Genomic DNA, 72,089 nt, shown 5'->3' on the forward strand with positions numbered 1-72,089 from the left:
GTCACTTTCTCTAAGGGGAAAACGGATCCTAGCCCAGGAGCTGGTGGGGCTCATTGAGAGGGCTTTAAACTAGGTAAGAGGGATGGGGCTGAAACAAGGCTTGTTGGAGCTGTGTCAGGGGGAACAATGGCAAGGCTGGGGGATAAGACAATGGCCCAGCTGAAGTGCATCTCCACTAATGCACACAGCATGGGTAACAAACAGGAGGAGCTGGAAGCCATAGTGCAGCAGGCAGGCTACAACTTGGTTGCCATCAGGAAACGTGGTGGGACCACTCTCATGACTGGAGTGCTGCAATGTCTGGCTATAGGCTCTTCAGAAGGGACAGGCAGCACAGAAGGGGTGGTGGTGTAGCTCTCTATATTAGAAAATCTTTTGATGTTGTGGAACTCGAGGCTGGGAATGATAAGGTTGAGTCCCTGTGGGTTAGGATCAGCGGGAAGGCCAACAAGGCTAGCATCCTGGTCAGTGTCTGTTATAGACCGCCAAACCAGGATGAGGAGACGGATTAGGAGTTCTACAGGCAGCTGACAGAAGTTGCAAAATCGTCGGTGCTTGTTCTCATGGGGGACTTCAACTTCCCAGATATGTCCTGGAAACACAACACAGCCCAGAGAAAGCAATCTAGGAGGTTTCTGGAGAGCATGGAAGATAGCTTCCCGACATAGATGGTTAGTGAGCCTCCAAGGGGTGGTGCCCCACTAGACCTTCTCTTCACAAACAGAGAGAAGGACTGGTGGGAGATGTGGTGGTCAGAAGCTGTCTTGGGCAGAGTGACCACGAAATGGTAGAGTTCTCTATTCTTGGTGAGGCCAGGAAGGGGACCAGTAAAACTGATATATTGAACTTCCGGAGGGCTGACTTTGAGCTGCTCAGGACACTGGTTGGCCAAGTACCTTGGGAGGCAGTTCTGAAGGGCAGAGGAGTCCAGGAAGGCTGGGCACTCTTCAAGAAGGATATCTTAATGGCACAGGAGCGGTCTGTCCCCACGTGCCCAAAGACAAGCTGGTGTGGAAGAAGACCAGCCTGGCTCAACAGAGAGTTGCAGCTTGAGTTTAGGAGAAAAAAAAGAATTTATAATCTTTGGAAAAAAAAGGCAGGCCACTCGGGAGGACTATAAGGATGTAGCGAGGCTGTGCAGGGACAAAATTAGAAAGGCTCAAATTCAAAGCTCATCTGTAGCTCAATCTGACTACTGTCGTCAAAGACAACAAAAAAATCTTTTTACAAATGAATCAGCGCAAAATGTAGGACTAAGGAGAATCTTCATCCTTTACTGGATGCTTGGGGAAACCTAGTTACAAAGGATGAGGAAAAGGCTGAGGTGCTTAATGCCTTCTTTGCCTCAGTCTTTAGCGGCAATACCGGTTGTTCTCTGGATACCCAGCACCCTGAGCTGGTGGAAGGGGATGGGGAGCAGAATGTGGCCCTCACTATCCATGAGGAAATAGTTGGTGACCTGCTATGGCACTTGGATGTGCACAAGTCAATGGGGCCAGATGGGATCCACCCAAGGATACTGAGAGAGCTGGCAGAGGATCTGGCCAAGCCGCTTTCCATCATTTATCAGCAGTCCTGGCTATCGGGGGAGGTCCCAGGTGACTGGTGGCTAGCAAATGTGACGCCCATCTACAAGAAGGGCTGGAGGGCAGACCTGGGAAACTACAGGCCTGTCAGTTTGACCTCAGTGCCAGGGAAGCTCATGGAGCAGATTATCTTGAGTGTCATCACACGGCACTTACAGGGCAAGCAGGTGATCAGGCCCAGTCAGCATGGGTTTATGAAAGTCAGGTCTTGCTTGACGAACCTGATCGCCTTCTATGACAAAGTGACACGTTTGGTGAGGGAAAGGCTGTGGATGTGGTCTACCTTGACTTCGGTAAGGCTTTTGACAGCGTTTCCCACAACATTCTCCTCAAGAAACGGGCTGGTCATGGCTTGGACTGGCGTACGCTTCATTGGGTTAGAAACTGGCTGGATAGCAGGGCCCAAAGAGTTGTGGTGAATGGGGTCAAATCCAGTTGGAGGCCAGTCACTAGTGGCGTTCCCCAGGGCTCGGTACTGGGGCCAGTCCTCTTTAATATCTTTATCGATGATCTGGATGAGGGCATTGAGTGCACCCTCAGTAAGTTTGCAGATGACACCAAGTTAGGTGCGTTTGTCGATCTGCTCAAGGGCAGGAAGGCTCTGCAGGATGATCTGGATAGGCTGGACTGATGGGCTAAGGTCAACTGCATGAATTTCAACAAGGCCAAGTGCCGGGTCCTGCACCTGGGGCGCAACAACCCCAAGCAGAGCTACAGGCTGGGAGATGAGTGGTTGGAAAGCTGCCAGGCAGAGAAGGACCTGGGAGTGATGGTTGATAGTTGGCTGAATATGAGCCAGCAGTGTGCTCAGGTGGCCAAGAAGGCCAACAGCATCCTGGCTTGTATAAGAAACAGTGTGGCCGGCAGGTCTAGGGAAGTGATTGTCCCCCTGTACTTGGCTCTGGTGAGGCCACACCTTGAGTACTGTATTCAGTTTTGGGCCCCTCGCTACAAGAAGGACATCGAGGTGCTCGAGCGAGTCCAGAGAAGGGCAACGAAGCTGGTGAGGGGCCTGGAGAACAAGTCCTACGAGGAGAGGCTGAGGGAGCTGAGCTTGTTCAGCCTGGAGAAGAGGAGGCTCAGGAGCGACCTTATTGCTCTCTACAAGTACCTTAAATGAGGCTGTAGCGAGGTGAGGGTTGGTCTGTTCTCCCACATGCCTGGTGACAAGACGAGGGGGAATGGGCTAGCGTTGCACCAGGGGTGTTTTAGGTTGGATGTTAGGAAGAACTTCTTTACCGGAATTGTTGTTAGGCATTGGAATGGGCTGCCCATGGAGGTGGTGGAGTCACCCTCCCTGGAAGTCTTTAAAAGACGTTTAGATGTAGAGCTTAGGGATATGGTTTAGCGGAGGATTGGTTAGTGTTAGGTCAGAGGTTGGACTCGATGACCTTGAGGTCTCTTCCAACCTAGATGATTCTGTGATTTTCTGTTTGCACAGGGATATGTCATGACTGTTTCAGAATGACACCAGTAGAAGAAGGAAGCACATGATTAAACAGAGAGATATTACCATTTGGGGACTTTATTCTGAAAAATAAATGACAAAGGATGAGTTTTTCCTTTGACAAAGCTTGTTGTATCTGGATTTCACAATAGGAAATGTCTCTGATGTGTGCTAACCCCTTTTCCCCCATGTTTAGGAGACTGCTTTTGACCCACACCAAAATGCTCCCAGTTCTAACCATAATGGACCATGGAAAATCACTAGAGATTTCAGGATTTTAATGCTCAAACTGTTGCTGCTTTACTGTTCTTTACTATTCTTTCGTGACTCCCCCTTCAAAAGTGACAACAAAGCCCAGTTCTCTTCAACAGCTGAAAACCCAAGTGATCTTTACCAAACCTCTCTTTTCTCACCAGCATCATGTCATATAACCACACTGTATGTCCACTGCATGAGCATTGCTCAGTCTGCTGCTACAGTGTTTCACGAGTGGATATATAATTACTGTTCTACAAATTCCAATTTATATTCCTGGCACATTTTAGATGTGATACATGTTATCTGTGTATTTTCTTCTGTGTTTCAGTTTCTGTTCTGCAGAAAATATGTGATTTTGCACTCATTTTGGGGGGACTTGGTGTCAAAAGGAGTGCAAACATTTCACATTCTCTTCCAAGTATTTTTTTTTTTTTTTAATATATAACATCTATTCATTTTCAATGTTCCATTTGAAATCAAGGAAAGCCACTTTTTTCATATGATTGTAAGGTTCACAAAGTTTCAAGATCAAAAATAATAATAAAGTCCTATTTATTGTGTAATATTTCCATTTAAAAATAAGTCCAAATACTGCTCTATGCATGACTACATGGTTGAAGAATATATGTAGTGTGTATCAGACCAGTGTAGGAATGGTATCAAAACAGACCATCAGGTTTCTTCAGGTTCAGTTACCTATCTCTCACAGGGACTATTACTAATGCCTCAGAAGAAGATAACAGAAGCACTATGAATAAGAACAAAGAAACAACTTCATCTGTGCTTGCTCAATATCTTAGAATATGACAATTTGAGAAGTTTTCAAATAAATAAATAATCAGCTATGTGGAAAACAAATATTTCTTTTATAACTTAGTGAATCACAGAGGTTAATGTGTTGCCTTTTTTTTTTTTTTTTTTTTAAAGATAAACACAAAATTCCACATAATTAAATATTTAATAGTATGGTATCAGTTCTGTGCCCACTAATGTATTATCTGACGGAGGACTCAATTAATGAAAAATTAAAGGGGGATAATGTAATTAATACTAATCAATACTGGTTTACAGAAAATAGATACTGTCAAATGAACTTGTTTTTCTTCCATTTAATGAGATTACAAATTTGATTGACTTCTAGAGCACATTTAACTTGCAACCACAGGGATGTTTGCTACAATTATAACAATTAGACAAAACACTACATGCATTGAAAGGATCAAAAGCCATTTATTTCAACCTGAAAACAAGAAGAAGAGAAAATTATGAATGAGCATGTAAGTTCCAAACTAAAATTCAGGTTTCAGTTCCTGCCCTGACCCCAGTTTTCATTCTTATCAATGAGAATACAGAGCATCACCGTTGATAAAATTTCTGTCTGAAAGATTGTGGAAAAACTGGTTAAGGGGAAGCTGTATCATGAAATAGATTAACTGGATGCCAGCAAACACTGTATTAATAGAATGAAAATGAACTTTTATGACTGAGAACAAAACATAGTGCTTGGAGGGAGAGTGGAAAGAAGATGGAGCCAGGCTTCTCAGTAGTGTCCAGTGACAAGAAAGATGATAATAGACACAAATTTGAGCCCAAGATGTTCCTGAACACCAGAAAATATTTATTTACTGTGCAGGTGACAAAGCACTGGAACAAGTTGCCCAGAAATGTTGTGGATTCTCCTCTTTGAAGATCTTCAAAAGCTACCTGGACACCCTGCTCCAGGTGGCTCTCCTGGATCAGAGGCTGGGCTAGACGACCTCCAGAGTTCCTTTCTAAACAACGATACAGTGACTTTGTGACCCTGTGATAAGTGGTTTTGACCTCATGGAACTTTGCTGATTGCCATTCTTTTTGCTGCAACATTGATCTCTTATTTTTTGTTACCCACACATCTTTCCGATGCTCATGCCTGGTGAGATCAGGTTCCTTTTAATTCATCCTGTGATGAGGTCATATGTTTAAAGGGAACAAGGGAGACCAGAATGGAGCTTCAGTACAGAAGGAGATCTGGACCAAGGCCAGGAGTACCAGAGCCAAAGGGGCTGGGAGAGGGAACCATTCTCCCAAATTCCAGTGTCCTCTCCACCACTCTGACTCAGGTCCCTTCTTTTGTATCGCATGAGTTTTAAAAGATATCTCTGTTTTATATTTTTGCTAAAGTCAAGCAGATTCATCATACTCTTAGAAATAACCCTACTTATCAGTTATCTAAAAAATTAGATTACAACAAGGTTAGTCATTCAGGGAGTTGTGAAACTGATCATGTGATTTCAACATGTGATAAAACCCAGCTTAAGCCGCCTGAAACAAAAGTGGGTTTGTTGATTTTATTTTTTTAATATTTAGTTGGAAAAATTGTGGCAATTTAGAACTTCATTAGTGAAGACCAACATCAGAAAAACAGAGCAATGATTCTGTGAGTCTTTCCTTAAGGAGCTCTGTAGTCACATTTTAAGTAAGTTGTTACATAACTCCATAAACTAGTCTGATTACCAAAGAGCAGGTGTCTGAAAGTTTTTGCAATATAGGGTCAAGTTGTCAAATCAAGCCATTTAGAAATGTTAATTTCAAAATTAGGGAAGAAATATAAAGTTTAATTTTCATCTCTCTCATTTTGATACCAGAGAACAGAATGTTTACTTTCAGAGCTGTTGAAATTATTAGTTTACACTTGCTCATTTCAATGCCTTTTAGGTAGGAAACATTGATTTGTATTATACTTGTACATTTATAATAATGAAAGCAATGATATACAATTACCTTAGGATTACAACTCCAAATGGCATGTTTATATTAATATTAATATCATATTCTATCACTAACATTAATATTACATGGAAAGCAATGAGGATGTAGTTAACCTAATTCAGACAATAAGTCTGTGCCTAAATTTTTAGATTACAGCTGATCTGTGTGTCAGGGAAGGGAAGGGAAGGGAAGGGAAGGGAAGGGAAGGGAAGGGAAGGGAAGGGAAGGGAAGGGAAGGGAAGGGAAGGGAAGGGAAGGGAAGGGAAGGGAAGGGAAGGGAAGGGAAGGGAAGGGAAGGGAAGGGAAGGGAAGGGAAGGGAAGGGAAGGGAAGGGAAGGGAAGGGAAGGGAAGGGAAGGGAAGGGAAGGGAAGGGAAGGGAAGGGAAGGGAAGGGAAGGGAAGGGAAGGGAAGGGAAGGGAAGGGAAGGGAAGGTCCGTTAATAACATATAATGTGAATTGCACTCAGAATCCCACTATTCCTTGGGCTGAAGTCCCTGGTGGACTATGTCTTCCACACTGTGATACAGGAGCAAGTTGAAGGCAATATCCAGGGGATGGTTTGACTCTGGATATATTATAAGCAATTTTGGGAGCCTGAAATATGTTTCCCTTAAAGATAAAATTTACTAGCTTTGCTATATATTCTTTCATGTACCCAGAAAGTTTTTAACTCCCTAAAGCACTGCCTATGGTCATATTATCTGAGTGCCTAATTCCAGAAAGCAAGTTAAGAGAGTGGAGGAAAAAAAAAAAAAAAGAGAATGTAGTAGAAGAGGGTATCAAAAAGTATTTTCAATTCAGATAATAGGTCAGATTTTATTTTTTCTTTACTTTCATTATAACTGATCAACTTTCTTCTGACATGAAACTTAAATGATGTCTTTTGAGTTCACTCTACAGTCTATGTCCTGAAATGTGAAGAGTATGCTTCCTGGTCTTCAGTTTAGTAGAGTTTTGGCAGAGCATGAGAGCATTCTAATCCTATATAATATAACTTAAACATAGTTTTTCAATGGAATCATCAAAGAAACAGTCTGTATCTACATAAATATAGTATCTACATAATCATAATTGAATTAAATTTGATAAATAAGTGTGGAATATCCTAACTCTGCCATATTAAGTATTCAGTAAAGGACAGTTTGTTTGCCCTTGACTATGTGCCTTTTTTTCGTAAGGACGGGGTCTTTTTGTTTGGGAATAGGAACAATCACAGAATCACAGAATTTCTAGGTTGGAAGAGACCTTAAGATCATCGAGTCCAACCTCTAACCTAACACGAACAGTCCCCACTAAACCATATCCCTAAGCTCTACATCTAAACGTCTTTTGAAGACTTCCAGGGATGGTGACTCCACCACCTCCCTGGGCAGCCTGTTCCAATGCCTCACAACCCTTTCAGTAAAGAAGCTCTTCCTAACATCTAACCTAAAACTCCCCTGGCGCAACTTTAGCCCATTCCCCCTCGTCCTGTCACGAGGCACGTGGGAGAACAGGCCAACCCTCACCTCTATACAGCCTCTTTTAAGGTATCTGTAGAGAGCGATAAGGTCACCCCTGAGCCTCCTCTTCTCCAGGCTGAACAAGCTCAGCTCCCTCAGCCGCTCCTCGTAGGACTTGTTCTCCAGGCCCCTCACCAGCTTCGTCGCCCTTCTTTGGACCCGCTCAAGCACCTCGATGTCCTTCTTGTAGCGAGGGGCCCAAAACTGAACACAGTACTCGAGGTGCGGCCTCACCAGAGCCGAGTACAGGGGGACAATCACCTCCCTAGCCCTGCTGGTCACGCTGTTTCTGATACAAGCCAGGATGCCGTTGGCCTTCTTGGCCACCTGAGCACACTGCTGGCTCATATTCAGCCGACTGTCCACCATCACTCCCAGGTCCTTCTCTGCCTGGCAGCTCTCCAACCACTCATCTCCCAGCCTGTAGCTCTGCTTGGGGTTATTGCGCCCCAGGTGCAGGACCCAGCACTTGGCCTTGTTAAACTTCATGCAGTTAATGAAAAACTAAAAAGTATATGCTTTATTCAGATGAACAAGCCAGTTCCAGATTTACATGTTCGTATCTAAACCAAGGAAACTGGAAGATATGTTTATATTTTTAGTTTAAATTTTTTAAGGAAACAAGTTTAGCAACTTCTTTGATTGTTTTGTTTGGCTTCTAAGAGGAAGAGGTTTTAGAAAGGATTAAGTCCTATTTAAAATGTGGAGGTGGAGAGGAAGGATAACCTTGCAACTGAGACAGCAACTCCTGGGACTCGCCTGACTCTTGTGATACAAAAAATAAATCATTCAGTAGTAGTTCATGCATAAAATCTTCAGTTTAGCATTGCATCATCTAACTTCTACTTTTCCTGTCAATCATGGAAATCCCTAAAGTTATCACTCAAGATACTTATTCAAAGAAAGCCTGGGGACTTACGACACTTTGGAGACACAAAATACTAAGGTGGAGAAATCCAGGCACATGGGAAAGGACAGCAGAGGCAAGCAAGGCCTTGCATTCTCTGTCTTAGGGAAACAAACAATTATTTAAAGTTCATTAACTTCAACCCTTTCTCTTGAGTCAAGTGCCTACATCAATTTACAATAAAGATGAGGAGAATATGGACAGAGAAGAAAAGGTGAAAAATTCTGAATTCTTAATCTGGGAGATCTGACTGGCATTCCTGCTCCAAAGAGTTTGCAGCATGTTGAATTTCTTCAGTGTGTAGAATTCTTCTCAGGAGGAGGTGTCAAAGCTCTAGGTGTTTGGTGAGGCATCCCATCACATTGCCCCCAGGTCCACATCCTTAATGACATAGTGTTCCCAAGTTTCTTGTGAAAACAAACAACAACAAATCAAAAAAAAAAAAAAAAAAAAAAAAAAAAGACAAGTAATACAGAGGAATAAAATATAATGACATGAGTAGGATACATAGTTAAATTCTGATATCAGAGTAACTGCTGATTCTAGTAATACAGACATCACTAGGCAAGGCTCTTTTCCAAATAGCCCAGATGTCGTGCAAGACTTGGCCTGGGAGAAGTAGGTTTAGATTCCTGCCCCAAGTCACATAAAGGAAGAACCAAATCTTCATTTACCACCTCCCATTATCTGAATTATATTAACTGCATCCTCATAGTTTTCCATGATTTTTCTAGTGATAGAGTATTATATTGTTAACATAAACACATCATTTGCTGTTGTAATCCTAGTAATACTACTGCAAAGGGTGATAGATTATTTTATTGTTCTCTAGATGGGCAAAGTAATTCACACTGGAACAGAGTCATCTAGGGGTAATATTTCCACCAGAACTTCAGCAACAACTTCTTTCATGGTATCAGAAAATCCTTTATGTGACAAAATTTGGCATTGTAGGTATGTAAGTGTTTGTAGTTGTGGAGAAGGAAGGAATAGATTGGCATGGAAAAACTGAATTTTGGATTTAGATGTAGTGAAATCTCTGAGCATAACTGTGAATTGAGACATTTTTCTGTACAACTCATTTCCTGTTTATAAAGGACTCCATTGGCTACATCAAAGACTGAAAGCCAAGTAAGTACCACAGATAGACAAGTGACATCTGAGATCTTTTATTATTATTGGAGAAATTCAAAATTTTAATTCTATTTTTCCAAATAGAGAATAGCATTCTCCTCAACAAAATTCACTATCTTTTAGACTGTCAATGTGGGCTAAGTAGCTATGAGTGGATATTTCCTATCATTAGCTCAAAACAGACATCCATGTTTTGTACCCTGATTTTAAATTTGTATCTATCTGCTTCTTCATATTTGAAAAATAAATAAATAAATAAATAAAGCTCATCCTAAAAAATAAATAAATCTAATTGCTGAGATGCTGTTTTTAAATTCTTCTCTACACACCCCCTGTTGCCTTTTAAGTTTTCTCTTCTTTGCTTTTTTCCAGTTATTTGACAATTTTACAATTGCTGCCAGAAGCAAATAGAACATCCTTGCTCTCAGCTGGAAAAAGAGAGCAAAGGTATCTTCAGTGTCTCCATGTGGTGACAGCTGGGATTTTCATAAGGTTGTTTTGCTCTTTGTTATCATTCATCCCCTACAACTCTTCCCCATCCCAGATCCAGAGAAGAAAGGCAGAAAGAAAACCCCAAAGCAAAGGCAGCAGCAATGTCCTCCTGTAAACAGACTATGTCTTCAAACATACTGTGAATGGTTTTCTAACAGGGCACACACCTTACTAGCTAGAAGGACTCTAAAACATTCCTATGAATTTGCCAAACATGTCATTATTAACATGCTCTTAAAACCAGGGGAGACAGTGGCAACTAGTACAACTAGTGGCAACTAGTGGCAACTAGTGGCAACTAGACAGTAGCTGCTGGGTTTCCTGTTTCGTGGTTTTTCAGTTGGTCTTACTGATTCTGTCAGGAACAGATTTCTTTTTCTATCTTCCTCTCACATAAAAGGGCAGAAATCATAGGGAAGACCCTGCTAGCCTTCAGCAATGTATTTCTGGACCTTCTTTTCACAAGAACGTAGAACTGATGATTGAAATGGTCACACTAGTCCTTTTCAGCCTGCATGCTCCTCTGCCTGGCTCTCAGGACGTTTCAGAGCCCTTTGGGGGAAGACATTTCAGATTGTGTTGCTCTCTCTGCCTTGTCCTCCCTGGTTGCAAGCAGCGGTATGGGAGGTTGGCAGTACCAAAGCAGAAGAAGTGGGTCCTGATGCCCCAGGTTCACACCTTCCTCCTGATCCCCAGCTTGGGAACAGTCTGTATCAAAGGGGAGAGCAGGTAGGTCATCACTGGTGGGAGAACTCCCATTCTCTTCACCACAGGCTTATTAAATATGGCAAATTGCATGGACCTGTCCAAGTGGGCTCAGCACATGTGGCTGTGCTTTCCTGGCTTGCTGCAAGATGCCCCTGGCAGAGGCAGAGGCAGAGTTTGAGGATCTGTCTCCAAGAAAACTGAGCATTCTAGCTTTGGAAAGCCAAATGCAAAGAAAGTAACCCCCTTGATATGACTGTGGATGCAACATGGAAAAGAGATATGTCATCAAAATATTGGAAGATTAATTTATTTTAAGGGTGATTCTTGGTATTATTCACAAAGAAAATAGCTAAAATGCACATTGAATCAATGCTTTCTGGAAAGGCATGAATAAGCAGACTGAATTTGGTTACGTTTTGAGATACATATGCTACATGACTTTTTCCCCTTTAAAACAAATTGCAAAGAGACTGTTCAATGAAAAATACAGAATTCTAAAATATACATGGGAATAAATGGAAAATATATGGTCAGAAAAAAAAAAAAAAAAAAAAAAAAAAAAAAGCTAGTTTGCAAGAAAAGGTAGAAAACACTTAGGAAACGATTGAACGTTCAGATAGAGACATCAGAAAACCGCCCTTACACGACAGCTTGCAGCGAGCAGCAGAGGGCGCTAAGATAAATTGATTTATTTTAAACTCCAGCCAATACTAGGGTTTTTCGGGGGGTTGGATATGGGAATATATAATGTATTATAAAGATTCACGATGGCTTTAAAATATTAAGAATGACTGAAAGTTCTGAAACATGATGAGAAGCAAGTAAATATTAAAATATATATATATATATGAAATAACTGTAATATAACTTACTGAATTAAAATCGATATTTTTTCTCCCACCACCAAAGCAGCCATCACAGAGTGGAATATCCTCTTTCTCCTGTGCCAGGGTTATTAAAAGACAGCTTGGTGAGATGCTCAGGATAATTGACCTAGGCCCTACATTGCATTTAAAAGCAGAGGATAAAATATATTCTTGATTCACTGTAAAAGAGATTCAAACACTAAGCACTCTGTTAAGGAGAAAAAAAAAAAAATCGGTGCAAATAACGAAGTTGCACCCACACACATTTATCCCGATGGAGGAAACACTGACAGCAGCAGCATTTGTAGCAGAGGAAACGTTGGACTGCTTGTAACTCTCAGCCACGGGCTGCAAATAGGAGGGAGCTGCAGGAAGGGAACCCCCATCAGAGGGCGCCGCTGCCCCGCTCAACGCCGCTCGGCGCCACCGGCTCCAGGGCCATTTCCCGGCGTTGGCACAGCTGGGGCGGCGGGGGGGAAAGGAGTTGGGGGGCCCTGCGCGGCCCAACACTGGGCTGGAGGCAAAAGTATCCATCCCTTTTTGCAACAAGAAAAAAATATACATATACATATACATATACATATACATATACATATACATATACATATACATATACATATACATATACTCATTGCCAGGGTGAGGGTGCAGTGGCCCTGCCTAGCTCACCGGTGCAGAAGCCAGGGATTTCCTTCCTGAAAGCATTTCCCGAAATGAGAGAGAAACGTCTGTTGGTGTTTTGTGTGCTTTTTTTTTTTTTTTTTAAATATATATATATATATATTTATTTATTTATTTTAAAGATATGAAAGTATTGGTTGTAACGGTCAGTTCCAAGGATGTGTCTCGCATTCTGAAAGCAGGTTTTATTTCAGGTACAAATACGTGCAGCTCTTACAGAAACTGCTAAATTAGGAAGACTAAAAGAGGCTGCAGAGAGGGAGGAATTTCTAAACAAGCTCAAATACATACATACATACATATATATATATATATATATATATATATATATGGATGACCTTTGTTTAATATTTGTATGAACATTGGAGACACGTATGCCCTGTTTTGCAAGTGCAAGCAAATGTAATAACTGTGGTACTCGAAAACAGACATTTAAAGTCTACACCTTTCTGTTAGCAGAGAGCTAGTGGCCGCCAGATCTATTTTAGCTTCTTTTATTTCTCCCCTCCTCTCCCCTCCCCCAGCAGGCAAGGCATATTTAACTCAGGGTGCCCAGAATGGTAAAGCATTAGCTGTCATGAAGCACATTCACTCTGCCCTGTGCCAGCCTCGCAGGACATGACTCAAAGACTTTAGCAAAGGTGATGGCAAAGTGTCCCTTTATGAGCCTGATATTTTTCTAAGAGGGCCATTCAGTTCTGTAGGTGCAATGAAAGAGTGTGTGGGGTGGCTTCATAGCTCTTTCTGCACATCTGCATGCAAACAGCATAGATCTCTTCTCCTTTTCAACATTTTTTAACACTATTGCTTCGGCTGAAATGCTCTGGCCAACCCACTCAGAGATGTGCTCTTTTCTCCTCCTCCTCTGTGCAGTGACTGTGCTAAGGAAAAAAAAAAAAAAAAAAAAAAAAAAAGATCTGCTTTAATAACTTCCAGCAAGACGGCTGCCCAGCTCCTGGTGTAATATCTGGCTGTTATGTGTCTCTCGCCTTTTGCGGGTTGACTTTTTAGAAGATGTGCACTTAGAAACGGGGAGGAGAGGGAAGGGAGGCTGCAGGAGCTGGGAGCTGGGGGAAAGAGGGGTGAATTTATACTTTCTTCTTGAATTTAAGGCCAAAGCGAACAAAAAAAAGACAAGCCCACCCTTCCCACCAGCCAACCAAACAGCACCAGAAGTGTCTCCTGATGAAGTTCTCCTCGTTTTCGAGATTACATATATAATAGCATCTTTACCTGTAGCACCTTTGAAAGTACAAAGCACACCATGTACTTTCCCATAGGATCACATGCAGAATAACAAAGATTTGTAAGAACCAGAGACAGGTCCTTGAATTTAGAAACACCTTCTCTCTCTCTGTCTGTGTTTGTCTCTCTCATTTTTTCCTCTTTTCCCCCCTCCTGGTGCACCAGCCGGCTGTAAAACTCAATTATTCCCTTTCAAAAGCAGAGATGAGCTCTGCCTGCCTGAAGAATAGGTCGCTTCTTTGCGGAACAACGTGTTAAAAACGGACAATGCGAAAGAAGGTTTGCCTGGGGAAAAAAAAATAAATAAATAAAGGTTAAAAATGGTCCAGCTCCTCCTCTCCCCTTCCAAACCAAGGGCTAGCCGGGAAACGCGCAAACCCAACTCTGTTTTTAATCGTTTTTCAGAAAGTAGCTAATCGCTATTCAAATGTGTGCAGAGGAAGGCTTGCTTGCTGAACTCTTTTTCTTCTTCTTTTTTTTTTTTCCAGAGAAAACGTTTCTAAGTTATAAAATATACAGTCCAAATCCGAAGTATAAGGCTTTCAAAAGAAAATCATTGATCTAAATATTTTACTTTTAAATTGGCTTGAATGTGTTGAGGAGTCGCGGGTTTGGTGTTTTACTGCATATGAGAGGATAATTTCTGGACATGTAAATAAAAGCATATTGCGTGTGGGGAAAAGCATAATGTCTCATTGCAAATGATGTATCGCCTAGTGCAGAGACCACCTATTCTTTATTTTAATATAAATAGGATTGCAAAAAATGTTCATTAATTTCTTCTATCTATCTATTTATCTATCTATCTACCCATCCATCCACCCATCTATAAAAATAACAGATATATGCACCATATAATATGTCCATTTGATCACTGTATATTCACGTATATAAGTACAGATGTATAAATATATACACATATGCTTTTAAGTACAGTCCTATATAAATTGTTCATGTTTGTATGTATACGTGAGTATGTAATGTGTAGTATAAATGTGTTTGGGTATATCTATACATACACAGGAATATATATAATTTACATATATAAATTTGTCATTTTATATATGTCTATACGTGGGAAAGTTATATGTTTGGGGATATATGTGTGAACATGTGCCTGTATATGTATGACAGTGTATGTGAAACTGCATACATGTGTATATCTTAATACGTCTGCACATATGTATAAGTCTATATATTTGTGTATATGTAGATATATAGTCACATATATGTCTGTAGATATATATAACTATGTAACAGATAATGTTTTTTACTCTCCGATTGAGGTTTACTTCTGCAGCCTATTGTTTCAGACAACAGATATAAGTTGCGATGGAAGAGGAACGTCGGATTTGGTGTCTGTCCCCCATTTCCAATTATAGATGGATCATTACAGACAGAGAAGTACTGAGAATCCAGACATCTGCTCTTCACATGAATGCACTCACCTCCTAGAGAACAGCCTGCCATCATGCTCTGGAAACTGGTTGAAAATGTCAAGTATGAAGATATCTATGAGGTGAGTATATAATATGCATATGAGTAAGAGAGTATATGTATATTTAAATATACATCTAGCTGTATATAGGCACACTATACAATACATTTATAGCTCTACTTCTACATATACGCAGATACAGAGACGCGCACACCAACACACACAAGTATAGAGACAGGAAACCAAGAGTAAATGCTTAAATGCTTATTTATTTGCATATTTGTATTCAGCATGCCAAGTCCTAAACTTTTTTTTTCTTTCGTGGAAAAGCTGTTTGATGCGATTTAAAACATCAAAGAAATGATCTGGGGGTTGGAATGAGGCAACTTAAAGGCAAGAGTTGATTGTTTAGACCTCGAATTAAATATAATTCGATTAAATACGGACAAATGTCGAGAAAAAAAAAATGAAATTAGAAGAGAAACACAATCTGGTATTCGGGGACGGGAAGCGTTTCTTTCTTTTCTTTATTTTTTTCCGATCCCGGTGAATTTGATTTTTTTTTTCTTTTCCTTGTTTTTACACTCGGATACATTTTTACGACCTTTTCTACATGTGCACCAACAGCTAAGGTGTACATGCATACATACAGCCGCACTAGTGAAGCGGCACACGCATTCTTGCACGGACGTGTGTGCACGTACCCGAACCGGTGCGCTCGCAGTCAGCTCCGTATCGTCCGCGGGCATGAAAAGTTGTCTGCTTTTTCGGACCTCCTCGGTATTTTAGAGGTCAAAAAGCAGACTTGGGGTGGGAGGTGGGGGAGGAATCATAACACAAGCACTGCGAAAACGTTTCTTAATTTTGCACCGTTTCCTGACCGGGATCTTTCCCCAAACGACTCCGCGAATGCATTTGGTGTAAGTTTAGCAGTGTGCTGGCTTTGCTCCGAAAAGGAAAAGATGTGGAAGGAAAGGCGCCTGCTTTGCCGCATTGTGCATTATTTTTGAATGTTTATTATTGTTACTATTATTGGGGGCAGTTGAGGGAAGGGGATTCTCGCGGCTGTGGCTGTGGCGGGGGGATTTTTAAAAGGGCCAAATCCGGAGCTGGGGCGCCTCGGGGCTCACCCGCCGGCTGCTCCCGGGAAGCGCCGTCGGGACCGCACTTACAGCGTAAAAGTCCCGAGCAACAACAGCACACACACATCCCAAAAAGAGAGAAAAAAAAAAAAAAAAAAAAGAGAGAGAGAGAGAAAGAGAGAAAAAAAGAAAGAGGCAGAGGGGGTGGGGGGTTCGCAGCCGGCTAAAGGATGGGATGGAGGGGAGCCGAGAGGGGAGCCGCAGTCCGCTCGGGAAAAATGTCTCCGCTCTCAAAAGCTCCCGTCAGGCTAATTATCAACTGGCAAAACCCAGCCTGAGCTACGGAGGCACAGCCCGGCGTCTGTAAGCATCCCCCCGGCGATCACCAGCCCGCAGAGCCCTCTCTGCTTCTCTCTCCGCGTCCCCAGGCACAGCCCGACCATTGTCTGTGCCCGCAGCAGCAGGCGACAAAACATCTCCCTGTCCTGCGAGGTCGGGGAATGTCGGGGATTTTCCCCCCCTCGCTGTTTTTGGAAGGGAAAAAAAAGCCTGCTCCGGCCGCCGGGCGTTTTGCAGCCACGCGTTTCTGCATTGCCGTGGGAGAGAGGCGAAGTTGGGGAGCACTTGGATGGACTAGGGCTGCAGGAGGGATGCACCCCAACTTGAGGGAGCGCTCCGGGTCTTTCTGTAACATGCAGCCTTGGAAAAAAAAAAAAAAAAAAAAAAAAAAAAAACTTTTGCTTGTTCGGAAAGGAGCTAAAGCCTTCTAGGCTTCTCTTTTTTTTTTTTTTTTTAAAAAAAAAAACTTTTCCTTTACGAATTATAATTAACAGCACGATGGCACGATGGCAGGGGCGTCTTAGACACTTAAACTGGATCTGTTCTTAAAACAAAAGTGTGTGTGTGTGTCTGTGTGTGTGTGTGCGTGTGTGTGCGGGGGGGGGGGGGGTGCTGCTCTGGGAAGTGTGAGTCTATTTAGGAAGGAACGTAAGTTGAACTTTAACAGAAATGGCAGACAGTCCAGTTGAACGGGTTCCTGCAACATCAAAAAGGTTTTATATCGCCTCTGGCTTTGCCTCGAAACTATAAATTTACTATCCTTTAAAATTCACTGCATACATTTTACATTTGGGTGAAAATCGGAGTATATATGTACATATATATATATGTTCATATCGGGTGGGAAGAACAGGATTCAGAATTAAATGGAACCCAATTTAACCCAGATTTAGCATTTATTTGGCTATTGCGAACAAATACGATCTGGTAACATGCACCAGAATGGCTTAATCTCCGCTCTAAATAGGCATATTATAGTCACTGCACATATCTTCTTCTTTTTCTTAAAAAAAGAAAGAATTAAAAATGTCTCTTTTTCCCTCAAAAAAAAAAAAAAAAAAAAAAGTACAAGAACAAAAGCACCAAAGGCAATCAATTCATCGTATTAGGAATGTATAATTAAATGTAAAAGAAAAAAAAGAAATATGTTTTTCTTCTTCTTCGCCTCTAGCATTGCTTCATCTCACTTCCTTACTCCAGCTCAGCAGAGTCTACTTTCCGCGTCTTCCTCCGCTCGAGTTAATTGAAGTTATGCCTCTTCCTTGCTAAACTTTTTCCCCCCTCTCCCTCTCCCCAAACTCTGCCTCTGCCAGCCCCCCTCGTCTGATTACATCTAGTAATTCTCCACTGAATGAACGTCATTTACAATAGTAGGGGAGCTCTCGAGCTGGCTGCCAGCTTCACGCTCCATTTGGTCCTGCATTCTCCCTTTAAAGTAGTCGTGTAATATTAATAGTCATGAATATCAATTATTATGAGGCGGTGTAGAGAAGGAAAGGGAGGAAGGGGTAGCGGAGCAGTCTGAGCCTAGCCTTGGGTTGAAGAGGATTGTATTTGGGAGCTCAAAAGGAGAAAAAAAAAAGAAAAAAAAAAAAAGGAAAAAAAAAAAAAGAGAGAGGGAGGGGTAAATCATATATGTAGATAGAGGTTTCCAGGCTCGGTTTTGGGGGCATTGGTCTTTTTTTTTTTTTTTTTTTTTTTTTTTTTTTTTTGATGGATAGACTTCGAAATATCTCAAGCTGTTCTCCTGTGTCCAACACGTCCCTTTGCAGATCTCCTTGATATTTTTCCCTCCAATTATTAGTATTATCACCACTATTTTATTTTTAGCTATTACAAGACTTTTTTTATTTCCAGATGTTAGTCCACACCTATTCCGCCATGGTGAGTTTGGATCCATGTTGTACTAGAATTGCATGTTCTCTCTCTCTCTCGATCTGTTGTCTCTCTCTCTCCCTCTCTCTCTTTTTAAACGCCTTTGGCTTGGTAATTTAGCACAATAATTGGAGGAGGCTTGCAGCTGCTTCTCCCTTTTTGCATTGTGTGTTCTCGATTTGAGCTAGGGGAGTTTGGGGGGGAGAGTAGGGAAGAAAAAAAAAACTTTTTTTTTTTTTTTTTTTTTTTTTTAACCATGTGTGCCATTGCTTGTGGGGGTTTGAGCTACACTTTGCGGAATAGATATTTTTCTTGTTTACTTTAGCCTCGCAGCTTCAGCACGATGGAGTTAGACAAAACTCCTCTCCCACCTTTTCTCTGAAGCCTCCACACACTTCCCCCCCCCCCCCCAAGCCCCCCCATACCCCAAAGACTTTTCATTACAATTACCCTCCACCCCCACCCCTTTCTCCGGAATATAATATCGAAAAGAGACAAAAGACACTGCAAGTTGCTGCAGAAATCATAGCGGCTGGATTTGTTCAATACCGATGTTTCATTTTTACTTGATTTGATGTTTTTTTATTATTTTTTTGGGGGGTGGACTCTTCATACAAAGAGCCCCCTACATATGTTATTATTACTATTATTCTTATTATTCTTATTATTTTAAGTCCTTTATCAGACGACTTCTTTACTCGGACTCCTCCGAGAAGTACAACTTTCCTTTTGGTCTTTTCCACGTGAAGATGGGTTGGTGACTTTGAGTTGCAGCACAGGGAATAAACAGAAGTTTGTGAACTTTAGGCAGGACAAGGGGTGGGTTGTTTGGAGGGATGCTTTTGGGGGGGGTATTTTTATTTTTAAATCTCTGGTTTTATTTTGTGGACTGATGGAAGGAGAATCATGTTACTAGACTCAAGTCACACATCATATACGTATATGGAATCCCAGTCCTACATTTTTAATTATGACATTTAGCATTTCAGCTCTCTCCCCCTCCCTCCCCCCCCCCCCTTCCCGATAGTTATTGGGAATAGTATTGGGAATAGGCACGGTCTGGGGACGAAGTGCTGGGACATTTCTCATCTGTGGCGGGGGAGGGGGACACGACTGAACACTGGTTCACAATTGTTCTTTTTTCTTTTTCTTTTCTTTTTTATTTTTTTTTTATTTTTTTATTTTGGGGTGGGTGACTTGCTGCTGGATTTGTATTCATTTTATTTATACTAGGGAAAAAAAAAAAAAGTCCTCTTTTTTTGTTGTTGTTTTTCTTCAATTCTGCTTGTAGGACCGGCATGATGGAGTGCCCAGCCACAGTTCCAGGCTGTCCCAGCTGGGATCCGTCTCCCAGGGACCCTACTCCAGCGCTCCTCCGCTGTCTCACACCCCGTCCTCGGATTTCCAGCCGCCTTATTTCCCACCCCCCTACCAGCCTCTTCCTTACCACCAAAGCCAGGACCCTTACTCCCATGTCAATGACCCCTACTCCCTAAACCCCTTGCATCAACCCCAGCAGCACCCCTGGGGACAGAGGCAGAGGCAAGAGGTGGGATCAGAAACCGGGTCACTGCTGCCACAGCCTCGGGCCGCCCTGCCCCAGCTCTCGGGACTGGACCCCAGGCGGGACTACCACTCAGTACGGAGGCCAGATGTCCTTCTGCATTCAGCTCACCATGGCCTTGACTCCGGCATGGGGGACAGCCTTTCTCTGCATGGCATCGGACACCCAGGGATGGAGGAGGTCCAGGTAAGGCACCGCGCTTCTTTCCCCTGGGCAATGCAGACGCCTTCCAGCCTGGAGCCCTGCCCAGGCTAGAAACGGTCAGCGAGGGTTTGCAGCAGTTTCTGTGTGGGTTACTATCCTTTGGAAACACTGGAATTATAATTGTGATGTTTCCCCTCTTCTTTTTTTTATTTTTTTTTCCATCGCTGTCACGCACAGGCTCTGCTTTGTAAACTCTCCTCTACATGGAAAACCAGCAGAGTGAGTGGGAAAGGCAGACATGCTGCTCTAAATATTCCACGTGTTTCAAAAGCTGGCAGAGTTTAAGCCTGGTTTTTCAAATCCCAGTTACTTCACATGCAATCTCAGCTCTACCCCTCCACCCCCAAACTAACTTCCTGAACTCCAGGGATTTTGATGAAATTGTCAAATTACTATTTTATTTTTTTTTCATCCGCGAGGGAGGGAAAATATAAACAAAACCCAAACCAAAAGCAGCAAATGTCCATCAGGAAGAATCCTGCTCCCTCTTTTAAGGACAGCTGTTAGGGTAGTACTAATTTTAAATTGTTTTATTCGCTGCTATGGAAAACAAAGGAGTTTCACCGGGCTCAAAGCACAGTGTTTCCCAGCCTTCCCCCATCCCACGCGAAACTCATCATCACGTGTTATTTCCTAAAAACAGAAAGGCCCTTAACAGCTTCGGTGCTGGGGCGGTTTGCACCTTGCTAGAGCAGGGCATGGCCAACCGGTGGGGGCCCCGAGATGGAGGCTGGAGCCTCCGGGGGCCAGGTCCTGTATCCAGCTTTAGAAGTTGGAATTTGGGGTTTCTACTCCATTCCTTTTTTTTTTTTTTTTTTTTCCCTCCTAAATTTCTATATGATACATATAATGAGTATATATATATTCAAACTTGGAATAAACACAGATACGGGTGACTGGATGAGACATGGACTTCAGAGTTATGGAAGGAGAAGGCTGAGAAGGAAACAAAAAATAGTTGTGGAAAAGGATCCTTCTGAACATCATGGGAATCCGTGGCAGAGGAGCAGGGGGGCTGTGTTACATCGGCTCAAGAATTGTCTTGAGCTTCACGGGGAAATCACGGAGATTTGCTAGGGATCAGGACAGGGACGAGTGCTGTAGGTACAGGGAGGTTTTCTTCCTGTATTTCCTGCTGCCTCTGAGCTCCTTGCCCCTTTGGTCCCTTTTTCCTGCGGGTTCCCAAGCTGGTCGGGCAGACCCGGGGGCAGACCCCGAGCCCCACGGGTGGAGGGCGCAGCTCTCATCCCGCATTCCTGGTTCAAACTCCCTTGCAGTTCAAGACGAGTTTTACCTCTGTGAATGCAGAAAGGGGCTCTCTGTGGCTCTATCTCTCTGCAATAGACGTTAGCTAGCATTTGTGCTTTGATATTTACACCCTCCACAAAAAAAAAAAAAAAAAAGCCGGTAATTGTTGGCTCTAGTGCTCTTGTGAGAGAGAGGAGAGGGAGGGAAGGGAGAGAGAAAGGGAGAAGGGAGAAGGAGGGGGAGGGAAAAAGGGAGAAAGAAGGGAAAAGAGAAGGGAGAGAGTAAGGGAGAGAAGAAAAGGAAGGAGAGAGGACAGAGAGAGGAAAAAGAAATGAAGGAAGAAGGGGAGAAAAGGAAGAAGGCAATGATGAAGAGAGAGAGATAAAGACATAGGAAAAAGAAATAGGAAAGAGAGAGAAAGAGAAAAAGAGAGAAGGAAAGCCCCTAAACCTCTGATCAGCTCATATAAAGCAGTTCCCTTTTGCAGCAGCCCCCCCCCCCGTGCCTCCCCCCGGCGGCTCGGAGCGCAGCGCTGTGCCGGGCGCTGCCGCAGCGCGGCCACCCGCGACCTGCACCAGCGGTGTGGGAATAAGGTTAGGGATGGGGATGGGCAGAGGAAGCTGTGGACCAGCAGGTCTGTGGTTCTTGTCTGTGGTTCTGAGGCCACGGGGAAGCAAACAGGCCCCTTATTTGCAAAAGTTTGGTCGCAGACTGAGGGAGGAGAAGAGGAGAGAGAGGGTATCCCAAGGAGAAACACGTGAATGGAGAAGTGTCCAACTGCAAGTTAGCAGAGGAAGGAGGGAAAACAGCCCAGTCCTCTCTCCTCTCGTTCAGCATTTTCTATTCTTGTCCCTCCATTAGTGACAGATGAAGTTGGGCAATTTTCCACCGTGAATTTTAGGATGGATTTACCTGAGTTGTAAGGATTCGGCTCAGACCGTGAGAAGTCCCATTTCAGCAACATATATTTACCATCTACAGACACTAAATAGAATTTTCAGGAAGGGTCACGACTCTTTTTTTTTTTTTTTTTTTTCTAAGTGGTTCAAAAAGTTGAACTGGTATCTAGGCAGACAGTGGAATAAAGAAAAATAAAGAAGTGTATCTTTGCTTTAGCATATTCATCTCCGATTAAATAGATGCCTCGAGAATGGGTTGGGCTGTCAAGGGAGAAAGAGAGAGAAAGAGAGTGCGTGACAGCAAGAAACAGTGGTTATTATATAAACACCAAATCCAGGCCATGTGTAAGCCATTGTCCAGGGGTAGAATTAAGTGACTGTAACACGATAGCGCTCTGTTATTGTAAACAGGACGTATTGTATTGCTATTGCTGCCCCTTTGGAAAGGAATTTTCAATCTGCGATTTACAGCCGTCACACAGGGAACAGGGAAGCCAAGACCTACTAATTGAAAATAAATTTGCATTATCTAATAGGGACACTGAAAAACATCATTGCAAACCCAGATTTTTTTTTTCCCACAATCTAGACAAAAGTAGGATTCTACTGGAAAGAGATACGACAAAAATATATACAGGGAAAAACCCAAAGTCTTTTAAAGAAAAAAAAAATCACTGCCCAGGTTCTCCTCTCAGTTATTTCCCTAGGTGTTGAATAAAGTGTATACATATATGCACATATATTTATGGTATATAGGAAGCTCGGTGCTATCAGATTATTGGCGGAGTGGAGGGAGGGCAATCTTCCTCTCTAGATTTTGTGAGTTGGAAACTCATCACCTTTCCCCTCCCTGCACACACACCTCCACTCCTCCGCCCGCTCACGGCCGGCCCCGCGCCTGTGTGCTAGCAGTAGACACGGAAAGTTAAGTTGCACCAAAACACCCGAGTCTCTTATAAAGTAACCCCTGGTATCACTTTTAACTAAAGAAGTCTAGTAATTAAAAGTCTGAGTTGTTTTTCCACGTTTCCGCATGCAGTCCTAATTAAATCTTTACGATCCTCTCTGTGACTATTAACTGCCAGCATGCTGAGCGAATATCCTGTACAAAAACCCAGCAGGAGGGCGTAATTAGATAGAAAATCAGACAGGAGTCTTCTCATTAACTACAACAACTAACCCACGTTGCTGATGGAGTGAGCGGAGTGCACGCACACACATAAAGCGTGTGCACAACCATATACTCCAGAGATAAGGTGAGATAAGGGGAAAAAAAATGAAAAGGAAAGATGGCGCTTCATATTTACCTTCAGTTCTGTGCCATCGAGTTGCAACACGATGGACTCCAGCAGGCTGCAGGATTTGCTCATCATCCCTCTTTGGTAGCTGCTCAGGGAAAGGAGCGAAGACTTTGTAATATTATTTTGTGCCCTTTAGGTATGTAGCCTATTGATTATGAGAGAGACACACAGACATGCACAAGCACACAGCATAAGGAACCGCTGTGTGTGTGTGCATTTGGGTGTATATGTAAGGAAAAAAAGAGAGGAAAGATCTCCGTCACCTTTTGGGGAGATGTAATTTTCTCCTAAATCATATTCCATCTTGAATGTCTGCCGAGCAGAGAAAGAGTCAGAGATAAACGTTGGATCCGGATAAGCTCAGCCTCTCGGAGTAGCAAAGATAAAGTTAAAATAATAGAGAATAAAATCATTGTTTTGCTGTAAAGAGGTTTTCCTTATCAGGGAAAAACGTGAGAACTCCCAAATCTGAAATAACCTGAAAGAAAAAAAAAAAAAAAAAGCCAAATAACAAATAGAATGTATATATATATTAATAAAACCAAGAAACACACAAGTCCAGTTTTCACCTGGAACCCAGAATTTATCCTAAAACGGAGCCTGGAGCAATTCTGCAATTAATTGTTCTTACGACACTGCTTTTTGAGAGATAATTTTACTGTGCTGACCGCAGATTGAGCGGTAATTTGTGTTTGTTTGTTTTCGTATATCGCACCTTCGCGCTGAGAAATGAAACCCAACATTTGCTCTGTCCTCTTTTGCCCGTCTTTGTTCTCTTCTCTGTTACAGAAGTTAATATCATAATAACAGGTGTGCTTCGAAAGGGCCTGAAAATAGTAATAATAGAAAAGTGTTTGAAAGGGAGAGCGGGACACTATTTCTAGACAATCAATGTAATAGTTTATACTTTTGATAATGTATAGTTCCGCTCCCTCCTCCCGCCCCACAAATTTAGGACATGTAAACAACCCCGGGAGCTGTAAATCTCTTTCTGCTTGCACCCTATACGACGTGGGCGTTGTGCTGCTCTCCGAATTGCTCAGGCTTTAATTAAAAGTCCATAATGTAAACTATTATATATAAAAAGTAAATGGCCCTTGAATTATAAGATGTAGCAGGGTAAACAAACAAACAAAAACAAAACAAAAAAAAATAAACGAAGGGGGGGAGGGGAGGACAAGGGAGGGAGAATTTAAGTTGTCCTTAATCGTGTTCATTTATGTCATGCGATAGATCTTGCAGATGCTACCAAATTGCCAGATTTTCAAAGAAAGAAATATAAAGCTTTATCGAATGCAAAGAAGTCAATGTGATATCCATGTTTTATAAGATAACAAAACCAGTATTGCACCCCATATGCTTCACACCTCTTTTTTATTAGAAGACTATATAATTTGTAAGAATTTCATTTCCTTGTCGATTTGGGGGAATAATAATAACAATAATAATAATAAAAATCCCTCCTCCCCTAGTGAATTAATATAAATGGAAATAACAGAAACTCCAGTTTGGAATGACATGATTTATGTACGCGATTCTTTAATATCCAGTCAATTTGAATAGTGATGTTTTTATATCCACAGTCAGTTGAAGATGCCAATAACAGCGGTATGAACTTATTGGACCAGTCTGTCATTAAAAAAGGTATGGATTATTCCAACAAGCTAGACAAACTTTTACTGTGTAGCAATATCTCCATGATATATTTTTACTTTGGGGCAATTAATTTATCTGGGAAGCAGGCATACATGGCAGCAAGATGAATAGCTGTTTAGATCTGTAGATAGAGTGAAGGGAAAAGGAGAGACGTGTGAAAGGAAAGTTGATTTTTCCCTCCAATCGGATTAATTACATTAACTCTCTCAAATGGGGCACCCCGTGCTCCAACGCAGTTTGTACACCCTCCCCCCCGAAAGTCCTCGTTGGGGATCGCTTGAATTTAACGGGGGGAAGGGGAGGGGTGTTGAATCCCTTTTGGGTTTAAATGCACCTCCCAGGCGAATCATACGTGAAGGAGAGAGAAAGAAATGCCTGTGGAAAGGCAGCCCTGACTTCCTTTCCCCCTTCCTCCAAAAGCCCCCCCCCCTTCCCCCTGCCTATTTTTTAAATCTTTCTACATATGCACACATGATTTAGTGTAACTGCAGAATCACCCCATACTGTTAAAGGGAATGTGATATTAACAAATGTTTGCAGTCTCTTGTACAGCTGTAAGCAAAATAATTAACTAATTAAACTAATTAAATGTAATTACAATAACTCATTTTGGGCGTATTGCAGCTGCTTAATTTTTTTACATTTCTCTGACAGTCACTCGAAGATGCTTGGCGATTAGTGTTGTGTTATGCTGATAGACATTAAACAGATCACACACTGCAAATGTAGGGAAAGCTATCTTTAATTATCTAAGGAGTTTCTATTTCTAAATTCAATTTTAAGTACCAGAGATGAGGCTTAGAAATGCTGTCCCTTATGCTTGCTATCAACAGCACTTATCTCCAGGACCTTATTATTTGTCAAACGTGCAGAAAAGCTACAAATATTTTAGTGCAGATGATCTTCTAGAATGTAAAGCAAAATAATAGTGAAAGTGTTTATTTAAATGTGTTCAAGACAGCATGAGGTCCTTCCGTGTATTTATTGTTTTTTATTTCAGTCCTCATGTACAGTCCCTGTCTTTCACACAATCGAGTTGTAGTTATTTGAGGGAGGACAGATGAGAACCTGAAGATCATTTGGCAGCATCATTTACGACCACCGGTTGAAAAGTGGAAGGTGTTTCTGAGAAAGACAGAAAATTACTTACCTTAAAAAAAAAAAAAATCATCATCATTTGCATGCGATGAGTAGGTTTGGTGCTCAGGATCTGTAACCTGACGGCTTCTGGTCCTATTTTCCCCCTTTCCACCCCCCCCGCTCTCTCCTCCCCTCTCCTCTTCTCCCTTCCCCGCCCCGCATGCTACCTCACACACGATGTTTCCTCTTGGGCGTATTTGATTAATTGGTGCTTGATTTGTGGTCGGGAGGCTTCTTTTTAACGCCGGGCTGCGCTCGTACTTTTGTTCCGCAGCCTGGTACCCACAAAACCCCCTTCTGCGTGAGCACTCAGCCCGGAGTGGGTTTTCCCCACTCTGGCTGGGGCTCCTCTTCGTCCGAGGACAGCAGAAGCACGTAACGTGCGTGCTGAGTGGTGGAGTTAGCCACTGAATAGCTTAAAATCTGAATGCTATTAAGGATATGGGTTAGGTATAGATGGAGATGTGTTGAGTATGCATGGGCAGAGCAGTGGCCCCGTTTCGAACAGCTGCCGCACGGTCCCATATAGGTGGCCCTGCGTGGGTGTATTTGCAGCTATAAGGGTGAGACGTTCTGAATTTTATTCACGTTACGTATGCAGTTTAGAAATCTGATTGCTAAAACCACCGAGATTCGTCTGCAGCTGTTTTGAAGTCAACAGAGCAGCGTTTGCTGCCTCAGAGGCAATGCCGAGCTCTAAGAAACTTTCCAGCAGAAGGGAAAATTGAGAGCTCAGTTTCCCTTTGCACAGCGAGTTCCCTGGGTGCGGAGGAGGAGAAGTGGGCAATAAATGGCAGGGAACATTTGTAGCAGACGACATTTATTCAGAGCGAAAAAAAGGGACACAGAGAGGGTTCAGCCTGAATTTCGCTTTGTTCACCGCACTTCGCAGCTGTGAAGATGTTCTTTGAAGTAATAATAAGTTATTTAAACTCTGTAGGTCGTTATTGCAGGCAGATGACACATAGATAATGTTTTATTTTTGTGCTGTGGAGCACTCCTCTGGATACATATTTACTAGATGAGGATTGGAGGGGGTCTGTTTCACAAAAACCTTGTTTAGTGACTAGAATGTTTTAATTAAACTGTAGTGAAAAGAATATGATGCAGACTTGAAGTATAAGCTTAATTAAATTATCCAGACTGTAAAGGCCTACTTCTTTATGGTCTTTGAGGCCTGCAGATGGAATTATCTATCTGTCTATGCAAAGGGATTGCCAAAATATTAAGGAAATTATATAGGGATTCATACACAGCTATTGATTTATCTCACGTATCGATCCCACAATAGATTACATATACACAGTCTCTTGTTATGTTTGCTATCTCAGCTTACTTGACATTTCTGAAGTAATTTAGTTAAGAGGAAATGAGTTGTTCCCAGTAGAGAGAGCAAACGAGTGGAGTGAAGGTAGCCAGCGTGATAAATGGCTCTTTCATTTGGAGATCTCCAGAGCTCGTTTAAGGCTAATTTTCTGTATTAGCCCCCTTTGAGCTATTAATGCAATAGGCAGGGACCGTGGCCCCTCATCTCTTAGCTGCCCCATTAGAGCGAGCATTAAGCTACCAAGCCTGAACTCTACTGTGGTGGTGGTGGTAGCGGTGAAATAATGAAAGGTGCTTTTTAAACTCTCCTAATCTAAACTGGCAGAGGGTGGTTAATACGATTTGAAGGGGGCTGGTCAATGAACAATCAATAAACTAATAATGAGAAGGATGCGGTACATTAACAGTCTAAAAATCCAACAAGACATTAAAAAATCATCGTTAAGTCCTAGTTCCATTAAGATTTGGGTGGTGAAAGTAAGAGGGAGGGAGCCAGATAAATCATCAAGATGATGATAATCATCAAGAGCATTAATACTAGATTTAACTCAGCTGTAAGAACTTACCGGCTACACGTTTTGAGGCCTTTTCCTCCATTTCTGCTGCAGTGAGGGGAAGGTTTTCGGTGTGTTAGGGATAAAAGACAGGGTCCCCTTGTCAACTGCCCATCTGAGATTTGCTTGGCACAGTCTATGGTGAAATAAGTTGTCGTCTTTCAAAACCTTGCGTGGCCCGAGTCCAAAGTTATTTTTTTGTGACTCTGGGGCACAGTCTGTGACCTTAAAATTATCCTGATGTATTTATTTACTTTCGGCTATTTCTGAAGATTGTCCAAACAATTCCATCTGATTTAGCACGAAAGACCACTTTAACCTAACACCTTTTCTATTGTCTCTTTGCTGACACGCTCTATTATTGATATTGTTTTAAAGAAACATATGAAAGGAGACGTCTTAAAAGAAAAATAAAGTACTTAGTCGTAGAGCATAATCTTCCTCCCCACCCCCTTCTTGAGGTATCCAGCAATAAATGATTAACTGGAAACCACTCCGGACACAGCTTTTCAGGTGATAGATCTGGGAATCAAACGTTACTTCAGAGATTTTGCTTCGCTGCCACTCTCTTTGTGCCTTTTTCTGGACTACCCATTGAGCCTTATGATCCCTTTTAATTTAATACAAAACAATTTCGGGGGAATACATTTCACTTTGAAACGTACTCCTGGCTTTCAGGGAAAGGGACAGAGGAGGGGGGCGAGGGGAAGAGAAGGAGAAGAGAGGGACAGGAGGGAAGGGAACAGGAATACACACACTTTCTGTATTTGCACATTAAGTCTAAAACAAGAATAGGGTATTTAGTAGCAATGGGTAAGGCATTGTCCCTGGATTTGCTAGGTTTGGCTACAAAGCCAGACCAATAACAACAAAGCCTTGATGCTATGATGGACAAGCTTCCTTCACACCCAATAAGTAGATAAAAAGGTTTGAGGGTGGTCTTTAGGTTTGAGGGATAACTCTTTAGTAATAACTGTGTCCGTTAAGTTTAATAAGAAATATTTGTCGCGATTGATTGCTTGACGGATCGACTATCCTGTTATTTGCCACGGATATTGAGACGGTACCCATAGCTTAGAGCTTTTTTTTTTTTTTTTTTTTTTCCCAGTTGCTTTCAGGACAAAATTCTATTTATTTGTTTATTTTTAGAGATGGTGAATGCCCTTTTAATGCCGCTTACACACTTGTGAGTGTGCATTTGTGCGCGTTTTCACGCGTTTGTGAAGAGCAACCCAGAAGAGAGCCACCACCACCAGAAAAAAAAAGGGAAAAAAAAAAAGGAAGAAAAAAAAAGGAAAAAAACAACCTCAAGACTTAATGTATGCACAGAAAATTGTAAACATGTAAAGAACTGAAAGCTTCACGCTGAGTTTCGCCATGCTCCATTTCCTCACCATTTCCTGCTGTCGTTTTAAAGCGATCTCACTCATCTAGAGATCCCGTTTGCAGGAACAGTATGCTTATAATTACTAACAAATCAAGCGGCTACTGTTGCTCTCCCGGTTTATTGATAAGCTGAAGAGAAATGGAAGGGGGAGAAATGACAAAGAGGCTAGAAGTAACCACAGGAAGAGAAAGAGGAAGAAAGGGAGGGAGAAATAGAAAGAAGGGAAGGAAGGGAGAGAAACTGACACGAAGAAGAGAGAAAGAAGGGAGAGATTTGGGAAGGGGAAATTGGGTGAAAGTGGTCGTGGTCACGATCCAAACGCGTTTGGAAGTGAAAGAAAATCTAACAGATTATTCTGGGGACAATGGGAACTAAATCATTGGGAATAAATTTAAAGCAGAGGTGGTGGAGACACTATATATATATATGTATATACATATATATATAGGCGTGTGTTCTTCCATGCTATGTCAGCAGTTCCTAAGCAGCTGGGAAAGCTGGCATCGACTAAAAATATACTGTCCATTTCGGTTTACACCAGGCTGCATGCACACAGGGATTTGACACTTGCAGCTGCGCGCACGGACGTGTGTAGCTGTTCACCCACTAAAACCTCCACATTATATTATCTCTGGTAATGCCTGGGCTATATCTGAAAAGCTATAGCCATGATAAACATATAGATATGATATAGATACAGATAATTCATTCCGTGGCAAACACTTTTTTAGGCAGCATTAGGTAATTTACAGAAGATATCGAGTGTAGATAGAATACATCTCTCTGAAGCTATGAAATCGCAATAGATATGCTTACACCGCCTGGTAAGCCTCTAAAACGGGTTGAGAGTTATTAAGACTCCCAACTGCTTGGCATGTTCATGCGGTTCTTTTCGGGGAGGCAATGCTAGGAACAATAGCTGAGGAGCGCTCAGCATAGCAGGGAAGGCAGCCAGACTGCTTACCAAAAGCAATTTGCATGGGGAAAAAAAAAAACGAGCACGTGAAAATCTATATTTCAAAGGTTAACTAATGTAATAAGTGCTCCGAAAGGCCACAGAGAGTGGAGTGAGGTCTGTTTAAGCCTTGCCCGGGTACTTCTCTCTTTAGTGAGTTTAGACTAAGATCAGATGTTCGTGGAATTGCTGCCTCTTGTTTAATTTCTCAGTTCACTGGACAGTGACCTGATAAACTGGCCACTAAATATAGCCACAGCAGAGGTGTGCTCGAACCACTGAGCCTGTGTGTTTGTCCGAAGGGAAGGGGAAGAAAGAAAAAAGAAAAAAGAAAAAAAAAAAGACGGTGATGGAAATCTCTCTGGTGTGGCATTCCTTTAATTTATCTGTTTTTTAACTTTTTCTTGGTGGTGCTCTAACATGAAGCTCCAGAGCATGGTGTAGGAAATAAGTGATATATCTATATGTGATGAGGGGAGGAGAGAGACGTTACAGCACAACATCTGCCAGCACTACATCTGATACCCCGGAGGAGTCTCTTCCTATAGAATCAATGGCAGAAATCCTATTAATAGCAAGGAAAGCAGGAGCGGGCCTCTAACTCTTTTATAACTGTTTCTGTTCCGATCTCAAACTATTTGAAACCGCCTTTATGAGCTGCATAATGTGCCTAACTAAAAATAATAGAGAAATAGGAATCCATTTCACTTTCCGATTCCCTGAAGTAAAGCCACTCAAAATAATTTGTTTATACTGGAGACTATATACAAGGCATATGAAGCAATACGTATATCTAAAATCGACATGCCTTTTGGTTTTTAGCTGTTATAGAGCTTTTATTGTGGGGGTCTGGTCTGGCGGTAGGAAATGATCTGTAATAAAAACAGTGAAACACGGTTGTGTCTATTCCATACACTGAGGTTATAAAATTGGCAATTGCCCAGTAGTTAGCACTTGGTAATATATTAGGATACCCGATCTTATTGTTTAGCAGCTCCAGACGACTTAAATATCCCCTCAACCCTAATGGGTTGATTCTCCAGATATGTTGCAAATAAACAGGGTTTTTATGACTTAACTGACATATATTATAACTACCTAAATAGCTGGCATATGTGCAGAATAGACCCCTATTATTTGCCGAATTGGTTTTACAATTGATTGAGTGGGAAATGGGAGACAGCGAGGCACTATCTGCTCTGCGAGGGTGTGTAATCAATTAGGCTGCTCCTCCGGAACATGCCCGCCGCTCGGCCACGACACCACCAACAGCAAACCCACAAGTGCGGAGCACACTTTCGAGAAGGAAAACGCGTGTTGCCGTGATTCCGAGAGGAAGCAGCAGTAGCAGCTGTCAACTCTTATTAACTCCTGCATAAAACATACCTTAAGTACGGTTTGTTATCAATTACTTGCAGAAATGAAACAACTGGGAAAATGCAGTGAGGCTCCCTATAAATTAAAGTGATTGGTTGATTGATTAGAGCACCTGCTGTAAATCATAACAGTTACACACAATTATGAGAGAGCCATTTAAGTTCATTTGTAAACAAAATTCGTGGCACGGGGGAATTGCTCTCGGTTTTGGTTAAGCTTTTTTTTTTTTTTTCTTTTTCCTTCTCCCTCCTTGTTTATTTCGGAGTATGTCTGGTTGCTATTACAGGAATTTGTTCATTATAATCCCCTCGGTTACTCTTAAAACAACCTTTTAGTTTATCAGAGAAAAGGGATACTTTGTCTGATGGTGAACTGAATAAAATGGTTTTTATTTCGTTTTGGTACGCCCTTTTGTTTTGATTTTTTTTTTTCATAACTTCCTTTAAATATGTGCTACAGTAAATAGATCATCTCTATTTAGGGACTGGAGACTTCCCACTACTTTAAGGACAACATAATATGATCAAGTTGGTGAACGCCACGTTAGACCAGATATTTTTTCTGCTGTTTATTTTTTTTTTTTTCCTGAAGGAAAAGGCTTATTTTATTTCATAAACCAGACTTAATAAAAACACAAAGCAATAACAGAGCTGTTTTCTGGTTGCTGTATCCTCCAGCCTCGATACTTATTTAAGACAGCAATTCCCTTAGTGTAGCGAATTTATTCCCGGCTCAGCTTAACAGTAATGGGAAGCATTAGGAAAGAAGCACATTTTCCTTTAAAAAATATACTTATTTTATTTTTTATTCCTGCAAAGTGTCCGGTGCTGTCTGTTGTAGAAAAACACTGGGGGGAGGGGAAGGGGAGTGGGATTGTACAGGCCAGGCCAGGCCTCAAAGTTGCCCAACACTTACCATGTGTATTTTATTTCCTTGTGATTAAACCCTGCACAGAGGCTATACTGAACCACCTTTCTCTCCAACTATTATTAATTTTTATACCCTTAAAAATTGGGGGTGAAGCACCATTTAGGCTGCTGTAGGTGCCAGAGCTTAAAAATTCCCTTTCATTTTACTCTGCTGGGCATGGCAGAAAGACTGTGCTTATCACGTACTCCTTCGCGACATGATGTTTTCTCCCCTCCCTCCTTTTTCTTTCTCCAGTTCCGGTTCCTCCAAAATCTGTTACTTCTTTGATGATGAATAAAGATGGCTTCCTGGGTGGAATTTCAGTCAATACCGGAGAGGTGTTTTGCTCTGTACCTGGCCGCTTGTCTTTGCTTAGTTCAACTTCAAAATATAAAGTAACAGTGGGAGAAGTTCAAAGACGCCTTTCTCCTCCCGAGTGTCTGAACGCATCCCTCCTAGGAGGAGTTCTTAGAAGGTAAGAGGCTGGGACGCATTTGTGAACAAGCCCGTGTGTGGGCATCCTTGCATGCACCAGAAATATTTGATCAATGGTAAAGATGATTGCAAATGTGCATTGGTTTTATTGTTGCAGTATATGTGTGCTACATTGAGAATGAGGTGAAAATATGTTATATTCAGACACTGAGATGAATGTATGGAGGCTACAGAAAATTTGGGCCATGTATAGATGTTATCAGAGCTTCCCAAAACGAAGGAAGTGAGGCAAGATAGGTTTTCACTCGTACACACACACACTTTCCATATTTCCTCCTTGTCTTTACTTTTCTTTCAGCAAATGGACAAGATAAAATGCCTCACTGGGCATGGGGAAATTAGATGTTGCAGGATGAGCCTGTTATATTTCAGTGATAAGCTGATTTCTGAGATAAATCTGTGTGGCATTCTCTATATGGTAATAACGACACAGTAATTAAACGGTGTCACACGTGACATTACTGAAAGCAGTAGGAGATTAAGAGGCAACCTGTAAGGTAGGTGAGTACCCGACTCAAGAAAAGACATTAAAGCTTGGAAAGTCAGTAACTTAGTGCTTCATCTAGAAAAAGTTGGTAGTGGAGTCTCTCAGAGTCGGTCCCGAGGCCTATGCTGCTGAGTATTTGTGCAATCCACCCCTTGATGTCCTGGGGGATTTTGCTGAAGGCCTCCAGTTTATATTGTTGATACTCATTAAGCAAGCGGCAGAGGACCTATGGGTCTCCATCACTTCAGGACTGTTCATTTAGTTATCAGTAACAAGAACTTGAGTTCTGAAGTCACCAGCTGAACTATCAGGGAGAGAGAAAGGCCTTTATCTTCCTAAGAGGGCTGTGAATTGTCAGTATGATTTGTCTGGGAGAGAGGTGAACTAAGGATATAGACCAGTCAGAGCAGGTCATGCAGAGAGGTCATGGGGTGGTGTAAGGTACTCTCAAGTCAATGGCAGGTGGAGAAAAAATAACAGGAGGTATATGGCAGACTGGAAAATAAAGGGTGATTTCAATCAGTAACAGACGCATATGAATTAACCCAGAAAAAGAATCAGATTATGTTTAAAAGTTGCTAGTGTTAGAGAAAGAACAAATCTTCCCAACTTCTGTAGTAGCTATTGGGCAACTTTGACTCTCAGGTGCTTCAAAATAAAGTTTTTTGTGTATTTTTCCTGCAAACAATTCTGTGATGACATCATTAGCTCCATCTGCGCGTCTGGACGGGGGGGTGGTGGTGGGGAAACATGTCCTGCTACACGCAGCCGCCCTAAAATACACGTGAGAATTAGGAGCTCCTAAAATAGCTGCCGTTCCACGTGAATGTCTGTAATCAATGTTCAGCTGCGATCCTTGCCAGCGAGAGAGGCAAAGTTTTCCTTACAGACGCTAACCTGCCTGCTCCTCCTGTCCAGCCGCAAATGGAGCAGGGAGGACATCTGAAAGATATACTGTAGAAAATATAATTATCAAGGTAAAGAAACATCATTATTGAGCTTCAGTGGATTTCTGGAGGTGGCCCAAGACATAATCATTGGCTGCTGCTGACTTCAGTTCCTATCTTGAATCAGAATTTTAGACAAGCTTTTGGTTCAGAGCAGATGAAATATAGGAAGCTGTTCCCTCGCAATTCTGCCGTCTCTCCCTATTTACTTTGATATCAAATAGTGGGAAGCCAGTCTGGCTTCTCTGTCGTTTCTGGCTTCCTTTCCGTAAATGTCACTGCCAATTCTTCAGCAAGTAAGAAGTAATAAACACGTGAGATGGACCCTGATCTCAGTGTCAAAGCCCTTACTGATTTCACAGGTGGCAAGATTTCATCCCCGGAGGTTTACGTTATCTATAGGTGTTTGAACAATAGCTCTGTATTTGCCACCTATAGCTCACTTGTCATTTTAGTGTCCTTATCAGTAACCTCCAACAAATATTCACATCTTCCTTCAGGCCGCCCAATCCCTCTGTATAACGCACTGCCTTCAGATGAGCGCTGCCTTTCCGCACACACTCACACATGCACGAAATGGTTCCTGAAGTTTCATTTTTTTTTTTCCTCCTACTCTATTCATCCACAGTCACACACATTATCCCTTCGAGCCTGTATAATTATTTTTTTATTTTATTTTGTTCTGATTCTTCTTTCTATTCTAGTTCCTTCCTAGAATAAATAAGGATTTAATTCTCTATCTTTCTGTCCATCTCCACGCTCCATCCTACGAGTTAGTGTCTTACAGTAGGAACCCATTTGCTCTCTAGATCAAAACCTTACACAGTAATTATTGTTATCTGGCGTTATTTGATTTCCCTGGATAAAACGGGGAGAAAAGTGGGCTCATCCCCATTCCCACCCCTGGGAGAGATAAAGCAGATCTCAGCAAACTGGAGCAGAAACCAACACACCCAAAGTGCTTAACACCGAGTGAAAACTCTCCCAGGCTCCACTGACTGCACAGATTAAATGTTTCTTCCAGGAACACTGCGGGGTTAATCACGATGTTAATTTCTTTGTAATTCTAGAGCCAAATCGAAAAACGGGGGGAGATCTTTGCGAGAAAGGCTAGAAAAAATCGGTTTGAATTTACCAGCCGGCAGGCGTAAGGCTGCAAATGTCACTTTACTCACCTCCCTGGTGGAAGGTAAGCGAGGGTCGCAGCTCCCTTCACACCCCTGCCTGCTCTCAGCTCGTGTCTGACATTTTGCGAACCAAAAAAACTTTCGGGATCAGGTGGGAAAGCCTTGCAAAAGTGAAATGCAGGGCGGGGGGAGCGCTAACGCTAGTTAAGGATCCCTGTCCCCAAAAATGAGATTATTGGCCTGAGGGTCATTGACTGATCTTGGTGGCAAGTATGAAGGTTGTGTGCATCTGGTACGTGTGTATTTATATATATGTTTGTGTGTGTGTATATATATATACATATATATATATAATACGTGTGTATGCTTGTGCAGGGCAGTCCCGTCATTGCTAGTAATTACTAGGATGTGCTCTCCAGCTCCATGTCTGCTCCATCCTCTTACTAATTTGGCCCTCCCGAGTTTATTTATGGCAGATGCCCCCTACAGGACGCCCATTGAGGAAAAAAAAAAAAAAAAAACTACCGAAAGAAATCTGGGGAAAGAAATCAGCAATTGAGGAGTCACAGGGCGCAGTTTTCCTTAAGGTGGCTGGAGCAAAACAAAGACAGGAGAGAGGGAAGCGGGGGGGACTGAAGCTTCACCTCGTTTCTAGTCAAATGATGTCATTTTGGTGTTCAGCGTGTTTTCTTTGATTTATTGTTGCTGTAGCGAAGAGTAATTTTTAGAGCCTCTAATATGTTTAGGATACGTGTGTGTTTATGCTGAGAGAATTTGGACTTTCTCCAAAAAACATAACCAGAATAGTATGGATGCAATTATGAATTATATGTATCTACATTATACATACACACCGAGAGGCGTATAAATAATCCACTTATCTCTTCTGCATATAAGCATGCATAAACATTTGCGCTAGATATTAACTTTTCAACTCTTTTGATTGAGTTATGGCAGTGATAAGCCCTTACCGCATGCAGAGCTGAAGGCAGGCTCGCAGCCAGGCGGAGGCTAACAGCAACGAGCTCTTCCTGGTACCTCATATGGCTTCTGCTGAGTGTGCAAAGCACAGAGCAGGGTTCGGATATAGAGTCGGGGGCGCTCGCTATAGGGGACTCTCAGCATTCCGGGTGCGGTGAGCTGCCCCTATAACGCCGGGGTTGCTATCCATAGGCGTCAATGCGGGCTCAGCATCCCACTCTCCGCAAAACCAGAGCATCCCCAGAGCTGTGAGACATGAAAAAAAACTGTCAAGTGCATAGGAAGGCAGACCTCGCTCTACTTTCCCTGAAGTCCTTACAACCTGAGAGCTCCCTCTCTGTGGAAGGGGCAGCACCTGCTGGAGGTGAAGTCTATGTTGTGCCACCAGCCAGCCTCGGGCATTGTAGTCATCCCACTGCAGGGAGCAGGAGGGCTCCGGCAGGGTGCTCCCGATTTCATTAAGGGGGTCGCTGATTAGCGAGAAGCCTTGGAAAGCGGGGGTGAAGTCGGAAAGCAAATCCGTATCGTTGGAAATCCGGATCGTTGAAAATAACGCGGTCCTGGAGTTGTTAGACATATCTGTTTGGCGTGTTGAAAATCTTCCCCCTGCTCCCTCAGGCCGTGCTTTAAAGGGTTTAATGCTTTATTCTGGAGGGGTTGAGCTATAATCTGGTGGAATCCCTCTAGAGTCTGAGGTTTTAATGATTATTATTATTTTATTTTAAAATTTCCCCCTCTTCTTTCCCCCCTTTCTTCAGCTACTGTCTACTTCTTGTGGCATAAAGTACATCAGTAGGAGTTTGATGACATGAACCTCTGGAGGCAAGAAATCTGAAACCAGGCAGGCAGGGGAAGTGACAATTGCAATTAGAGTTAGAATAATTATTTTTCACAGAAAAGGTTGCCATTAGTTGCTGTCTTTCCATTGGGCAGAGAGGAGTTCCTGTTGCACGAGGGTCAGTTAAGATAGCAGGCTGCATTTCCTCCGATGGAAATTATCACTTATCTCCCACATTTTACTGATGTGGCAATAATTGTGATAATGATGTAAGTGCTCTGTGTGCATAAGTGTGTTTATCACGTCCTATACTGAAATGACAGTAATATGAACAAGTCCACATCTGTAAAATTTTGGACAGTGTTTCTTCTGGTGTATTGAAACAGGAATGGTTTCTCTGCTCTAGGGGAAATTTGTGTCTTGCTTTCTTTTGGGACTTGACTAGCTTCCCTTTGCCGTTTTTTTTTTTTTTTTGTTTTTTTTTTTTTTTTTCTTTTGGTCCAGTTTACGTGAAAAGGGAGTGAGTGTGTATTTGTGTGGATGTGTGTACTTTCCCACAATTCTGCACAAGATGAGTTGCGCGTGCATATGCCATCACAACTACATTGGAGCAAAGACAAATCTCATCAGCTGTAAATCTGTCCCATAAACTTCCTTCTTCCCGCAAAAGAGGGCTTGGGCAGGGAAAAGAGACATCTGGAGCCTGTCCCTAAGGTGCAGGGGTTATTGTTGGATTTGTTAAAACCAAAAGAGCTGCTCTCTCCCAGAGGGAGCAGTGGGCAGCAGCAAACTGCTGCACGATGCTTTGGCAGGTCGGACCCTGCCCAGGGTGGGGCCGGAAATATTAATGCCCCTCTCATTCCATCCAGGTGAGGCCGTTCATTTAGCCCGGGATTTTGGGTACATCTGCGAAACGGAGTTCCCAGCCAAGGCTGTTTCTGAATACCTGAACAGACAGCACACGGACCCCAGCGACCTCCACTCCAGGAAAAACATGCTGCTTGCTACAAAGTGAGTGTGAAGTTGACCACCCTCTTCTGCCCTCCCCTGGAAACCCTCCCCCATCTCCTAAAACCCTATGTCTGAGCTCGTTTTAAAGGCAGATGGAGCTTCCAGTCCCCAAAAGACAGCGGCCCCGGGGGGGAGGAAGAGATGTTCATACTGCCCTGTGGGCAGGGTAGACCCTATTGTCTGTGTGTCCCTCTGCAGTGGGAAACGCATTGAATTTACAGATGATGTGGGTGACTGACCCCTAGCTACCATGCACCATTTCCAAAAATTGTTATAAAAAGAGGACTAAAAATTTATTTTACTTCTACATATGTCTCTGTCCTTCCTGCTGCTCATGCACACCTGTCTGTCTGTTAACATATTATCCATACGGTTACCGTCTTATCCATACAGTTTAATTAAAAAAGTCACCATGTACTGCTAATCGCCCTCGCTTTTCTCTCCCTTGGGATTTTATTGGTGGCTTTGTTGTATGGGATGGTTTACACCCAGCTGAACCTCCTGGGCCTGTAACTGGGTGACTCAGAGTTTGCTTGGGTCTGTGGCAGTGGGTTCTGTGTGCCTCTGCACGTTTCTGTCTCTGGAAGAAAGAAAGGAAAAGAAAAAAGGAGGAAAAAAAAAAAAAAAAAAACACCCCAAAGAGCTCTCATTTATTTCATGCTCTGGGACGTGGCTTGCCTCCAATGACAGTGTAATTTAAAGAAATATATGGAGGGTTGAAAAATCATTTGCTCAAATTTGTCCAGATGTTTTTTAGACGTGATTGGAATTTGATTGCCCTTTTCCGCAGGGTCAGAAGATATTAATGTCCCAGAACTTTAATTGCTCGCAGACCCAGCTTTGCTCTTTGAAGATGTAAAATGTTGGACTCATTACTGTTTGTTCTCCAAATTCAAAGTTTCCTCTCTTGCACTTTCTTAATGGATAATACACATAGAGGTAGACCTTTATCTTTCCCCACCCTCTGAAACCTTTAACCCACTGGGAATTTCATAGAATTTCAGAGGATGAGAGATGAATGCTTTTTTTTTTTTTTTTTAATTATTATTATTTTCCCTTTCTTTTATTTTTTATTCCATACTTTTTTCCTTCAGTTTTTCCTAGGCATCTGTTCAAAGAAACTATTCCTTTGGGAACTCCCTAGCCCCCAGGGTTCTTACATTGCCCTGGCACCTGTTGACTTGAAGGCCTTCTGGACTAGGACAATGTGAAAGAAAGGGGGGGGGGAAATCATTTAAAACAATAAAATAAATTTAAAGGTGTGGAAAAACAATCAAGAGCCAGATTTGAACTCTGTGATGCTTTGATTGGGGTGCATCACTCTAGAATAAAATAGCGAGTGTTAGCTTTGCTAAGCCAGGTTGAACTTTCTCAACAAGGCTACCCAGCTCAAGCAGTCTCGAAGGAAGTTCATTTTAGTCCACTTCTTGTCCCTGTGCCACTCATCAACCCGTGGCTGTACTTTTCTCCAGGAACAGCACTGATGGGAGTTGCTCTGGGCCATGGTCCGGATGGGCAGCTGGCAACACCACAGCACATTCAGCCTGGTTATTTCTGGAGGCACCAAGCAGAGTTGGGTTTTCATAGTGTTCCAGAGGCATCCTTGTAGTTTCAGGAGAGATTCCTATCTCCAGACCTCCTGTTGTTCTGCAATTGCAGAAACCTCTTTCCTGTAGAGCATCATCCTAGGCAGGGAACAGTTGGCTCACCATGGATGACCCCCAAAACACTACTAGGGAAAAAGAAACATAGAATCACAGATTCTATGGAAATCCTAAAAGAAGGTGGCAAAAATATTCCATCCTGTGGTCTGGGATCAGCTTGGGCTTGAACTTGCTCCTTTCTTCAAACTTTATTGTCTCAGAGAACAGTGTCAAGTGTGGGATGAGTCTAACCATCATTTTTCTCTCTCTTTCTCTCTTTTCCTCTCATTCTTTCACCTTTCTCTCTTCCATGCAGGCAACTTTGTAAAGAATTTACAGATCTCTTGGCCCAAGACAGGACACCCATTGGAAACAGCCGGCCCACCCCTATTTTGGAACCAGGCATTCAGAGCTGCTTGACTCACTTCAGCCTCATCACTCACGGCTTTGGGGCCCCTGCTATCTGCGCCGCCCTCACGGCCCTTCAAAACTACCTGACTGAAGCTCTCAAAGGCATGGACAAGATGTTCTTGAACAACAACACTGCTAACAGGCACACATCTGGCGAAGGACCAGGTAGTAAAACTGGAGACAAGGAAGAGAAACACAGAAAATGAGAGGAAAAATAAAAATAAAGAAAGGAAAAGAAAAGAATAAAAAGTTAAATAAAAGGAGAAAAAAGAGAGAGAGAGAGAGATAATCTTTTAAAATAAAACCGTCTTAATTTTAGCTTTAAAAGTATTGGATTGGGCTTTGGAAGAATTCTATTAGGTAGGACAAAATAATAATAATAATAAAAAATAATAATAATAAAAGAAAGACAATAATTTAAGATCAGAGGAGCACAATGGCGCAAGACCAGTGGTTCAGAGTCTCTTGCCAGGAACATGTGAAGACAACCACCAGGATTTTTTTTCCCACTTCTGTTCTTTCACATTTTTTAAATAATGATTTGGGGAGGGGAGGGGGGAATATAATAATAATTAATAATAATAATAAAAGAAAGAAATGAATAACTTATTGGAAGAAATCGGAGAAACATTTTTGGTGTCAGTGCTTTGATTTCTTGAGCTGCACGGTCTGTCTTACTATTATTTTCATTTATTTTATTTTATATTATTTTTTTTGAATGATGTCCTGTCTCCACCCCAGATAAAACCATTTTCAAGAGCGTTCCTTTCTGAGCAACCCCATCACCTTGTTCCCCACCTTTCCCATCTCATCTCACCCCCTGTTTCTGTCTAGACTAGGAAAGAAGGGCAGGCAAGTGCCCAGGCTACCCCAGACCCTGCACGAAGACATGAGCCTTCGTTCATGACAGTGTCTTCACTTAATGACATAATATGGGATGCTTCAAGTCATGGTAGTTCAATTAAATTAGCTAATTCAATTTTTTAAGAACCTTATTTTTTTTTTCCTAGTCTAGACAGACTATGTTTAGGTTACCAACGTTTACAGGTGTGTATGTGCGCATGTGTGCGTATGTGTGTGCATATACTTATGCACACACATAACCTGATAGGGGCGTGTGTGTATACTGTATATGTTCATATATATATGTATATATATGGATGTATACATATATATTTAATATGTGTGTATTGCCTCACATATCCATGCATGTAAACATACCTTTGTAATTTAGTACTTGCCTTCGATGGTAAAATGCCTTGTCTATAATGGGTTGCAAAATTTGAAAGTAAGGTCTGGTACAATGTCAGTGCTGTCTAATATCTTAATTTTCTGAGATTTCCTCTTTTCCTCTAGAGAGTTTTATATTCCTAACTATGCCAATGTTTCAGTCCTTAATTTCCTTGAGTAGTGTGTGCGAGAGATATTTTCCCCCATTTTTAAAGAACTGTTAAGAACAACAACAAAAAAAAAAAAAGAGTGATATGAGTATGTAATTCTTTCTCAGGAGTATGCACTATTTTATTTTCTTCTGTTTCCTAAAGCTTTGCCCGCTTGGCTTATGAGCTTCTTCAAAGAGGACTAGAGATCCCTACACAATATATCAGGTACAGAGAAAAAAAATCCACAATTCTGATATTCTGATACTTTTTTTTTCTTTTTTTCAAATCAAAGCCAGTTGTTTCAGAATTCTGTAGGTGCACTTCTTTAAAGAAGCTCAAAGGGAATAATTTGAAGGAGATAAAAACTATAAGTTGAAATCGAGGTGTAATATTGCAAAGAAAATAAGAGCTGTGTTGAATGTTACCGCACTTGCTTGGCACCAGGGGTTTGTAACCAGGGAGGAAAGGGCTGCCATGTGAGCTTGCTCCTCGTGACGGGAGTGGGGAGGGTTTGCCAGGGAACATCCTGGTTTCTCATCTAAGTCTGAGGAAATCTGTTTCTCTTAGAAAGCTTTTCAAAAATGTCTTGTGACTCTTGCTTTGGAATGAGTCGGTGTGGTAGGGGGAAAACTTCTTAACTTCGATGTTTTTCTTAGTGGTTTGGTGTGTGACAGGATGTCTTATGCTTATGATTTGGGAGGGGTGGAGGGGAAGTCTGATTTTTTTCATTTTTTCTTTTTTTTTTTTTTCTTTTTCTCTTTTCATCTTTCTCTCTGTCTTATATGGTAAAAATAATGCTAAAGTGTAAGGATGTGAATTTCTGTTTGGATTCTGCAGTATTGGGTAATTGCATGTATTTCTCAGTGGGGCAGGATTTGTTCACTAACACATCTTTTTGCTCATGTCAGAACAGTTTCTGTGTTTGGGGGGAGGGGAGAGGGGCGTAAATCCTGTCTCTTGTGGAGTAGCTGGCAAAACTCCAGTGGGGCCAGTCCTCCCCCAGGACCCCTGTTAATTCTGCAGCACCTAGTGCTACCAACCCAGGCAGGCACACCTGTACTCCTAAGGGGGGAGAGAGAAAACTTAGCCTTGGCTTCATTCCTAAATACCTTCCAGAGTGGGTGGGTGGGAGAGAAATCATTTAGCAATACTCTCTTCAACCTCCAACAAAATATTTTTAAAGCAAAGCAAATGAACCTCATGATTCCCACCCATAATGTCCTTAGCTTCCTGGGGGATGGCAGCAAGTGGAGGTCTCAGGCCTTGTCCCCTGCCTGTGGGTTGGACATGTGGCAAGAGAAGCCCAGGGACTGTCCTGCCTTGATCAGTCCTGGGGAGCACCCACCTTTTCAGAGATGCTCTTCATCCATGTAAATTTGGTCCTGCTGGGGCAGAGTGCTCATCAAGGGGAAACTGAGGCAGGTGGTTTTGTCTAGGGATTGCTGGGATGACATGGAGGGGGCCTTCAGCCCTGGTCTCTGGTCAGCTTTAGGCAGGTCCCTGGCAGCCAACAGTGTGTTTGGCAATCGGCAGGTCCCTGGGAATTTCCCTGGTGGAGGTGAGACCTATGTAACACAACAATCCACACTGATCCCCCACCAGGATCCATGCTGGGGCCTCCCAAATTGAAGAGCAACAGCCTCTGGCCCTCTAAAGCCTGCCCCTTGACAATCACTCCCCTCCATCCCCATTTCATCAGCCCCCTGGGGAAGGAGACACTGGGTTCCAGCACAGGGCAAACCCCAGCAGGGGGATGTATGAGGAAGGGAAAGAGGACGTGTGTGTATGGGGAGGAATGAATGGCATCACCTGAAAATACATCTCCTTACCCTACCTATGGAAACTAATTACTGAAACCCATCTCAAAGTGTTGAACACCACTTTGCCTTGGTGAGGAGCCTGTGGGTTCAAACCATCCAATATCCCCAGCCTGGAGGTGCTCCTGGGCACTGGGGAGACCCCAAGTCAGAGCTCAGTCTTCCATCTCCCCAGCTGCATGCACAGGGACATGGGGGACCTGTCCCTGTCACCCATGAGCTTCCAAATGAAGGTCCAGGGGGATGCTGAGGATGGCCCTTCCTTTTTTTTGGGAGGGGTGCTAGGGATGCTCCTTCCTTTTAAATGGGGAAGACAACCTAGAGCATCACACCACAACTGTGAATTAATGGGAAGAGGGAACTACTTCTCAGGGAAAGATCTGCACACGTGTGAGGGCCCAATCCTGCTGCTGATTAAATGTCCCCTAGGTGCAGGTTTGGTCTCCTGGAGCAGGATCTAAACCTTGGTAATGTCAAAGGGAGGGTTTCAGTTGACTCCTGGTGACTTTGGATCTGCATCTTGTGCCTCCTACCTGGAAGAGATAAACCGTAAATGCCAGGCTGTACTTTGCTCAGATGAAAAGAAAGTCAAATGTAAAATCCCCATTGATTTCAGAGAGGCTACCTTCCCCCCACCTTTTTCTGGTTTTGTTTTATGCTCCTTAAGGTCTGCAGACAAAGTCTTGAGGCTCCTGCTTTAAAAACAAAGAGGGAAAAGCATGGTGTAGGAGCGTAGCCATCCACCTCTGCTCTTCCTCATAACCCACTGCTGGTCCCAGAGGGACTCATCCAGTGCTTGGTGTCTGTGGGTGCTGAGGATGGAAGTCTCCCCCTGAGTCTAATTCCAGCCTCCCGCCGGAAAACATTTTCCTGCTTCCCTGCACTTTCCCAGCCTGACTACTTGTGTTGGCGGGGCAGCTCAGACGTTTATCTGATAATTGAGTTATTAAAAGATTTGGTTTCCTCGGGATCATAAATCAATAAACAGGAGGATTAACACGGCAGCTTTGCTTTTTAACTCAAGAGAAAAGTTTGAGGAGAGACTGTGAAAAGTTTGTTTTCAAACCAAACAGGTGGGTTGCTGTAAATTTTATTTCATTCTTAGTCTTTTTTTTTTTTTTTTTTTTTTTAATAACAATTCTATTTTCCGTTGGAAATGTCTTTGTTTTTGTACTCTCCTCGACTTATTTTATTATTATTATTTTTTTTTTCCTGGTTGTTATTCACACAAGGTGTGAAGGAAACAAGAAACCCATTCTATGGGAAACCTTTTCCAATCCAGCGATTTCTCTAAAATCGGGTCGCGTCTTGTCCCACCTAATAGAAATTCTCTGTGAGAAGTTGTTTCAGGTCCCTCTGCATCCCGGTCCCCGGACCAACCTCCCCCCAAATCCTCCAATTTCCATTTGGGGCTGGGTGGGGGGAGGATGGTTTTTAAGACCGTTAGCTCTGCCCCAGGGCTTATTCCCTTCCCCTGCTCATCTCCTTCCGACCGGTTTAACACGCAGACCTATTCGGCTTGTGTTTTAATACGTTTCTCGGAGAAATTGGTGCTCTGTTCAGCTGCCGTAAGCCTTTCCAGATCGATCCGGCCAAAAGCCCCTACCCCTCCGGCTTCCCCGTGTGAAAGACCGTACGCTTTTTACAAATAGTATATTTTCTTATACAAAGGAAAAAGGAAAAAAAAGTAAAAGGAAATATCCCCAAACACATTGGCAAACGCCTGAGCATTTCGAGACAGACAAAACATTGTGTGCCAGCGAGAAATAAGGAGAGAAAAATCAAACTAATGCAAAGCTCTGAAAAAGCAGTTGAGAAACTGGAAAGATGAAAGAAAAAAAAAAAAAGTCATATAAACACTGTTCCTTTCTATGCCCCAAACGATCCCTTTCACCTCCTCTTCTTGAAAAATCTGACCATGCAGTGAGAAATGTCAGTTTATCGACTCTTCCTGAGAAGAAATGCGGAGAGGCATTCAGTATTGAGTTTGTATATATTTATTTATGCTTAATTTAACGGGAACGTGTAAATATGGCGAGCAAGTAGTTTTTGGGTTATTTATCTGTGAATCTATACCTCTGTGAATGGGTGGGGGAATTTAAAAACAAAAAGAAAAAAAGAAAAAAAAAAAAAAAGAAAAAAGAAAACCGACAAAAAAACCGCCTGACTAGATAGTATCCTATCTGAATCTTTTCTGTTCTTTATAGACAAGCTGTTATGGTAATGGGTAGAAATTGGTTTCTTGTCCAGTGATGACCTGATTTACATAAATAATAAGAATAAGAATAAAAAAAGAGATTGTTGTGTTTTGTTGTATTTTCCTCTTCAGTTTTTTTAAATGTTGGTGCTGCTTCGATTCTGCAGACGGATTTACTTATAACTCCAAGAAGTCTTCATTTTCCCAACATAGGCTTTGGGGAAATTCAGGACATGTCTCTACATTAAAAAAAAAAAAAAAAGAAAAAGAAAAAAAAAAAAGACAATAAATATTGCTTCTCAGAAATGTTGGTATTTTATTTCTATCTGACTCAAAGCGTCCATATTTTTACCATCCTTACCTCTTCATTCTAAGCAGACCTATAATAAACCTCATGTCATGTTAACGTGATCCTTCGTTTCATTTTGCCTTTACTAGCTGAATTAGGAGATAAGAAAGAAAAATGAAATTATTTTCATTTTCAAAGTATTAGCCATTAAATCAAAATGTTATATATAATTACAAGTCTTCGATATCAGGAAACTTTTTTTTTTTTTTAATTATTTAATTTCCGCGGTTCCATTGCTGTGTAACTGTTGTTGTACGTTTCACTTATGTATATGTGACTGTGAGCGTGTATATATGTATATATATACTCTTATATACAGATCGGGAGTGATGTTCGTATTCACAACGCGGCATTATTTTCTACCTTTAGGTCTACAGTCGCAACAACTAATTATCAAAAGGAAACATTAAAAAACAAAACATCCCTCCTCCCCCTTCCTTTCCCAAATCGGCTTTATTTGGGCTTGTAATCGGCACTGATGAAGAACAGCTCCGGGGAGATCCAAATCCCCAGGGCTAACCCGGAGCCACTCCGGAGTGACTCGGGATTTACCCTGCAGTTGGGTGAAGAGAAAGGCGGGGGACAGACACATCAGGATTTATTTTTATTTATTCGCTGCTGTCATAGAAAGAAGTATTCTTTTCCACCCTCTCCTCCCCTCCTCTCCTCCTCCCTCCCCCCTCTCCGCATTTCGGAGCTGGAAAGGACTGTCAGTTTATCCCTCGGCACGGTCACCCTGCGAAAAAACACACACGTGTGCTCAGACAGACGGAGCCCTGCGGCTGGAAGCCGGTTTAAAGCATCGCATTTACTGCGATGAACTATTTTAGTTAAATACCCGCTCCGAAGAGTTGGCTGGGTTCAGGTTTGCCTGGTGGTTTTGGGAGGGAGCGGTAGTGAAGAGGGAGGACAGAGAAATGCGGGAGCCAGAGCAGGCAGCGGATCGGTTTTTGCAACTTAATATTTCTCTCGGAGAAGGGGTGGGGGGATAGCAAAAAATAAATCCATCCCCACCTCCATCTCCCAAACTACCTCCCTTCTCCCTCTCCTTCCAGCTTGGACTACAGGAGCCGCCTCAGCTGATCGCCCAAGGTGTCCATAATAAATCCTCCTCAGCATAATAATAAAAAACGCCTTGCAAACCACGACCCCAAAGTCTGTTTTATGGGGAAGCTTTCGAGGCTCGCTTGCCTCTGCTTCAGCCAGGCTTGGACTCAGCCGTGACCTACTTTCTGTCCGTGGTGTGATGGCAAAAGCGCCCGGAGCAAGTTTGCGGGGCCCGGGATGGAGGGAGTGGGTGGGAGCAGGGGATTACCGGGGTCCGAGTAAGGGGTAAAAAGAGGTGGGGGGAGGAAAAAAAAAAAAAAAAAGGAATCCCAGTCCCCCTTTTCCTTCTTCCTACCAGAGTTTTGCAGGGCGAGGATCGGGGATCCCCCAGCCCCCTTCAAGGCTGACCCAGCTGCGGGCAGGTGTCGGGTGAAGGATGCCCGCGGGCAGGGAGGGCTGGGAAGAGCAGCGACATCGGAGCTGGTTTCCAAAAGCAAGGCTGCATGCTTTTATGCGTTGTTTTGTTTTCTTTTGTTTTAATCGCGCCGATGATATTATTTTTAGTAGAGCATATGTTTTGCATGAAACCTTTCAAAACAGCTCGCGAAGTTCCCAGAGGAGTCTGGGAGGGGTGTTTGGGGGGCGAGAGGGGCGGCTCAGGAAGTTTCTCTGCTGTTCAAGAACTGTGCAACAGTTATGTGGAGGGAAAAAAAAAAAAAAAAAAAAAAAAAAAGAGCGAGGAAAGCTCTTTTATAACTCAGCAGAAGCACCCGCTGGTAGAAATGGGGGCTCCCTTTAAAGGGCGACCCGAAGATACGAAGAAGGGCTCACCCCAGTTTCCTAACCTCCCAGGGGCAATCTTGAGATGGCAAAGCCAATGAACATACGTCTATATTTATAGTAAATACAGGTAGGGCTCCGGGTGCCGCTGTGCCTTGCCTCTCCCGGGGCCGCCTGCTCCTCCCTCTCCCTCCAGCTCACAGCCAGCGCTGTTTGGGGGAGCGGCGGGGGGAACTCGCCCACCAGTGGGGCTGAACAGGGGGTCAGGAAAGAAGAAATATGCCTGCTGGTCTGTGCTCCACTTCATTATCCTAAAGGTCTCCAACAAATCAAGATCAGATTCTATCTATCTATCTATCTATCTATCTATCTATCTATCTATCTATCTATCCATTCCTCTATCTAATCTATCTATCTATCTTTCTACCCATCCCGGTCTTTTCCCTTTTCGAGCTTCTCCCTCGGCTAAGGTTAAAAATAAATGAATAGCAGCAGTAACCTATCTCATCAAATTTCCCCCTCCCCACCAGTCTGATGTTATAATCTGCTTTCCCAGTCGTGACCAGCGGGGACCTTTTCTCTGTCCCTTCTGCCTTGCCCCAGTCTCTGTTTTAAACTCAAGGTACTTCTAGTTTCCATTATAAAACTTCACCTTGATTTATATAGTCATAAACATCATTTTTGTCTTCCATCCCTTTGGGCTGAACTCTTTTTCTTTCTTCCTTTTGGTTTTCTCCTTTCCCCCTCCCTACCTGCATGGTATGGCCCACTTTTATATGAGACCTCATAAATAACATCTGGTGTCCCTATGATGGAACTAGTCAAATGTCTTAAATAATCCCCAGTACCGATATATTCCCTGAATTCTTTTGTTTTCTCTGTCTCTCCCGTAAACAGTCATCCACACAGATTTTTTCCCTGTAGCTGGATGTGTGTGCTCAGCTGTACCGGGATATTGTGTTACATGGAGTGTCCCTAAAATGCGCGTAGCTGCGCAGCATCGTGCAGAATCAAGCTCTTACTCCCACTACTACGCACTGTTATAAGTTAATAGGAAAAAAAAAAAAAGCAAAAAAAAAAAAAAAGCAATGCTCCTTGGTTTTGTCTTCGGAATTAAAACATTGGAATAGATTTCGGGAATGCAAAGGTCCGGTCCTCCCCGCACTCTCCCCCACTCAGCCCAGGGCTCTGCTTTCTGCACATTCCTCTGACTCTGGGGCATCCCAGAAGGGCCGTGGGCCTGATCCTGTGCCCCGGGGCAGTGGAGCAAGGGCTGCCCGACTTTCCCTTGCAGCAAGTCGTCCTTCTGCAAAATCCCCGAGAAAAGGAAACCTCTGGGGAACTGCGAGTTAAGAGTGTCTGTATGCTCTCCTTAACAGGAAGATGGAAAAACCAGACTCTCACGCAATTATGAAATCACAGCAATTACTTCGGAGCTTCCCCAAACAACAGGAAAATTAAAAGTGTGTGTGAGTGTGCATTTCTCACCCGAATATTCAGAGGCAATAGTCCTTTAACCTCCCAACTCCAGCTTTGCCACCGGGTGGGGCAAATAAATAATTCCCCAAGCCCCAAAGACAATAAATAAATAAAGAAAACAGTAAGTTTAACCCTTGGCAAGGTGTTTTGAAGCGGTACCCCGGGTGTGCAGTGTGACCTCCTGCTTCGCAGAGTGGGGAGGTGCTGTGCCTGGGGTTGTTTCTGCTATTAAATCCACAGCGGTATGCGCGGACGAGCATCCTTCTGGACCATGCGAGGACAGGTGAAGAAGAACATCTCATTTAAAACAGAAACGTTTGGTTCTTTCCAGGTGATAAATTAGTGAGACAAATAAAGAACAGTGGGTACAGCTGCAATTACATACTTAGTTTGACTCCCTTAAACGCCGGAGTAAATGAGATGGGTATGGACATTTCGCTCCCTTGTAAAAATCCTTTAAAATAAAATAAAATAAAAAAATAATAATCTTTTGTCTCATGAAATCAGCTCTAAGACTAACTGATCTCACTCTTAGTGCATAGAGCATCACCTGGAAGTCTTCTTTCCTGCAAAACTCTCACAGAGTTAACCGAGAGCTGCCTTTATTTACCCCTCCAGCTCTGTTCTGCCCCCAAATCAGCGGTCGGGACAAGAGCAAACCCCGCTTTCCTTTATACTAACGCTGCTTTATTTCAGTTCAGAGTAGATCCTATTTTGGGTTGGGAAATGGGTAGCCCGTTTGCAGCTCTGTATGGAAAATCAGCCTACAATAACTGGTAACAATGGGGAGGGTGGTGGTGGGAAAAAAACATACTGGGGACGGAAAGCCTTTTCGGATCAATGCTTTTCGAGGAAAGAGGACGAATTTTAAAACCTATTTCAGATCAGAGCAGGAAGGAAAGAGGCGAAATATGTCAAAACGAAAAGTTCTAGACTTAAACGTTAATGCTCGGCGGTGAGTGTGGGAGATGGTTTTGTTCGCTTGGGAAAGCAAAGCCCGGCTTTAACCTACCCCGGCCAGACGCCAGCCCCCCCGCTGCCTCCCCTCAGCCTTACACCCGCAAAACCCCGAGCAGACGGACGAGGGAGGAAGGCTGGGCAAGGCTCTGACTGTCGCTTAAACCCCTCCAGTTTTACTTTCCTGGGACCTTGCCGTTGCAGCCGGAGCCTGGGGGCTTTCCTTGCGCCCTGCAGCTGCCGGGGGAGGACGGGGGCGATGGCCGAGGCGTAGTAGGGACCTCCTTCTTCCTTACGCTTCAAAGGTTTCTTTAAACTTTAACTTAGGAGTGACATGAAATGAGAGAAAGGAACTTTCGTTGGGGGAGACCTGTAAGCTCCGACCTGTAAGCTCACATTTTGAAACAGATTTTTCTTTTTCTTTATTCCATTTTTTTTCCTTGCCCCCTCCCTGCTCTGGCCTTGGCTAGGGAAGTTGGGGTTTGTTTGGAAAGGAGAATCATCCAAAAAAAAAAAAAAAAAAAAAAGGGAGGGAGGGAGTAAGTTACATGGAATTTCTCTTCTGGATGAAAGGTGATAATTAGCGGTTTGCTCACCCAAATGTAGAAATACCCGCAGCCCAAAAAACACACAGGGCTGGGGCGTTGTGCAATCCTGGAGGATAGCTGTGAAAGTCAGAAAGGGTTTTTCTTTTCTCCCTCTGGCTGTAGATATCGTCTAGTGTGTGTACATATACGTACTCGTGTTACTGACCTGCGGGACATATTTTACAGCTACTTATCTCTCCCCGTGCAGAGAACGAAGGCGACAGGGCTATTTCCTCCTTTCTGTCTGCCTTCTCCTTCTCTCCCTGTTCCTATGCAGCTGCCACAGCCCGTGTCGTTTGCAGCCTCTTTTATTCGCCAAAAACACCTGACCGGCTCCGGGAGACTCCTTCTGCAATATGACAATTCTCCCTGCCAGGAGGGATGGCCACGCTTGTCAGGGGCTGCAAAGTTGGGATATCCCCAGCTCTAACTCCTTGCAGAAATTGGGAGAGGGGAGAAAAGCATGGGAGGGAGCACATCCAGCCACCAGCCAGCCCCTTTTCCCCTTGTCCCTTTCTAGAGGGGTGAGAAAGAGCTTTCCCTCCCCGAGCTCCCCGCTTCCCAACATCCTGCCAAGCAATAGGCTGTAAAATAGTTATCCAGCCCAGCACACAGGCAAGTGCCGTTTGAGAGTAATTTCTGCCCCGAGCGTTTGGCCGGGGGCAAAGCAAGCGTGCTCTCTAACTGATCAACCTGGATATTTCATTATTCATTAATTTACTGTTTAACCAAATCCCACTCATTATCAGAGGCAACGCTTGGCAGAGCCCAGCGAACAGTAGCAGTTGGTGTCAGGCGTGGAGAATTGGCCCATTTGATCCTGGGCTGTTTTATTATTCAACACCACTGACTGAGAAAAAGGCCCATGAATAATAAAGAGCCAAAGCGTGTTTGAACTGAGAAGCATGACACAGCCTTACAAAACAGCAGTTAGGAAATTAAAGGCGAGGTGGCCCAGGCTTTGCATTTTTTATTCTCACTGTGGGCACAGGCATTGGGATCCCACATTTTTTTGTTGCTACTGTGTTTATTGTTGTTGTTGTTACTCTTTTCCCACCAGCCTTTTGAGAGGTGCAAGCCCGAACTCTTAATCGGAAACTTTTATTGCAAAGTTTCTCTCTGCTCTATCCCGATTGTCATTTTGGTTTTAAAAATGACACAACTTGTGCTGTTTGCTTTTTCTCCCTTCCTTTACTCCATAGGAAATAAGCCTACTACAGGCATCGTGTCTGGATCATTTTGTGTGTAAACCCACAATAAATCTCACAAGAGAAGGTTAACAGAGCACTGGGATGCCAACGGTGCCTCGGGAACTCTGCTGAGATCTGCGGGACCCTCAGGGCTGGAACTAGTCCTTAAGGATCAAGTCTCCAGGAAACAATTCCTTTGAAATAGTTTTTCATATTTTGACACCACCTTCATCTTTAGGCACTGACTGATCACCAGCTGAAAAGCAGAATACACCTCCAAGACAGTGACACCATTCAAAAAATATTTCATGTTGGATGTACATAATTTAATAGTAATCCTTATTATTATCATGCCTTTCATTCTAGTGAACCCAGACATTTGCTTTTTTGGCCCAAACCCTTCCCTCTTCCACACAGCAGCAATTCATGGGTGTTATTTTAGTTACATTAGCAAGACCATGTATTTTCCAAAATTCTATTGCTGTTAGGACACATAGGACTGTCTTATGGAGTAGTGACTTTTTGTATGTCTTTAAGAAAAAAAAAAAAAAAAAGTATTCTCTAAGGTGGCTACAACGCAGTGTCCTGAAAAAAAAAAAAAAAAAAAAAAGAGCTCCACCTTTCATAAATTCTGCAAGAACTGTGGAGCAAAATAACTTAACCCTAATCTCACCTTCTGATATTGGAGAACTTTGCAAGTCTTTTGGTCAAAATATTCTTTCTGTGTTACCATTTTGATATTTCCTGACTCTGACAAAAGTTGTTGTGATTTTCTTAAGTTGCTTCATCATTTCAATTAGAAATAGCATCTTTAATGTCATCAGGTTGCAGTAAAGATCTGACTATAATCTGTAAGCAAAAGTAGGATGAATTTTACCCTTCTGACTTTTCTATTCACCTTCTGTCAACTCTACCAGCCATGGTATTTTAGCCTTCTCTGCATCCAAGGCTGGGCACAACATGCTGTGGGAGTCACAGACTGGGGGAGCCAGCCCCATAACACTGAGACTGGTCTCCTCCTCTGCCATTTGGATCTGCACTCCAGATGCTTGGCTGGAGAAAAAAGATTGTCCCTCCAGTTTGTGTCCCTTCCTATCTTCCCTCTCATCTTCTCCCCTGCCTCCTGAGATACACAGAAGGGATTTCTGGTGGGTGGTAGCCGTGCAGGGAATGATAATTATAAGACCAAGTGTAGGTTATCTGCACATATTAGTTCTGGTCAGGATCAACAAAGAACTCCTAAATGATTTAGAGTTACTTGATTTGGATCAATTGTTTATTTAATAAAAAAGTGGCCCATTCAACCCCACACATGTCTTTTTATTTTCTTTTTTTTATTTTATTTTTTTATTTGTGGCCTGGCTCCCTGCAAAGGCATCTTTGAACAGGCCATGTGTATCCTACTGTGGCAGCAGGCACTTATCCATAGACTCTGTCTCATCCTGCAGTGTGTTTTTTAGTTTTCTTTTTTCTTTTTCCTTTTTCTTTTCCTCTGGTGTTGCTTCTAGAAGAAGTGGTGTGAATTTCATTGGATTTTTAAGTCTTGATTAAAAAACAAACAAACAAACAAACAAACAAAACAAACAAACAAACAAAAAAACGGGTTCAAGTCTCTGTTAGGAATACAGGATTGGAAATTTGGCTTCTCAGTCAGAGTTTTGTCTTATCTTTCTAAATGAAAACCTGCTTTAGAAATCACTTCAGATTACCAGTTTCCTCTTAAGTCTGGTTCAGACTGACTGTGGGTTTTAAATAATGGGAAAAATAATAAGGTGTCTGTACATGTGTGTGCACATGAACTGGTACAAATGATTGATGCTTGCTCTGTTTATTCCTCTAATGTGTCTATATGAAATCTTTTTCCTATCCTTTTTTTTTCTTCCTTTTTTTTTTTCCGTTCTTTCATTAATATTCATGAGTATGGTTAGTATTACTGGAATTGAGTGTATCTAGTGAAAACAGCCCAGACTTCTTGTTAGCATTTGTGTGGGCTTCATACATATTTGAAGTGGGTGTTCTCATTATCAGGGAAAACACATGGCCAGGTTCATCATTGCTGAAACAACTTCCTTGCTGACTTTAGGAGAAAAAAGATTTCACCTGGACATCTCTACTAGCAAATTGCAAAAGATAGCCATGTAGTTATGCAGAAGAGACTATACATATGTGTTATGTTATGGGATTGCAGACACACGTCTGATTTGGACTGCCAGTTGCTGCAACATTGAGTGGTTGGTCATGTGTTAGGAAACACCAGTAATTTGCTCTCATAATGTTTCCACTTGGTTTTCATTCCTGCTAGGTTAGTCCTGCTAGGACTAACAATAACAACTGTAGGGTACTTTCTTCAGGAGGTATAAAATAGTGAGGACTCAAGGTTATTTTGTGGGAAGGTAGTAGTCTTTAAGAACAGCAGCATGTTTTTTTTTTTTTTTTTTTTTTTTTTTCTTGGTAAAAAGTGGTTCTCTTTCTGTTGCTGTAAAATAAATAAATAAATAAATAAGGTTCTGCTGTCAGGACAGGAGAAGAAATCTGGTGTTTCCATGCATGCATGAATGTGACGAGCAGACGTGTATCCCAGTGAAGGTTCTTGAGCGTAAGTGGATGCGAATGCCAGAGAAGGATTATACCATAGGTGCAGAATTGCAGGTTTAATCGCATGTGATTATAATTGAGTGTGGGGGGATGAGAGCAACATTGGTGGTATAACTGAATGGGGAGTGTGAGGGTGTGATTGTAATTAAGTGTGGGTGTAGCACTCCGAACATAACTGAATGTGAGTGCCAGGAGTTGGATATGTAACCAAATGTGAAAGTGTCTGAGTGAGTACATGTTAGTGGAGGGAAGAGGGTATGATTGAAGCTGAAGGTGGGTGTATCTGAGTGTATCTGCGATGGAGCAGGTGCATGCTGGAGGACTCTCAGGAGCCAGGATGGCACCAGCAGGACCACACAAGACAGGCTCTCAGCCATGTTTTGTGGGTCAGGGATGTAAGAGGTGTGGGTATAATCAAAATGCAGTCTGGGTTTTCTACATTGAAGCATGAGCTGGTACAGCCCTTCCACTAGCTTGCTGAAAGTCACAAGCAATCTCATTGACTTTAATGTAGCTGAACATGCATGAATAAGTGCTCAGTACCAGGAACAAAGACTACAAAATTAGTGGATGTAATTAACCAAACCAGTAGTGAACAGTGCTGGGCTAGTCTACAAAACATTGACTACTTGCTCAAATAAAATACTATGCTATATACATATATATATGTATGTATATATATTTCTATGTTCCTGTTTCCAGTGTATTAATTTTTTATGTATAGTTTAGTCTGTAAGTTTACTGCAGAAAAGTTTTTACAAACAAGGCATTTCAAATGACTTTTAGAGGATGTTCATGGCAGAGGTATTTCCAAATACCTTTTTCACATGTAGCATGTGTTTCTGAACTAAATTAATCCAATCAAGGCAAAGAACTAACACATCATAAACTACATGTTTAAACAAAACTAATTAGCCCAGCTTTGTTTTGATATATCAAACATACACAACAAACAGCCCATAGACTTGAGACCAAGATGCCTCAAAGAAATAATTTGGAATGTGGCTTTGAATAATGAATAAATCATAACCTCGAAGACCTTGTGTGAATCTCAAAAAAAGTTGAATTAATTCAATTCTTCTTTTTTCTTCCAAACTAGTGGCTCAGCTCTAGTTGTTTGTGTGCCAGAATGATTGAAAATGATGCTACCAGCAACATTCTCATTGCCATTTGCCAATGTACGCAAGTTTCCTATTATTTTTACCTTCCATTTTTACTGCTTCTCATTGAGACAGGCACACACTTCTCTTCACATGCCTTAGGGCTTCTTGACACTTCAGAATTTACCAGAATAGCTATTCCAGAATTCTGGAATAAAATTGGCTACATGGGGGCTTTAATTAAACAACTACTTGGGAACCATTATCCAGAAATAGTACGTTTGCAGGAGTAGAAAAATGTGAGAGAAACAATGTGACCCAGTGAGTAGAGACATGGAATGGGAGAAAGGAAAAAGCACAGTCTTTTCTCAGTTCAGCCATTCTCCTGAAACAGCTGTCTTATTCCTCATTTTTATATATATAAATTGGGATAAGGACCCACATCCTGGTGTTTTACTGAGGGACTGAGGTTAATTTCATTAGATTTTGCTTATTTAAAAGGTAGGAACCTGAATAAGTTGCAGAGGCTCCCTCTGCATAGATAGAGTGAGCTTTTACCAGGGGCTGTTTTTTTTGCTACCTTAACGTGAGTAGATAAACTGTATGACCAACATCACTGTCTTTGTTTCTTAATTCACTTCATGGGGACTCAGAAAACTCATAGGAGACAGCATTAGTTTTCTTTTACTTTTACTGATCTCCTTATTGTTATTGAACTACAAGTCCACATCTGATAGTGCTGCTAAATTAGGCACAGGTAAAGGTGACCATTGCTACTTATTTTATGTTGAGAAGAACTTTGAGACACAAAGAACTGTGTTTCCCCAGCAGTGTCACTGCTACTGTAGACTTTCCTTCTTCTTTGTCCTGTTTCTTTGCATAAGTGAATTTAGTTTGTAACACATGAGAGTGATCCCTTTGGTTTGACCAAGGAGAATTGTGGTTTTGTGGTCTATTGAGTAAAACATCAGCTGAACTTTTGCATTATCATTAGAGTCACATATGCTCACCACATCCACCTTGCTTTGACACTGTCTCAGCTGCTTGGTGTTACTCTGCTTCACTTGTAGGCTTTGATAGTAACAGCACATATTTTCTAGTAACAGCAGCTCAGGGGCACCCACTTGTGAGCCTCATGCAGGTGGCATGTTAGCTCAGCTCATGACAGTTTTGATGCAATGCAAGTGTTGTTTGCTGATCTTTTATTAACTTTCTTATCAGTTGTAGAAGTGAGCTCTTGGATTACACTCCCAACCTTTCTTTGAGGTATGAGAGTCTGAGGACACTGATTATAGTGTGATCTGCGTGTGTTAAGTCAATGAATATCAAACCCCTGGTGTCTGATTCAACACCCATCTGTCACTGCTAAAGCTTTCAGTGACATCAGTGGCCCAAGACTGGGCCCTTCAAGTGTAAATTTTAAGGAATGAATCACTGCACACTTCTATAAAGGTTCCTGCTGGAAATGACTTGATTAAAAATAACACACTTAAGAGAGGTGTTTCAGCTCCAGCCAGACCTCATTAACAGAATCACTCTTGATGTTCTCCTTGGCAAGCCTGGCGTTAGGTCTGCTTCAAACTTGTTTATGAGGTTGTTTGAGGTTTGTGCAGCACACAAGATCTACAGTTGGAAAGTGTCACTGCATGAGGCTGTAATCCTCGCTGTGGTCAACGTGTTGAGAGTTTTATATTTCCTGACTGCAGGATCTTTCCATAAAGTGAAGGGGGGAGGGATATTATTGTGATTAACCAGCTGGTTTATTAAAACTTCTGGAAGCCATGGTGAAGCTTTAATGAGATTATTGTGTCCATAAACTGCAAAGTTTCTTCTGCTCTTTCTTATTATGGGGAAAATAGAGGAACTGGCTAGGCCTTTCTCAGGCCATGTGAAAGGTTATTAGAGACCGTAACCCTGAGTGTGAATGGTGGCAGTGAGACAGAAAGAGGCCTTCCTGATGCACTCATCAACTGAAAATTTGTGAAGTGTTTCTTTGTGCATGGTCTCTGAAGGTGTAAACTACAGCAGAAGTTTTTGGCAGCCCCAGCAGAAACAAGTACAGGTACCTCCTTCCCTCAAACCTCCCTGGTTAACCTGCAGGCTGAAACATGGACAAGTTTTTCACAGGTTACCTATAACCCATGGTTTGAAAACATGCATGTCATTTAAAGACCCTATTTTGGCAGAGTTCCTAAGCACCTACACAATCTGACCACTCGGGCTCATACCTCTATGCCCCCAACAACAGCCATGACAAGCTCCTTTTTTATAAGAGTGATGGAATAACAGTTTTCTCTAGATAACAACAGCATTTAATGTTTATGCAGAATATCCTATACTTGGCTTTCTTTCCAATATTAACTAACAAATTTCTCTGCTGGGTAACCAAACAATATGATGCAGTGCACAAGGGAGAAGCTGAGTGTGCTCCAGATCTCAGGAAAAATAGTAGTAAGGTGAGCTGTAAGGACTTCTTGGCCTTTCTTTTTTGATTCCTCTATTCTTTCTATCAATTTGAAATGGAATGTGAAAAAATAAATAAATCACGTTGTCCTAGTAACATACTAATCTTTCTTTTATTTGTTAACTATATTACTTATTCTTAATCTCTCAATTTTTATTGATCCTTTTTTTTCCCCCCTCCACTTTTTTCCCTATTTTCATAAACTACTTAAAAGAATGTAGGATGGCATGAAGTCAACTGTCATTTTGCTTGGAGAGGTGGAAAAGATAGGGAATAGAGTAGAGTAGGGTAGAGTAGGGTAGAGTAGGGTAGAGTAGGGTAGAGTAGAGTAGAGTAGAGTAGAGTAGAGTAGAGTAGAGTAGAATAGAATAGAATAGAATAGAATCGAATCGAATCGAATCGAATCGAATCGAATCGAATCGAATAGAATAGAATAGAATAGAATAGAATAGAATAGAATAGAATAGAATAGAATAGTTTGGTTGGAAGGGACTTACAAAGCTAATGAATTCCAACTGGAAATCTTCACCAAAAAAAAAAAAAAAAAAAAAGGAAAGTATGCCAGGTTGTATCCAATATGGTGATCCTTTCTAAATGTTAGGAAAAAAAAATAGGAAATTCAAATGGTATTTCTAACATAAGGATTTATAAATTCATTCTCTACAGCAGACAGCTCGGAGCTGTCAGGCCACACTTACTGGGCACATATTGGCTGATGTGCCACTATCTAGTCTTATCCATATGGGGCTGATTATTCTTCATTTGGGTGACTTTAATGCAAAAGCAGACAATATCACACCTTCTGGTATCATGCCTGTGGTAAACAATGCCTCCAGTATTGGAGACATCTCCTCTCTGTAACCTCCAAAGCCAATAATTATATTCCCTTGAATAGATCAGGGGGAAAGGGATGAGCTTCTTCAGTAGATATCTTCTGTACATCCTCTGTGCTGCAGGATCTAGGAACCATGCACATGTGTTTAAAGCCACGATTAAACATTTCTCAAAGAAACGAGTGTGTGGTCTATTTTATAGTGAATGTAATAAAAATTACTGGATCTAATTTATCCTTAGCATAGGCAGGCCAGAGGTGAATCCTTGTTTTTAGTTGTTGCTGTAGCAAGTATTTGCATTATTATTATTTATTTTTCATTTTTAGGCATCAGCTCAACAATTTCTGTTTATTTGTAACATGAATTAAGTAGAAAGGATGTTGTTAAAAGAATAAGCCATTTAAATGCAGACATTATAAAAACACAGGAATGCCTATTAAAGTACTCAGAAAAGTAGTTATGAAGTCTGATTCAACTTCCATTTTAATCAGTAGCAAAATTCTAATTGATTTCAGTGAGAACAGGGTCTGCCCATAATCAATGCTGTCTGTTGTAAAGTAATAGATTCACATTCCCACCCTCTGAATGGAACAAGGCACGTTCCTTAAATTTTCCTAAAGGAAAAACCAACTCATATAATTTTGGATGGGTCATAATCAGTGGATTATAGGATTTCTTTCAAGGAGCCCAGAGCTGAACACAGCACTCGAGGTGCAGCCTCACCAGAGCAGATCACAGGGGAGCAATCACCTCTCTGGTCCTGTTAGCTACACTGTTCCTGATACAAGCCAAGATGCCTTTGGCCATATTGGCCACCTGGGCACACTGCTGTCTCATGTCCAGGCGAGCATCAACCAACACCTCCAGATCCTTTTCCTCTGTACACCTTTCCAGCCACTCTCCCCCAAACCATGTAGCCATGCATGAGGTTGTTGTGGCCAAAGTGCAGGACCTGGCACTTAGCTATGTTGAACCTCATCCCATTGGCCTCTGCCCATCTATCCAACATGCCCAGGTCCCTCTGCAGGGCCTTCCTACCCTCTGTCAGATTGACACTTCCTCACAACTTGGTGTTGTCTGCAAATTTAATGAGGGTGCACTCAATTACCTCATTCAAATCATCAATAAAGATATTAAAGAAGATGGCCCCCAACACTGGCCCCTGGTGACCTGTTGCCAGCTGGATTTCACTCCATTAATCACTATTTTCTGGGTCTGGCTGTCCAGACAGCTTTAACCCAGCAAAGAGTGTACCTGTCAATAATAATCAATAATCTTTTGTCCTCTCTACTTCAGCATATTTGCAGTCATCTGATTTGTTCTGAATGTGATCTTCAGCATCCTCAACACATTGCTCACTGCATGAACAGACCTACTTAATTATCTATTGTGTACTTCCAGGAAAATACAGAGTTTCCGCATCTCTTATCCAATAATATCTGGAAATCCAGCTCATTTCAAATACTGTCTGTCTAGGACTGTCAAGCAGTGGTGACATGGTACTTCTTCTCCATTAGGGATCTCATACAATAACAGATGAAAAATTACGTTCCTTCAGGTTGACCTTGAGGGGACACATAGGTTACATTTTGTTGACCTCATTAATGTATATAAATATCTGAGAGGAGGGTGTTGATTGGATGGAGATTTTCTCTTTTCAGTTGTGCCCTGCGACAAGACGAGAGGCAATGGGCACAAACTGAAGCACAGGTGGTTCCAGCTGAATATGAGGGGGCACTTCACTGTGAGGGTGACAGAGCACTGGGACAGGCTGCCCAGAGAGGTTGTGGAGTCTCCTTCTCTGTAGATATTCAAAACCCACCTGGAAGCCATTCTGCACAATGTGCTCTAGGTGACCCTGCTTGGCCTAGATGATCTGAGGTCTCTTCCAACCTCGGCTATTCTGTGATTCTGTGATTTTCCCATCCTTCTGATGTCTAGTTTCCACACAAAACTAGAGCCCATCTGCTTGCATACACATGGTATGGAAACATATAAGTTGTCTGTAATGAGTCTGCACTGGAAACATTTTCAAAAGTCAGAAGATAAGAAAAATTCCATACTTATCACAAGTTCACTTGTAAACTGCTGTAGACATAGCCATGCTTTGAGAGGTGCCTTCCTCACCTCCAAGATTTAGGAACGATGAATGGACCTTTTCTAACAGGTAAGATGATACTTTACACTCTTATTCAGCCAAAAGGATGATAATCACTTCTTCAAGGGGAACATTGGTCTCATATCCAGACACAAGGTTTTGATGTTGATGTTAGGAAAAACACATTAACTGTTTTACTTGAAAAAAAATAATCTGTAGAGATTCTTTATTTAGCAAAAATCACAGGGCATGTCTAGTTCATAAGTGTTAAATATAACATGAAGATGGAAGAGTTTTCCAGTTTTTGCTCCTGTCCTAACCTCTTCTTACCATGGCCTCATCTATAAAACACTTGCAGCCCATATTTTTATGAGTTTACAAACCTAAGTAACATGTGCACAGACCAACAAATAAATAGGCAAGGAACCTTCAATAAAAAGGTATCAAATTACATTAAATCACTTTAAATCACAAAGTTTGATGTGTTGGTGGGGTAATAGGGAGTATGAGATGCTTAAAGAGGAAGTTTTTCAGCAGGAATTGCATATGGCCCAAACGTAATTTCATGTAACCGTATTCTGGACCCACATGACATTGGGGGTGACTGTTACTGATATATTTCAGGTGATGCTGAAGGAAAGATTTTTTTTTGTCCACAGCTGTCAGACTTCCAGGGAAGTTCTGTGTGTGGGCACTAATCCCTCAATTCTGCCAAAGAAAATTATATTATCTCTAAATTTTCCGTGCATTTTTGGTAGGAGAATAAAATCTTTGCCTCAGATTGCCCATAATACTGCATTGTTCTATTAAATCACCTTGACAGAAATGGTTGTCCCACAACAGAAAATGTCTTCAAGAGAAAAAGGTGTTTCGATCGATGTGTATAGGGTATGTGTACCCTACAGGCAAAGAAATCATTGGTCACTCTGTGGGACTGCTAGTCTCAGTTCAGGACTATGTATTTACCTCCAATACATGTTAAAGCCCATCAGCCCCATCCCTTCCTCCATGTCTAACAGCACAAAATTATTCTACAGGTTTCTCTTTTTGCTAATTGGCAGCAGCTCTGTAATTATGAGATAACTGCTCCAAATGAAATATTTGGGATTGGGTTTGAAATATTGTTTCTTCCTGCCTGCCTGGGGGATTTATGCAAATGCAGAAAAAATTGTACCCTAAGTCAAAAGATTCTGTGGTCTTATCCACCTCTTCCAGGACTTTATGAGCAGGAAGGAAGGTTAGGGCAGTTTTTCATTTCCTATGTGAATGTCAGAGCTTGGAAAAATAATAGGGTCTGGAATTGCTCTTCATAAAAAGTATGTTGAAATTATCAGTAGAATGGAAGGGAAATGCACTAGGTGAGATAGGAGATATAAAAATAATTTTCCTGTTGCAAAGTAGTTTTATTCCTTTAAATGGCATGAAGGACTAATCTGTTTAGTATCCAAGCAAGCTATTTATATATATCTGGTAATTTATTTTGCTGCAAATAAATCCATCTGATATTATTAGGGTACATACAGAATATATATATATATATATATATAGTTTTTCCTTTTTTTTTTTTTTTTTTTTTCCTTTTGGTTTCTAATGCTGAAAAACACCTGATTATTTCTGCTCTGCAGCCAGCAGTCTGCAGTTCAGAATCACAAGCTATAGATTAGAAAATTTATAAGACTCAACAGACAAGAGGTTAATTTTAAGTGTGAACTTTAAAAGTCTCAGCTGGCTGAATTTTGAAGAAAAGATGAGACAGGTTCAAGGGTTAACATGACTTAAATATCCCAGGACAAACTAAGTATAGCACCTGGGAGACTATGGTTTTAAAATAACCCTTAAGAGTATAACATTAATAATAATTTCCTAAGGCTTTTAAGTTCCAGAAGTTTCCTGTGGTCAATAGTTAACAGAAAAAATATATTGTGCTTTGAATTCAGATACAGAAACCTGAATATTTTGTAAGATTTCCAAGTTTTCTGTGCATAAGAAACCAAATGAAAACAAAACTAATGAAATACAAGTATGCTGTATTACATATGAAAACATAACTAGTTTACATGTACACTACATGTATGTACCTACATACACATACACATCTACATGTGTTTAGAGAGGTGAAGAGAAGGGCAACAATCATTGCTGAGATACACTAGCAAATCAAAATTTGCTTCTGTGAAGCATAAATATGAAAAAGCAATATTTATTACTGCAAGAAGACTCATGAGATTTTTAAAGAGATACTGAATATCTGGGGGGTAGATTAGTCTCATGTAATGTTGCATGTCTAGACGGTTGGTACCTAATCTAAGCTAGTTGTCTAAGCTGTTGATCATCTCTCAATAGTCAATGGAAGCAGACAGAATCCTCCAGAGAGCAGTTCATCTCACTTACACTAGGATGGGTTAGGCCATTACTAGAGGTTTGTATCTTTCTTCACAGACTGTAAGAGGAACTGATTAAATAGTGTAGACAGATGTCTAACTTTCTGATGGCTAAAGTTAGGTGAGGTGAATTTGCTTTTCCTGTGCTTCCAGGTTAACACTTCCAATCCAAATAAATAACTTTAACATTTGAGATGCATTAGGTTAGATTGCTAATCTGAATATTAGAAAGCCAAAGGCTTTGAACTGCTCAAGTTTTTGTACACTTCCAGTCTTTAAGCATTAATTGTATTGCTACAGTATTCTCCTTCACCTGTCCTTTCTCTGTCATCATTATCTGATTTTGTGGGGAATGAGACCACATCCCTACCACCTAGACAACACCTAAATCTTATGCCTAGATTTATGGGCTACCTACAATCCACTGTCAGATGAAACCAAGCATGTAGATACATAAAGTATCATTCAGAGATAAAGAGAGGTGGGAATCAGTCAGAGATTAAGGCAATTAAATGTTATTTTGAATGTGCAGGTGCCTATGGGCTCTCCAAGTATCAAACATCTCACTATGGGAGGTAGAAATCTAGTCAGCAAGGTCAGTGGAGCACAGAGAGGCTGGCAGCTTACACTTAGATTTAATTTTATTTTGGTACTGCAGAAGCCTGAATTGAGAGGACAAATGTAGGTTATGCTGTCCTAACCCCTGACGCAAAGACATTTTGTGTGTCGAAAGTTGCAGGCAAGTTTCTGTAGCTCCTACCGCCTTTCCACTTTTTTATCTCCAAGTGATACCCATAGCAGTGGGTGTCTCTGCTGAACCAAATACTGCTGTGCCTAAAGGCCTTGTGGGTTCAGGTGTCCCAGAAACCAGATTTGCACAGAGGGAGTTGAGCCTGAAGAAGAACCTCTCTGCCTGAAGAAGACATTGATCCCCTTGCCCAGAAGGGATCCCAGATCCCTTCCACATAAAGAACCATTCTATAGCTTGAGATTTGATGTGAAGGGGGAAAAGGAAGGGAATAGGGAAATATCCTCAGTTCTTGCCACCAGGCACAGATGAGGAATACACAGTTTATGGGACTAAGGGAATTAAGGGAAAATAAAAGACTGCCATGAGGCCTCCCCTCAGTCTCCTCTGCTCTGGGCTGAACAAACCAAGTGACCTCAGTTGCTCCTCATATGTCTTCCTCTTCGTACCCTTGCTCTACTTGGGACACTCTCAGATAGCTATGTTTTGGGTTACCCTGAGTAGTTCAGTGAGTATCTGCTGCTTTTTGTGATGCCTTTTTTGTGTGTTTGTAGCAAATGATCTGGATAACGTTCTAAGATCTGGATCTAAGTGCAGAGGAGAACAGGTTCCATCAATCCTTTATGGGTCTAAAGCTAAGCACTTGGGTCACTTTAAGAAGAATGTACCTCAACTTGATTTATTTGCATTCAGAAGTAGATGAACTGAAATCAGCAAAGCAGCACCGGTATACAAGCAACTCAATCAAGGTCAGAATCAGTCACAAAATCTGTTTTTTAAGCTCCACTAAGCCTTTATGATAATTCCCATGCAAATCATCCAGAATACCTTGTTTCTAACGGGCTTTTTCTGAAGCTGTAACATTCTGCAGTCTATTTCTCCCAGGCCTTGGATTTTCTGGCAGTGCACACATGCTCACTGTTAATAAAAGCAAATGGCTACAGGGGATTCTGAGTCTTAAATTTAATAACGGGTAAGAGTTAAAGTAAACAGTGACTTTGCATCGGTGTAGACGGCTTTGCAATGGACATGCCAATGGTGAACTAAAGCTCAGCCACCTTCTTTCCTGGACATAGATCTGTGTATTGATCATTACCTGATCTGTGTGTAATGGTAAAGAGGGGGAAATAGCTTTTATTGCTCACCCTCTTCTTTTCCTCTCCTCACCCTCACCCCCTCCTTTATTGCACCTGTGAGGTCTTGACTGCATTTTTTTTTCTTTTCTCTCTCTCTCTCTCTTTTTTTTTTTTTCCCTCTTTCTTCCTTTTTCATCTGTCCAGCTACTGATGGAAAGGGAATTTCCAAAGCACCCAGGATCCCAAGAGCACTGTGCTAAGAATAAATAGCACAAAGACTAGTCATTTCATAGCAAATACCACTCGGTAGGAAGCAGGAAAACTGAATTAGTAAGTATGCCAGTAATTCTAATCAATATGCTCCCTTTTGCATGTCAGGCTACAAATGCAGAACAAAGTTGGTTAAAATGCACGTCCTGGGACATTTTAACATCTGGAACTTTTTATGTATTCATGAAGATTGTGAATCAGATTCAAAAAGCTGTTTAAACAAGTGTGTTGATACACATAAGGTTTACTGTATATATAGAAAAAAAGCACCATTGTTAACATGCTTTTTTGTACCCCTGCCAACCTTCTGCCAACTGGGAATAGAGTGTAGATTGTTGGCTTGTGTTCCTAAAGCTCTCATTGGAATGGAAACTTCCCAATTCTGGTTCAAGGGTTAGCTGGGTGTTTGATTTAAGCTAGACTGCCTTGGAAAACAAGGATTTATTTTTTTGTCAAAATGAGCATTTATGTTGGTAATTCTCACATTTGTTTTTTGTTGTTATAGGATACGTTTATTTGGGATTGAAACAAGTGTTCTGGTTGACCTGGTACTAGAAAAGACTGATTTAATTTGGGTAAGACTTGTAATATGGCAGTAGTTGACTGTTTATGGGGGGATTAAGGTCATTTCATGTTGGTTGTGTATAGATTATGTACCTAGCTCTGGTTAATCAATGAACAACCTATTTTAAGACTGAATGAGTCACTGTTTGGAGGTTTCTGTTCTCTGGTACTGAAACCATATACAGAAGCTAGATGGCTGCTTCGGTCCAAATGCCTAACTCAGAGATAAGTGTGGTGTGTTCCACCATTAACAGGTGTTAGTAATATGAGTTTCATGTGTGCTTTAAGAAGATTGAGCCAGGCCATTTTCAGCCATGCCCAGTCCCAGGCCTACAGTCAACTGGCACAAGCAGGAACACAGGAGGTTCCATCTAAACATCAGGAAGCACTTTACTGTGCAGGTGACAGAACACTGGAACAGGTTGCCCAGAGTGGTTGTGGAGTATCCTCCTTAGAGATCTCCAAAAGCCACCTGGATATGGTCCTGGGCAATCTGCTCTAGGTGTCTCTGCTTGAGCAGGGGTGTTGGATCGGATGACCTGCAGAGGTCCCTTCTAACTTCAACCATTTTTTGATTCAGAAATATAAGCCTAAATCTTTTGAGAAATCATCATTTCTTTAAGAAATGAAGTTGCTTCAGCTCCTAATTTCCTTTGGCTTCAATACATGGGAGTGAAATATCGATTTATTTTAAAAACATGCACCTGATGGAGTTTGAAGCTAGTCTTAATCTCACGGACCCCTCTCCCTCCCCCCATCAACAGCCATGGTGATGTACACCCTCAGATATCCACAGGTTAAAAGAGTTGGAATGAAAAATTGTATCCTGAACCCTGTGGTGTACCATGTAAGTGTCTTCTTGGAGGTAAAGCAGGAGGCAGGAAGATTTAATTTTTCCACCCACTTGTTCTCCAAACATAAGGAACTCTGTGCCTCAGGGAACCCATCAGGTAGTTTTCTTACCTAAGAGACTGTGTTTGAGGTATAATTAATTAATTAATCACTGTAAAGTGCTCTGAGTTTTTGTAAGAGTTAGAAGCAAAAATGATAATACTCAGGTAAATGGAAACAGTTAAGATATTGCACATGTAAAAAGAAATATTTTATGAATGTGTTTACAGTATCCACATTTAATACCCATTTGGTTTGATTGCTCTTAAAAAAATCTTTTTAGTCAAAATGTTACATTCTGTGGGTTCCTTGTAGAGCCGTAAAATGTAATGCATTCATTCTTAAAATAGTAACTTAAAAAAGGGTACTTTCTTAATACACCACAATCTTATTATAAACATTCTGCTAGAAGATTCTTGCATCCAACGTTCTGTTTACAGTTAAAAGTATAGAATTAATAGAATTCATAGAATATCCTGAGTTGGAAGGGACCCATAAAGATCATTAAGTCCAACTCCTGGCACCGCACAGGTCTACCCAAAAGCTTAGACCATGTGACTAAGTGCACAGTCCAATCGCTTCTTAAATTCAGACAGGCTTGGTGCAGTGGCTACTTCCCTGGGGAGCCTGTTCCAGTGTGCGACAACCCTCTCAGTGAAGAACCTCTTCCTGATGTCAAGCCTAAGCTTCCCCTGCCTCAGCTTAACACTATTCCTACGGGTCCTATCACTGGTGTTTACAGAGAATAGGTCACCTGCCTCTCCACTCCCCCTCACGAGGAAATTGCAGACTGTGATGAGGTCCCCCCTCAGACTCCTCTTCTCCAGGCTGAACAGGACCAGTGACCTCAGCCACTCCTCATGTCTTCCCCTATAGGCCCTTCACCATCTTTGTTGCCTTCCTCTGGACACTCTCCAACAGTTTAATGTCCAGTTCGAAGTCTGGATCCAAAAGGTTCTTCTGGTTTCTCTTTGTAGTCAATGGAGAAGACAAGTGATTCTTGAGATAAATAGACCTAAAAAAAAAAAAACATAACCAAGCTGAGACGAAGGACTCTCTGGAACCACCTTATTCTTTTTCCTCTTAACTAGGAAATTTGCAGTTATTACTACAGATGATTGCTATACTTTTAAGTGAGTTAGTAAAACTTTAACCTTTCAGGCTTTAAAGGTGCACAGGTGAGATGAATATAACTTATGGTTTCCATTTTCCAAATGAGACATTACAATGGAGGCAATGTACACAGAGGGACTGAGTTAACAACTCACGTGTAGGTCATGATTCCTTTGAGGGTGATTCAGGATATTTCAAATGACTCTGAAGCTGCTGGATATGACACAGGAGATATTGTAAATATATCTCTTTTTAGAGTGGAGGCTGAAGACACCTGATTGTTGAAGTCTTGGACTTAAATTTTGCAAAAAAAAAAAAGCATGATATTTCTGTGAGAAAATCATCTCTTATGAGATTTCTAAAACATCTGCTTCTCATCCCATCACAAATGCTGCCTGTCTTTGGGATGCCTTGGCATTTCCACTTCCAGACCCAGCTTGCAACCAGCAGCATATGAACATTAGAGGAACTTCATGAAGTCTGGTTTGAGTTTAGGTGTAAAAATGACCAAGTCTCATCTGCTTTCTATCTTCTAGGAATTGCTGGCTAGTCCTTTTCAATCAAGATGTTTGACTGACCGTTATGTACATTTTTAAGGAGATTGTATATCGGACTAGAATAGGAGCCAGCTTAAAGAAGTAGGAGATCCTTTTCCCTGTGTCTCTTCTATAAATCCCTCATTATCAAAATAAAGTCTCATTTATGGTCTTGGATGAGTCATATTTCTTCTGATATAGATTGATATAAATAATTTATTGTAGTCCATGTTTGATCAGCAGAAAAACTTAAGAGAAAAAAAAAAAAGGCAAAAAAAACCCTAATCAAAAAACATAAAAAAACAACCAACCAAACAAACAACAAAAACAAGCTATAGAAAATAGGCTCTGCATTTTCTCTCAGTTTCTAATAATCAGTCTTTATTTAATTAAGCTTCATGTTTTTCTTGTGAGGTAATTCTTATTATTATTGAAGTAGTACTGTATCGAGGAAAAATAAAACAACAAAAAAACACACACAAAAAAAAACACACACAACAACAACAACAAAATAAAACAACAAAAAACAAAGATATTAAGTGACTGATGAAAGGGATAGGAGGTGTTATTATAAGATCTGGATTCAGAATTGTCCAGTTTACTATTTCTTCAAAACATACAGTGTTCCATTCTAATGTGAGCTGAGATGTGCATTCAACACAATCAAGAAACATTTTTATTCAGCTCCTGTTGCACACAGTGTTATGATTTAAGGACCACAAAGTTCCGAGTCCCTGGCTTTAGTGATGAAACAGGTTGTATGTGATTGATTTATTAATTTTCAGGATATAACATTGAGGAAGCAGAAATATGTGCCTTGACGAGGTTTCGGAGCTAGATACAATGAATCAATCTCTGGTCCCCCTGCTATCAAACTGTTTTCACAGACGTAGTTTCGTAGGCTGCATCTTTCAAAGAATCATCATGTTCTTCCTCTGTTGTCAGACATGATTGTCCTGCATACTGGAGAGCAGAGGGATGTATCTCAATTTAGATTTTAGACCTCATGGTTTCTTCTCTATTTACTGCACAAAGCTAATGTGGAATGTAGCTTTTGCATAGTAGAAGCTATCAGTGTTGTAATCTAACTGGACACAGGCTCTAAGACATGTAAATGAACTTCAGGTGAAAGAAGCTGTAAATAAATTCCAGATGAAAGAACGTGTAATTATGGAGTGATTTGAGACAGTTTGCTAATGTGAGCCTTGTTGCTGAAACAGAACCACAGGGCAGCATGATCTTCACAACTGAACCTAGCAATTAAAAAGTACTGTGTTCTCTTGATCTTTCTGTGTTTAACTGTGGACCTAAAGTCAAACAAAAAAAAATATGTTAATTCAAAAAAATAAAAAATAAAAAAATAAACTACTCTTGCATTAAACATATGCCTCTCACATAGAATAGTCAACACCACATGCACCTGCAAAAAACCTACACCTTTCACCATAACAGAATTCTATATTTTCATTTTCTTCTCCAAATATTTTTCATGTCCTTGAAACAAAGACCACTGAGCCTGAGCAGCCTAACAGTGTTGGATTTATTAATGATTGCTCTGATGTATCAGCAGATATGATCCAGTATTAGATTTCACCCTATTTACTCCAGATTAATCATGAGGACACTTACAAAGACAAAAGTGGAAAATACATTAACTTTAAATAAGAACAAGATACTTAAATGATGTTGTCATAACATTGCAGAAAGAGAAAATAGATTATTGAACAGCATGCTGCCCTGTCTGTTCAGACTCCCAAGCTATCTGCATTCATATTTATTTTCCTGAAATAACATAAAAAAGCCACATAATATTCCTGTGTCTGTATTTCCATATAGGTATAGAGGAGCAACACTATCAAGCACCTGTAAATAAAACGAGTGAAGAGATGACAGAAAAATCAGACGTTATCTCTATCAAGTACAGCAGCACTAATGAAGTAAATCAAAATGGCATTCACTAAAGCAGGAGCAATTACAAATACCTTCCATCACACATGGAATTTCTGTTCTGAAATGTTGACTTAGGTGAAGGACATTCAGACACAGTGGTCTTAGATAGCTAAAACTAGAAAGACATGCTGGTATTGTAATTACTGCATAGACATGTTACCAGGAGGTCAGCGCTTGATGGCTAGAACACTGAAATTCATTTATTCATAAAGCTGTGAACAGCTGCTGGCTGGATCATGTGGACTAAGTTGGCTCTCCTAATCTGGTTCCTTGCTTACCAATAGTCACATCACAAATGCAGTCATTAGACTCTGTAATGTTGTAGAATATATTGTCTTTCTGATTCCAGTTAAACAGATGCAAAACTTTTTTTCTTATACCTATGTTTCATAGAAATATCTCAAGAGGAATTAGGAGACTAGAAATTTCCAGATGTAATGTCTGTTTGCATGAATAAGCAGAGAAATTCATTTTCCAGGTCACCATCTTTTTGCAAAACATGGAATTCATACTGAAAACAAAACCAAACCAAAACCAAACAAACAACAAAACAAAAACAAAGCAAAACAACAACTAACCAAACAAAATCAGAAAACCAAACTTCAAAGGGTCTTAGAATAAACTTCTGGAGGCCATGATATAAAACCCCATCTTTTTGGCAAGCAAAACAAGTTGTAATATCAAGCTATAAGTTAAATATCCAGAGAGATGTAACTGTAATTAATTCAATTATAATGATGCAATTAATACAGTGACACTTTCAAATTTGACAAGGGTGATTACTGGATCACAATTTATCACCCAGCTTTCCCAATAGTCAATGCATCCAATGAAAAGTATCTTTTGACTTTTTCCCACTTGGTGTTTTAGCTTATTTGAATTATTAGCTCTAATTTTGTCAAGCTGGAATGTTACAGAGTGCGCTGCTAGGATACTGCAAGATTCATGGGTTTTGGATATTGTACGATAGCAAAAC

At 41.6% G+C, this 72,089-nt stretch overlaps 1 protein-coding gene and 1 long non-coding RNA gene across 3 annotated transcripts; one reads left to right on the top strand and one right to left on the bottom strand.

Moving 5' to 3' along the window:
* The first annotated feature begins 14,886 nt into the window (after positions 1 to 14,886).
* TFAP2B (transcription factor AP-2 beta) lies at positions 14,887 to 41,318 on the top strand. 2 transcript variants are annotated; one of them, XM_068678846.1, is made up of 8 exons: positions 14,887 to 15,094; positions 18,292 to 18,318; positions 19,601 to 20,059; positions 25,109 to 25,169; positions 33,085 to 33,304; positions 35,829 to 35,947; positions 38,514 to 38,655; positions 40,615 to 41,318. In XM_068678846.1, exons 1-8 carry the CDS (start codon positions 15,014 to 15,016, stop codon positions 40,913 to 40,915), a joined length of 1,410 nt encoding a protein of 469 aa, XP_068534947.1. In that variant the 5' UTR covers positions 14,887 to 15,013; the 3' UTR covers positions 40,916 to 41,318. The 2 variants fall into 2 exon arrangements, with proteins under 2 accessions (XP_068534947.1, XP_068534946.1); XM_068678845.1 differs by lacking the exon at positions 18,292 to 18,318 and having other exon boundaries at positions 14,889 to 15,094.
* A 4,890-nt stretch (positions 41,319 to 46,208) lies between these two features.
* On the bottom strand, positions 46,209 to 50,050 carry LOC137854886 (uncharacterized). The gene is made up of 3 exons (XR_011095435.1): positions 49,920 to 50,050; positions 46,467 to 46,543; positions 46,209 to 46,344 (listed from the first exon to the last, which is right to left on the bottom strand). It is a non-coding gene; the product is annotated as an uncharacterized lncRNA (long non-coding RNA).
* Positions 50,051 to 72,089: the final 22,039 nt, after the last annotated feature.

This window comes from Anas acuta, chromosome 3, assembly GCF_963932015.1.
Source record: "Anas acuta chromosome 3, bAnaAcu1.1, whole genome shotgun sequence".
Taxonomy (NCBI): Eukaryota; Metazoa; Chordata; class Aves; order Anseriformes; family Anatidae; genus Anas; species Anas acuta.

Coding starts and splice junctions, on each gene's coding strand:
- TFAP2B (XM_068678846.1), top strand. CDS start 15,014: ATGCACTCACCTCCTAGAGAACAGCCTGCCATCATGCTCTGGAAACTG. Junction 15,095..18,291: donor AGTATGAAGATATCTATGAG/GTGAGTATATAA, acceptor TTTTATTTCCAG/ATGTTAGTCCACACCTATTC. Junction 35,948..38,513: donor ACTCACCTCCCTGGTGGAAG/GTAAGCGAGGGT, acceptor CATTCCATCCAG/GTGAGGCCGTTCATTTAGCC.